At 42.9% G+C, this 53,598-nt stretch overlaps 4 protein-coding genes and 1 pseudogene across 5 annotated transcripts; 3 read left to right on the forward strand and 2 right to left on the reverse strand.

Annotated features, from left to right (window-relative positions):
• Positions 1-6,281: 6,281 nt before the first annotated feature.
• LOC127769995 (uncharacterized) lies at positions 6,282-7,850 on the forward strand. The gene has a single exon (XM_052295663.1). The coding sequence runs from the start codon at positions 6,336-6,338 to the stop codon at positions 7,407-7,409; it is 1,074 nt and encodes a 357-aa protein (XP_052151623.1). The 5' UTR covers positions 6,282-6,335; the 3' UTR covers positions 7,410-7,850.
• Positions 7,851-14,977: 7,127 nt separating this feature from the next.
• On the reverse strand, positions 14,978-20,003 carry LOC127769593 (uncharacterized). Of its 2 annotated transcripts, none has more exons than XM_052295184.1 (8): positions 19,705-20,003; positions 17,106-18,267; positions 16,832-16,922; positions 16,411-16,568; positions 16,278-16,329; positions 16,090-16,166; positions 15,878-15,971; positions 14,978-15,746 (listed from the first exon to the last, which is right to left on the reverse strand). In XM_052295184.1, exons 2-8 carry the CDS (start codon positions 18,168-18,170, stop codon positions 15,241-15,243), a joined length of 2,043 nt encoding a protein of 680 aa, XP_052151144.1. In that variant the 5' UTR covers positions 18,171-18,267; positions 19,705-20,003; the 3' UTR covers positions 14,978-15,240. The 2 variants fall into 2 exon arrangements, with proteins under 2 accessions (XP_052151144.1, XP_052151146.1); XM_052295186.1 differs by lacking the exon at positions 19,705-20,003 and adding an exon at positions 18,447-18,611.
• Positions 20,004-26,454: 6,451 nt separating this feature from the next.
• Positions 26,455-27,538, forward strand: LOC127769274 (uncharacterized). Its single transcript, XM_052294809.1, has 3 exons — positions 26,455-26,659; positions 26,765-26,892; positions 26,983-27,538. The coding sequence occupies exons 1-3, from the start codon at positions 26,455-26,457 to the stop codon at positions 27,373-27,375; spliced, it is 726 nt and encodes a 241-aa protein (XP_052150769.1). The 3' UTR covers positions 27,376-27,538.
• Positions 27,539-28,272: 734 nt separating this feature from the next.
• Positions 28,273-31,691, forward strand: LOC127769295 (succinate dehydrogenase subunit 5, mitochondrial). Its single transcript, XM_052294835.1, has 4 exons — positions 28,273-28,508; positions 29,348-29,652; positions 29,773-29,958; positions 31,288-31,691. Exons 1-4 carry the CDS (start codon positions 28,361-28,363, stop codon positions 31,342-31,344), a joined length of 696 nt encoding a protein of 231 aa, XP_052150795.1. The 5' UTR covers positions 28,273-28,360; the 3' UTR covers positions 31,345-31,691.
• Positions 31,692-49,035: 17,344 nt separating this feature from the next.
• On the reverse strand, positions 49,036-50,021 carry LOC127772021 (protein DMP3-like; annotated as a pseudogene).
• Positions 50,022-53,598: the final 3,577 nt, after the last annotated feature.

The raw sequence follows: 53,598 nt of genomic DNA on the forward strand, positions 1-53,598 counted from the left end.
CATATCGTCTACGCCAGTGGGTAACAATCCATATGTTTTTGGCTTGTGCGCGCGTCCCTTTCGTTTCTGCCCCAGACGCACGCACGCATGCATTCCTCCAGGTGATGCAACTACTTTTTTAAAAAATATATTCTTTTCTTTTATTTTCTTTTCTTTTCTTTTCTCTTTTTTTGTCTTCCGGCCGGCCACGCGAGAAAAAGAACAGCATGCGCACTAGGGATAAAAACGGTACGAAAATTTCCGAGAATTCCGGCTACCGTTTCCGGTTTGTACCGACCGTTTCAATCGGTATCGGTAATTGTCGGTATCGGAAATGGAAACAGTAATCTCTTTCGGAAATGGGACGGGGTTTTTTCCGACCGTTTTGTCGGTTACCATATTTGATCGGTAATTTCCGTCGAATTTCCGATAAAATTCCGAAGAAGAAGCCTAAGCGGCTGGGTGCCTGGGCCTGGCTAGCAGGAGCAGCCCATTTGGCCGGGAAGAAAAACCCTAGGGCATGGGCATCAGCCGGCATGTCGCTTCTCATCCTCTCCCTGTATCGCGACTCTCGCACAGCTCTTCGCCACCTCTACCTCCGCCGACCGCTGCCGCCGTAACCACGCCGCCACGCCGCTGCCACCGCAACCACGCCGCCACGCCGCTGCTTGCTAGTCCTAGCCATCGTACCCTCGCGCCTCGCCACGTCCCTTGCCGGAGAAGCACGATGGCACCTGATGGAAGAAAATGCCACATCCCTCTGGATCCATCCGACGGCAACAACAGAGCAACATTGAGTTTGCCACCGTTGCCAGGTCCACCAGGTATAGCCGTATAGGTGTATAGCTTGAATGCTTGAGCATGATTAGCCTTGATATGTTTGAGCACGATTTTCTGTTGATGCTCAAGCACCATTTTCCCATGATGTGAGAGCCTTGATCTGTCAACTCATTAATTATCATACAACGGTGTTATGTGGCAGCATGATGACGCAAGGGTGAAATTATAAGGTCATCTTTATGCATAGTTAAATGTGGGATGATGCCACGGTTCGATGTTTCTTATATAAATTTTCGACTTCCGACCGATATCGGTAGATTCCTGTTCCGACGGTTCCGTTTCCAATATACCGACATTGTCGATATCGTTACCGTTTCCGAGTACACCGTTCCGATTCCGTTTTCGTGAAAATAAAATGAAAATGAAAATGGTAGAGGGTTTTTCCGACCGTTTTCATCCCTAATGCGCACGAGGTAATTAGGTAGGGATATCTGGATATTTGACACAACGATCGATGTGATAGTGGCAAAGGCCAAAGGGGAAAGCTAATTTTGACATTTTATTTACCAAGTTTTTCTCACGGCGTTGTGGGATCCGAATGTCCGATCCAGGGCTATAGGCCGTTCGGTCAGAGCTAGCGTGTGTGCCGGCGCGAGTCAGCAACAGCGGCGGCGTTTAATTTTGCCGGTGCTGCGTGCATGCGACCGACCGATCGATCGAGACAACGTATATGTAATTAAAGTCTACGAACAGATCGATCTGATCGTGTTATTTATATACCTGGGCTTCGACCGTATAATCTGGCATGCATATGCATGTCAAAGTTCGTTCGGCGTAACGTGCAGGGTTCATCAGATCGGGGTCCAAGGCCAGGAGATCCTGTGGTGATCATCGTGTCTATCTAACTTAATTAATTAATTTGGTCGTCATTCCGGTTGATCGACAATTCGACAGTCTAGCTAGGAGAAAACAGCTTTTGACAGGAATAATTTATGCTGCATTTGATTTGATTTGATTTGATTTGAACATGTACCCCTTGTTCCATTATAAGTGCACTCATAAGTTTTCATACCCAACGTTTGAACGTCCGTCTTATTTAAAAAATTTGTAAAAAAATTTTAAAAGTTAAGTCAAATATAAAGTACTATTAATATTCTACCATCTTATAACAATGAAAATACTAATCGTAAAAAATATTTTAAATAAAACGGATTGATAAAGTTGGAGACTAAAATCTACAGCGATGTTTATTATGAGACGGAGAGAGTAGTATCTATGCGTAGGGCCCCACATGGAAGTCGGCTGCTGCTTGCGTTTGACAAAATTAATTGGAATCGCTACGCGTTCTCGCTAGCTTGGGTTCTGCTTGGTGTGAGCTGTACGTGCATGAATGGCGGCGGGCCGGCGGCGGCGGTGGTGGCCGGTCGCCGTGGTCGGTGATGGGAGGGCGCTCAGGGTTGACTCCAATTAACCGAATCGTGCTACTACTTATCGAAAGCTAGCTTCCTAGTACTAAGTTTTAGCTTGTCCTTTGCGTGTTTAGCCAGTTTCCACTCTTCTTTTCTTTGAACTCGGGACCTATATATTATCCACAAATCAACGTGTATTAATAACTGCTAGTACTTCTTCTATCCCTAAATATTTGACGCCGTTAACTTTTTCAAACATATTTAACCGTTCGTCTTATTTTAAAATTTTAAGTAATTATTAATTTTTTTCCTATTATTTGATTCATTCATTGTGAAATATACTTTTATAATATACTTTTATGTATACATATATTTTTACATATTTTACAAAAATTTTTAAATAAGATGGACGATCAAATATGTTTTAAAAAAACAACGTCGTCGGATAGAGAGTATTTGCGTACGTTTACTGCCACCACCAATTGCTATCCCCTCGTAAGAAAGGAGTTGATACAGTAGTCAAATAGAGCTCTCATCGATCAGAAAAAAGGGGAAAAAGAAGTCTACTAGAGCTCTAGATATATACTCCCTCTATCCAAAATATAATTATTTTTAAACTTTGACACGGTCTTCGAGATGTTATTTTGACCAACAATATCTATGTTTTAAATGAAAAGAATTAGATATTATGATAGTTTGTTCAATGATAAATTTAGAAACATCAATTCTACATGATTGATCTTTTTTATTATTTTGCTATCAATAGTCAAAATTTAAAATATTTGATTTGGTATTATTTTAAAAATATTTATATTTTGGAACAGATGGAGTAGCCATATACTCCCTGTACGTATATACAATAATCAGACTGCCATTATATACATGCTGTAGTTGCTATATCTCTGAGGTTTTGGAATTATATATGAATCTCTGCACCATATGATCGAGACGACTCTATCCGTTCCAAAGAAAACCAACCTAGATATAGATTTAACACAACAACAATAAATTTGAACATAATCGTTGTTTTATGTGGTGTCAACTCCTCATATAGACATTTTTTTTAGACAGAATGAGTAGCTAAGCTACTCCCTCCGTCTCAAAAAAGTAAATCTAAGACTGGATGTGACATATTATAGTACAGTAAATCTGGACAGATATGTCAGATTCGATGTACTAGAATATGTTACATATAGTACTAAATTAGTTTTTTATGGGACGAAGAGACTATAGTTTGAACAAATCAAGTACAAGAGAGGGAGCGATACGGAATCGCATGGATCCAGCACTAACCAGAAAGTTGCACAAAATTCAGAACACACAAGAGATTACCGCAGCAAGGCCAAATGGGCAATCCATTCCGTCCGCCCTGCGTTTTGTCGGGTCATTTGCCCGTTCCACGCGGAGTAGCCGCCGTGGCGCCGGCTGCCGGGGCGCTGGCCATTGGCCACTTACATCCGACCCGGGCCACCCGGCCCGCCGCCATTTGTCAGCTAGCCCACCAAAAAAGCAAGCCGTGCCGCCTGCATGCGCCGGCCCGGCGTGGGAAAAAACAAAGGCCGCAAATCCGCGTGAAACAGTCCATTTTGACTCCCTCGACTGTAACTCCAATGCGACTTATATCACTAAACCACAAAACCGGATATCTTTATATCACTGAACCACAAAACCGGATATCTTGACCCCACAGCTATTAAAATTGGTGCAATATAACTTTCTCGGTAATTTTAGAGGACGGTTTCATTGATGTGGTGCTTTGACTTAGTTTGACGGACTGACTGAACTTGTGGGACCCACATGTCAGTGCCGCCTCATCTTTTGCTTCTCTTTCTTTCTCTCTCTCTTCCTGGCACGGGCGACATAGGTGGGTGGCGCTCAGCCGGTCCATACCTCCCTCGACTGTACGGTGTGTGCAGTCATCAGGGCGCGCGAAGAGGGCTCCCTATGGTGGCGTCGAAGTCAGGTGTGGACAAGACAATGTAGCGCTGTGATGGCGAGGTAGGCGGTGGCCACGGCGGGAAGGGAATGAGAACGGGAGTGAGTCGGGCGCCGTAGTGACACCCACCTCCTTGGCTTGATGGTCGTATCCTCCTCGTTAGTTGCCATGGCTCGCACCTCTCTCCCGAGGACCTCACCTCCACGCTTCTCCTCCTCGGCGTAGCTCTGTGAGGCCGTTCACCGCGCTATGCACCCCACTCCCCTGCTATACCGACAAGAAAACATTTTGGGAGGAAGGAGTATGACATGTGGACCAAACTTTATTTTTATTTTCTTTGATAACTAGGATGTCATGTGGACATCACGTTAGCAAATTGTTAACGACCTTTCCGCATCAACACAAATACCACTGTCAATATTATCTTAGGAGTTAAATTACACTGATTTTAACAGTTAAGCGTGGTCAACATATCTGTTGTTGCGGTCGAGGGTCCTGCATTAGATTCGGTCCATATTTAGGGACTCAAAGTAAACTTATTCCTTATTCTCCCCAGCTCTGGCTCTCCTGGGCCAAAGTGCCAAACCACCAGGCCGGCCTCTTTGGCGACCGCGACGCAGAACCACCGGGCATCTTTCCTTCTGCAGCGTTGGCTGTCAATTGGCACCACGTCGGTCGAGCTAGGCTGCTTTGCTTACTAGTCTAGCAGCCGAGGGAGACGTACGACGCGGCGGACCAGGGAGATGCATGCACCCATGGACCAATGCCTCCGGCGGTCAGGCCTCAAAAGGAGAAAAAAGATGATCGGCACTACCAGCCGCCGTTCCCTGTCCAATTTTCTTCGACGTGTTATTGTTTGAATGTTCAGCTAGTACGCACATCTGGAGTACTGGTTGACTTGCACCGAGTGATGTGTCTCTAAAGCTCCGGCAGGGCAATATGGTTATCCGGTAACACGTTTTTATTATTTTTTTTCTCCCGTGAGAAAACTACCCCCACGATGTTTAGATGATTTTTAATTGTATGGATCGAAAAGATTGGCACTCATATAATCGAAAAAAAATGCACAAAATTGCAAACGTATAATAGCACAAAATGCACAATGGCCAAACAAATAAAGTCTGGTCCGGCGTCACCCCCCGGCATACAGTTCTTTGTTCTGGAGGGCCGGTCGAGGACCAGTTCAACCTACACGGCATGTTTTTACCCTCTGTCACTGAAAATCCGGCAGAGTCAACCGCCTAAACAAACAAACAAAAAAAAAACACATCAGAAAAGCACCCGAGTTGTTAAAGTGGGAAGAAAGAAAAATCACGGCGACGCGGAGACGAGGCGAGCCGAGTCCACTAGTCCACTGCCGTCTGCCCACCAAAACCCCACCCAGAATCGAACGATTCTCCGACGCAGCGTGCGGCCGGCAATTCCAAATGTAATACAGTACAGAATAGCTTATGCGTGGAGTAAGATCTAATATCAGATAGATACCGATTGTAATACCTATTGACACCTGACTCTTACACTTAGGTACCGTGCTAATGTTAATATGGTATCGTAGATGTTAACGGATTTAGTTCATGAGGTAAAGATACATCAGATTATTATATCTAAGTATCATGTTGGCATCATAATAATATTAACTATTCAACTGAAACATTGCTACTCTCTCTGTCTTACAATGTAAGTTATTCTAGCATTTTTCACCTTCATATTTATGTTAATGAATCTAGACATATATTCATTAATATCAATATGAATGTGGGAAATGTTAGTATGACTTACATTGTGAAACGAAGGAAGTACTATTTTGTAAGAATATTTCTACGGAAAATGCTACAGGATGGTGCCCCGTATTCTCGTTCAGACGGAATGATGCCTCTGAGTTATCGTCGGATACTTATTAGGTATCGATCGATACCCTATTTAGACAGGTTGATATCTCTAAGGTATCGTGTGATACCTAATACCTATGATATCTCTGAGATGTAATCTGATATCTGATAAGTATCAACCAATACATTAAAAGTATCATTTCGTTCAAACGAGGTGCCGTTCTACAGCATTCCTATGTAAAACAAAACAATACCCTCCGTTTTAGTGAAAAAAGAAAACCCACGCGTCGCATTGACTTTTCCCTCCCGTTTCTTGCCTTTGCCGAGGTGAGCTCCACACACACACACACACACACACACTCTCTCTCTCTCTCTCTCTCTCTGCCCCACTCTGCCTGCCTCATGTTGAACCATTCCCCTTCCCATTCCCGACCCGGCTCGCTGTCCCCCCTCCTCCGCGTCCTCCTCCCCTCCCGCGCCGCCGCCGAGCGCCCGCCGCCGCTGAACTCCATCAGCTACCCCGAGCCCGCGGGGGCCTGCCGGGTGGCGATGGAATTCCCGTCGTCGACGTCGCCGTCGCCGTCGCCGTCGTCCGGGCAGCATCAGCAGCAGCCGACGACGCCGCGGCGGCAGCTTCAGGGCCCGCGCCCCCCGCGGCTCAACGTGCGGATGGAGTCGCACGCCATCAAGAAGCCGTCGTCCGGGGCGGCCGCGGCGGCGGCGCAGGCGCAGGCGCACCAGCTGCCGGCCCAGGCGCAGGCGAGGCGGGAGCAGCAGCAGCCGCCGCCGCGGGCGCCGGTGATCATCTACGACGCGTCGCCGAAGATTATCCACGCCAAGCCCAACGAGTTCATGGCGCTCGTGCAGCGGCTCACCGGCCCGGGGTCGGGGCCGCCGGCGCCGCCGCATCAGGGGGAGGCCCAGGCGCAGGACTACCCGATGATGGACGAGGCCGCCGCGCAGCAGTTCTTCCCGCCGGAGCTGCTGCTCTCGCCGTCGGCCGCGATGTCCCCGGCGGCGAGGCTGGCGACCATCGAGAGGTCCGTCCGCCCGATGCCCGAGCCGGCGCTGGAGTACGTGGACATCACGAACGGCGGCGGCGGCGGCGGGGTCGACGACGGCGGCCTCGCGGCGATCCTCGGCTCGATCCGGCCAGGCATCCTCTCCCCGCTCCCCTCCTCCCTCCCGCCCGCCGCCGTCCCCGGCCAGTTCTCGCCGCTCCCGTTCGACGCGAGCTGCATCAGCTGGCTCAACGAGCTGAGCCCCATCCTCCGGGCCGCCTCCGCCGGCGCCGCCTCGTCCGGCAGCGGCGGCGGCGGCAGCGGTGGCAACACCAGCAACGGCGGCGCCGCCCGGCCGCCGCCGTCCTACTACGCCGACCCATTCGTCCCCAGCCCACGTCACCTCCTCGCCACGCCCACCGTGCCGTCGCCGGCGACCTGCGCCGAGCTCTTCAGCAACCTGCCGGATCTCTAGCCCGCCGCCGGCCGCCGCATCCGTCCAAGGCAGCTTCAGTGGCAGAAGCTTAGCTCCATTTCCTCTTTTCTTTTTTTTTCCCCTCCATTTTTTTCTCTCTCTCTGGTAGGCTCAAGGTGGTGGGCCCGATCACTGATGACAAAATTGATTAGTGCTCCGTTTCATCCATGCGCTTTGTTAATTATTCTTGGGCAAACCACTTAACAATGAGAAGGAGCAAAGAGGAAAAGAATTGAGAAGAAGAAGAAAACCCCAAAAGAAACTATAGGCAGTGGCAAAAGTAGTAGCAGTAGCAGATGAGAGTGTAAGACTATAGAACAAACCGGCTGGCCCAGCAATGTCTCTTTTACTTTACTCCTAGTTTTCTTTTGATTCCGTTACATCTCTTGTGTAAGGTTAGGGAAAGATTGCTTGCTTAATGCATCATTTGTTTATTCTTTACTGCTGGTGTGCCTCTGATTGGATTTGGATTCTGCATGCTGACTTGGTGCACTAGACTAATAAAAACCGGTACTGTATGAGTAAAGTAAAATGTATGTTTTACTATACTATTCTCTCCGTCCCATAATATAAGAGATTTTGAGTTAAGGAGTATCACTACTAGTACTATGTTTCTTGTGATTAAATTGTGTGATGTTTGTGTGTGGACTGACCGTGTCAGTGGTAGCAAATGGAGTTTTCGTGCCGGCGGAAAATTGGAGAGGAGAGTAGTTGTTGTTGGGGCCGGGGGGCGGAGAAAAAAAACGGTGGTGGATAGGGATTTGCGGGTGTGAACGGGGAGGGGATTGGAAGGCTCCGTTTTTTTGTCGCTGGCGTCGCACGTGCTACGGGGGGGAAAAGATTCGGTGCACCCGTTCACGGCCTGGAAAAGAGGCTTCGCAGCCACGGACGCCCGGAAGGAGGGGAGAATGGGGGCCTGTGTCGTGCCGTTCTCCTCGCTCTTTTGCCATGTGGCTGTTCCTGAGGCCGTCGGTATCTTACGGGGACCAAAGATCCTTTACACTGAAATGCACGGTATCATTAACATATGGGTCCAGAGTTTCACATGTAAATGATAAAGTCAAGTGACTCCGATTACATAGAATCATGATCTATTTTTTGGTACTACGCATGTATTTATTGCTGACCGTGCTAAGTTTGATGGATAGATTGTTAGTTATAAAGTATCATAAAGTTGATAAAAAAAATCAAATCTATAATATACGAGACATAGTGAGATGTTCGGCTACTAGGCTGTGACTGCGCTCACTGCGAGCAGCCGCAGCCAGCACGAACAATGCCGTACTCACTGTGAGCAGCCGCAGCAGCCGGCCTACCAAACACTCCTAGTATTAAAAAAAATATGGTAAAACCACAATTGTTGAGTTAAACAAACGTATATGCCTAATACCATCGCACAAACAAACAGACGACACACCAAACGGGGCAATGCTTATTTCACGACTATAAATTTTAGCTAAGGATTTCTTTTTCTTTACAACCGTAGTCTGTATATTTTATACGATCTGTATATCCTCGTCTCTTTATTATATCATACATTTTCAACGTGAATATGACATATGCTAAATATTAGCATTTGTCGATCTGGCGAGAAGATCATGGAGGAAATATTAATTCACGCTATCTAATAACGTTCTATTTTATTTTTTTTATTTTCGGCAAGGAATATTCAGTAATATATCGATGTATTTCAGATAGCTCTTTCGAGGCACCATATGAGTTTTCCAGTTAAGCATGTGGATTTTTCCTTTTTTAGAAATCGGTACTGCTCAATAGATATACGACTTACTTCCTCCATAAAAAAAAAGGGAAATGCAAAATACTGGGATACCGTCGTGCTGCAGCTACTCGCGCCAGCTGAGGACGGCAGCGATGCGTGGGGCTTGGCCGCCGTCGCTGAGGTGCTGTGTTGACGAGCAGCGCGAGCTCGGCGTCAGAGCTTATGGACGTGGGTTGTCCCGACGGCCGGGGATGCAGCTGTCGCCGGAGTGGATAGACGTAGAGCAAGGAGGACACGGACACCGGCCACGAGCTCCGACGTGGCACGGACAGGGGAGGATGCGGCCGTCGGCGACGAGCTCCGGCGTGAGGCGTGGATGGAGGATGCAGCCATCGGCGACTAGCTTCGGCATGAGGCGTGGATGACGTAGGACGTGGCCGCCGGCGATGAGCTCCGACATGGCGTGGACCGTGGAGGACTCCACCGCCGGCGACAAGCTCTGGCGTGAGACGTGGATAGTGGGACCACCAGCGATGACACTTTGGTGCCCGGCTCCTGATACCTTGTAAGTATCACCTAATACGTGGTAGGAATCGCCTGATACCTTACAGGTTTCACCTGATACTTCGCAAGTATCACCTGATACATAATAGAAATCGCTTGATATCTGACAGGTTTCACCTGATACTTCGCAAGTATTACCTGATAAATGGTAGGAATCGTCTGATACCTAACATGTTTCACCTGATATTTCGCAAGCATCACATGATACATGGTAGTAATCGCATGATACCTTATAGGTATCAGCTGATACCTCGCAAGTATCACCTGATAAAGGTGAAGTATTAGGACATGATACCTCAGAGGTAGCAGGACCTGATATTTAACCGGTATCATCCCGTTCCAACGGGATTCCGTTGTATAGCGGCCTCCAAAAAAACAAAGCTAGTTTGGTACGGAGGGAATAGCTCATTCCGACGATGAAATAGTGAACTCGCTCCTAAACAGCAGCAGGCAAACGTACAGCAAAATGAGTCAACATATATACTCCTACTTTTTCTGGAACTAAAGAGTCAATCAACATATATATACTCAACACTAGGTCACTAGCACTAGTAGCAACCATTAACCATGCATAGACTTGGAAGACAAACGCTTGATCGAGGCCACGGTGATAGTCATGTACTCCCTCCGTTTGACAATATAAATCATTCTAACATTTCTCACATTTATATTAATGTTAATGAATCTAGACACATATATCTATCTAGATTCATTAATATCAATATAAATATGAAAAATGCTAAAATGACTTACATTGTGAAACGGAGAAAGTACATGTACAAACAGGGGCGGAGCTAGTATTGTTAGGGGGGTGCCCAGGAACCCGGTTCAAAATTTTTTTTACCTATAGTTTATCTATTTGAACCATATATATACCCCGTCAGTTTAAATATAGACACCCGTATCAAGCTAAATTTGATTTAAACCAGAGTAAAACAAGCGAGTGGAACCCCTTTTATTTTATTCTAGCTCCGTCCCTGTATACAAAACATAGCTCACTGCACTCCATTTCAAGAAATAGCGCCGTCCTTAGCTATCACCATTCGCCTTAGGCTTAAGATGGTGGTGGTAGTGTTGTGGAAGCAGCCTGAGCAGTAACTTCTTGTCCGCCTGGTTGGACATTTCACCGCTGGATTATTCCATCTCGGGTAGCAGATTTTGAGCAGCTCGTTCTTCTTCTCCTCGACTTGGCTAGTCGTACGTTGTTGTCGTTGTTGTTGTTGCAGGTAATTCTCTCATGTTGCCGGCCGGATTCGTATGATGAGACGGCGTGCGCGGCGTGTGATGGTTTGGTGCTCCGCCGGCCGCGGAGGTGAATGAGCGGAGGAGCGGCGTCGTACGTCGACCTGGCGCCGCCGGTGCCGGGGGGATAAGCTAGCCTCGGCAGCAGCAACACCCGCCATTCTTCCTCCTTGAGGATAGTAGCCGCCGCCGCCGCCGCCGCCGTCCGTAGCACGCGACGTACGGCCGCCGGCTCCGACGACACTCTTCGCCGCGTGTCGAAAAGCCGCCGCCATGCGGTTGATTTCGCTCTCTGCGTACCCAGGTGTGGGCGTTTCGTGATCTCTTCTCTATTTTCGCCTGCCCTTTTTTGTCGATCCTCAAACATACCAGGAGTTTAGGTGGACATATGCATGGTGACACCATTTAGCTATCCGATTTGCACTATTAATAGAGAATCAATTACAAACTAATTTTATTATGGTCGTTTCAGTTCCAACAATATAAGTTTGTTGTGTTCTTGCTTTGTTCCCGAGTACGGCTTGTGGATCATGAATGAGTCCATATAGAACGGGAATTACCAAGTGTCCTATACTAACTACGTAGACATAACTCCTTTCTTTCCGTACCAATATGATAAAATTAGTGGCATATAAATTTATAAGTAAAATACACCAACAGCTCCTAAATTTGTTATATTGTGTCATATAGGTTCTTATACTTTGAAAAATCCAAATCCATAGATCCTATACCTTATTAAAGTGTGTCATCTCAGTCTAACATTGTCATGACCCATTAGAAATCCTACTTGACGCTAATATGGTTGTCACCTCCTCCTAATTTTTTTAGAAATAATATTATTTTAATGGAAAATTGTAAAAGTAGAAGCTGATCGGCTGCCCTGTCAAATATCCACAGTTTGACAGGGGGACATATCAAACAACCATAATTCGACAGGGTACCTGTCGAACTGCGGTTGTTCGACAGGGCATAAAAAATACCCTATCGAACTGCCCCTGTTCGACAGGAGATAAAAAATGATAGAAAAAAAGAGATCAATCACTATGCGCACTATACACTACTGTGCACCTCTGTGCTTGCAGACCTATCGAACTTTGGATGTTCAATAGGCCCCCTGCCATGCTCTTTCTAGTCCTTTTCTATTTTTTTAAGTGAACAACAACCCTATTGAATAACTGTAGTTTGACATGATGTTAAACTTGCAATTTTAGCCGACTAGTTTCTACTTTTACAATTTCCCATTAAAATAATATTATTTCTAAAAAAATTCCCTCCTCTCAGTGGCAGAGACAAGGGGACGGCCGGTGGCCTGGCTCTCTGTAACAATTTTTAATACACAGTTATCTAATTAATTAGTTAATTAACCTAAGTAATGATGTATTAGTTGATTCTGCCGCTGGCTGATAGAGAGGGAAAGAAATGAGGTGACAGGAGGGAGGAGGTGGCAGCCGCGTTAGAGCAAGTTTAATAGTAGCCCACTACTGTCTCCAAATCATTTATAGCCAATGTAATAGTCAATTTAGATAATAGTTGCTTACTATACTATTAATACATGGTTCCACCCGTCATACACACATTACATCTTGGAGTCTGTGCTGCAGCTGGCTACAGATCTGTAAACCGCTGCTCTTCTCTCTTTTTTTTATCTCTTTAAAATATGTTTATAGCTGGCTTATAGCCTGCTATTATACCTGCTCTTAGCGTGACTTATATTATGATCCCGAATGAGCCATGACAATTTTGAATTGAGACAACACATTGTAATAAGTCCTAGTTTAGGGACCACTTGTGTGTTTCACTCTAGATTTAGGTCCGGTTGGCACAACTATAGATCACATAGGCCCTGTTCGGCAGGTATGGCTGTTGCAGCCGCTGCGGCTGCAGTAGTTCAAAATCGTTGTAAGCTGCAGCAATTTTGAAATGTTGCAACCGTAGCCGCAGCTGAAAAAATGGCAGCCGAACACACCGATATTCACTGTAAATTTGAAATTTCAATGTTTAATTAAAGAGGTTTAAAATTTTAAATTTTATCTAAAATATTAAAGTGGTTTAAAATTTTAAATTTTAGCTAAAATAGGAAATGTTATGAAAATAATCGCAAATATAGATTTATAGATTTATGGAGTTATGAATATCCAGCTCTAAGAAATATTGGATCTGTAGCTGTGCCAACAAGAGACTTAACCTATGCCCAACACACCATGCAAGCTGTATCTAGATCCACCCATAAAATAATGTATTGCTACCTATGAGAATTTTCTTGTCAAATAACAAGATAATTGAAGAAAGGGAGTAGCTATACAATATTAGACAATTGATTGGTAGAAAAATTTAAATGTGACAATAGTATAATTAAAATATAATTATATTATAAATTTATAACTATATTATAATTACGTTATAACTTACATATAGCTTGTATAGAAAAAATTTCATGTGGCCAGTTGGTTGTTATAACTTAGACCTTGTTTAGTTCCCAAAACAAAAATTTTTCACTCATCACATCGAATGTTTGGATACATGCATGGAGTATTAAATGTGGGGAAAAAAACCAATTACACAGTTTGCGTGTAAATTGCGAGACGAATCTTTTAAGCCTAATTGCGCCATGATTTGATAATGTTATGCTACATTAAACATTTACTAATGACAGATTAATTAGACTTAATAAATTTATCTCGCAGTTTCCTGGCAGAATCTGTAGTTTGTTTTGTTATTAGACTACGTTTAATACTTTAAATGTGTGTTCGTATATCCGATATAACAAACAAACCTAAAAATTTTCTCCAACTAAATAAGATATTACATCTGTGCATCCTTCCTACCACACTTGGCACAAAATTTGTTCTCCCTACCCCGCCGGAGGTCGTGGTCACGGTGCATTGGACCATGGAGCCGTTCGTTGTGCATGTCTTGTCTCATTTTCCACATGCGTTCCCTCGGCTTCCCCTTACCATCACAGCGCGTGTATTAGGGGACCTACCAAATAGCAGCACTCGGTTGATATTTGTCAAGCTCCCAAAAATAGCTCCCTTTTATCATCCACTTTGGCGTTTCAGCTATAACCACCACAAAGGTACCAATCCTTGCTTTTTCTAGCCCATAAAACATTAAAGCGAACATTCATTCATGTTAAGAAACTTTTCACATATGGATTTGCATTATATAAATAGGTAATCTGCTAATTTATACACTTGATAAGAGAAGAGGGTCTCACCATAAACTTTGTGTCTTTACTTTTTCACTTTTAGATTATACAACCCCGTTGGACTACTCTATAGTAGTGGGTTGTATAATAATTCTCGCTGTAGGATCATATTTTTCTATTGAATCGGCTGGTTTTACTGGTCTTTTTTATGAAACACAGTGCAAACAAATGATCACAACGCGCATACACTCACTTTTATAAATACACACATACTTCTTACTCTCGTAAGTATCTTTGAAAGTTTAAGCCGGCTATCTTGTGATTGATAAAGTTAACACGGACATCACACCGTCGACGGGTAAAGAATAATTAGGCAATCGATTGATCTATTAACACCACGGTTATTAGCTGAAGAGAAATTGTGCGGCTTGGCCGCCTTCCCCTCCCATACCACCACTGCATCTCGGCATGTACATGTTGGTCACGGTGATCCCCCCTGATCCTGACTAACGATAAGTAACTGGAGGAGCCACGGACTGAAAGCGCTATGCCCAGGATCATACGCGGTCGGCGATTGTCCTCGTCTGCTTGACTAGAGGTAGACTAAAATGCAGACAAAGCATACTTCACACAGCTTGGCCTACGTAGGGATGACAGGGATAGCAGGCGACGTCAGCTGAGCTGAGCCAACGGCATCGCATCAGCTGCTGGTTAGTTGCACTTTCTTAATTATTAGATCTGCTCGTTAATTACCTCGGAGAGAGGTAGTACTCCAATATTTCTGAATTGTTTTCTGATCAAGGTCAGATTCAGTATTCATAGGGAAGAAGTCTTCCCACAAGTGGAGTAGTACATGGTAAAAATGGACTGAAATGGTACAGAAGCATATGGACAAGAGGGAAAAAACGCTTCTGGATTGACCACCTCATTTCGACAAGCACCACAAGTTCAGATTCTGAATTCGCAGTACAAAAAAAATAAGATCCTCTCCTCACCTTCCTACCATCTACTACCAACAAAAAAACTTTACTGTGTTAGTAAAGGCTATCACCAAAGCTACAGTTTTCTGTAGCTTCTTCTTCAGCGAACACACTCACGCACGCACGCAAATCACAGTCAGACTATACCAAAGCTGATTGCCTTGCATTTGCAGATCATCACAATCTCACAGGCAAGCCGTAGTTGTGGAAAGACCTGATCACACCGTCTCGACTTGCAGTCACGATCACCGTGTTCCAAGCAGGCGAGATCGTGGAGAGACAGTCAGACAGTCGTGGGGCATCAGCGGCTTTTGCAGGTGGAAGCTTCTCCTCCGGCCATGTCGGAGTACCCTTCATGCCGTCAGCGAAACACCGCGCTGCGGGGGAACGGCGTTCCCCGTGGCGGTGCAAAATGGGTGAACTGACGGATTCTTCAGTCAGGCTGGAAGAATTCTTCACCTGCTGTCTTTCTTGATGCAGCCCGGGCCATGGTACCGCGGTTGTCACGTCCTTGGAGAAGAATTTCTCACAGGAGCGAACCGATTTAGCTTCGCCTTTATGATCGGCGACACTTGGAATGTCAAAGTTCCAGATGTAGACATTGGAATCCAATCCGGCAGATATGAGATATCTTCCATCTGATGTTAAAGATGGTGAAGAAAGAGCCTTCAAATTCCAAGGCCCTGCATCAGAAGGTATATAAAAGGAGATATCATCAGTACTGAGGCCACAAAATATTACTGTATAAGAAAAACAGTTATAAAATGACAGACTTCTCAGGAATGAAATATGGCATCTTGTTTAGCAAATATACCTTCAAACTTTTGAATGATATCAACACCATCAGCAACTCGAATTTTGGAACCCGTTGATGTTATTGTAATCCTAGAGGAATCACTTGAACGTGACTGCAAAATGACAACCACAAATTAGTGGAATGATATTAACAACTCCATGGAGATTATTGCTTGTCGATATCACTGTTAAAGAAATCTTAAACGAACCAAGTGAGGAGTAGAAATCAACCTGCAGACTGTTGACCCGACGGACAGCAGACTTCTTCCCTTGCATAAACAATTCTTTGTCTAGTTGGATGTTTTCACCTAATCAAGAAAATGAACTGCTCAGTTAGACGTACGAACACACCAATTGGGACAATAGTCATATTACTAACAGAAAGCACGCAGGTAGTGTGCACAATGAGCTCTATGTACCTGATTGATCATAAAAGCGGCATTCTCCAGAAGTAGTGCCAACAATAAAGCCCTGGTTTGAAAAAAAAACAAATTAATAATTAACATCTAGTTGTGCAGAATATTTCAAACTACATTTTGATCAGATTCAAACCTTTCCATCCGGTTGGTAACTAAGAGCAGTTATGATCTTCCGTGTATCAGCCCAGTCAACTACTCTCTTATCCAAAGCATCCCAAACACGAACTTTTCCATCTATTGAACCACTGATGAAGTATCTTTCATCGATAGGATTGAATTGAACACATGTCACTGTTAACAATTTCAAAGGAATGAAAAAAAAAGTCAATGCAATAGCCCAAAGTACATATAACATTATAAGACTGTCTTTCATCGCAATAAGGATATAATCAAAACAGAGCAAATAATTCTTTTTTGAAACCGAGGCGGAACTTTGTTCCAACTTTTATATTTAGAAGAAGAGAATTTACCCAGTTTATAAGGAAAACTGGGCCCGAAAACCATACAGAGCAAATAATTAGTAGTAAAGAACACTATAATAGTATGTTGCTTACCGTAGTCTTTGTGTTTAAACAGTCCAAGACAACCATCACAGCCAACTTTCCACAAACGCACCATCTTATCTTTTGATGAGGTCAAGAGATACTGCAGTCAAACCAGTTCAGACCTAGTAAGCATATGAAAAATTGAAGATATGATAACATATGTTTATGGTACATGAAACCATGTTGATAGACATTGGACAGAAATTGTATTTTCAGACAAGCAATTTGAGTATGATTAATTGCGTATGCTAGCAATATAGTAAGATACAAGAGAAAAACTTACATCTGACTCTGACCATGCCATATCCAGGATATCATCTGTATGGCTTTGGAATTCATGTAATGGAGTCTCTGAAATGCGGAAACCCTTCTTTGGCACTACTGCAAGGGCATGATTCTTCCCTCTTCCTAGTTCCGTTTTGATGATTGTAATTTTATCATCATAGTTCTGAGGGTTGTCTCCCCCATGCAACTTCGAAGATGCTTCCACTTCCATAATCTGCCATATCCGTACAATGCAGTCCTCACCACCAGTTGCCAAATACCAGCCTGACGGGCTGAATTTCATGACTTTAATTAAACCCTTGTGAGCTTGGATTTCTTGACCCAGATGGACAGCAGAAAATTCCATAGTTTTTTTCTTTCGATGTTGAACTTTTGTTCTGGATGGTATGCCTATTGTGCAGTTTTTTACATTGACGTCGTGCTTGCAAATTCCACCAAAACTCCTGTTTTTCATGAAGCTCTTCCACAAGCTCTTGACACCCTTTTTCTTATTAAACACATTCTTTTTCTCTTCGATAGAACTGCTATACACCTTGCGCAACAACTTTTGAACAGATTGAGAAAGGCCTGGTACGCCATCAAACTCCAGAAGAGACACCACCTTATGTGATGCCACATCCTTAAGCATGCTAGTCAATTCGCCGTATCCATCATTCTGAACTGTGTATCTCTCGCCACTGTCAATATCTCCTATGCAACAGGAGGCATCAGAAACTGATTCATTCTCAGGAACAGATGAATTCACGGAAGAAATGTCACTGGTAGTACTCTCCTCCAACCCCAAGTCAGCGAAAGGACCTACAGTTGTGATTTCTCCCTGTGGTTGAGAAAAATCCACTCTGGTAGCAAGAAATTCATCAAACCCCATTCCCTTCAGGAACCTTTGCCGCCTTTCTTCAACACTCATTGGCTCGTTTCCCCAAATATCATACTCAAATCTCCTTGATGCTAATCCTTCGTCACTTGTGCTGCAATCATCTGACAATGAAGGCTCCCTTGTTGAAGTAACATCATCAAATGCATCAAAGAAGATATCATCCCTGTCTGATTCGGAACTTGGCATATCTAACCGAAATACTTCTAGCCCAAGAAAAAGAATCAACACAGCGGGGGGTTCTCTCACCCTCTGTGAAGTTAGCACGCGGTGCTCAAAATGTCATCTGCAATTGGCAACACAGGTAATCAGCCTCGTGATATATATATAGCAAACAACAACATTACCTCCTAATGTACAACAATATGGACTACGTGGACATAAAGGATAATTGCAAATTTAACCATTTACAGAGCACAACTAATACAAAATGCAAACAGTGAAACAGAAGAAGCATCTAATTACCAAGAAAAACAAACAAGAACAAAGCACAGGATGCTCCTTGCCTCTCCCCACGCCAACTGTTCCCTGAACCAATAACTCACCAACCACGCACGCAAAACCCAACCTCCACGCACGCAAAACCCAACCTCGGGGATCCCACCCAACATGAGGAGCAGGAACAGGAACAGGAGAGCCCAACCCCAAGAACCACACGGGGGCGCAGATCCCAAGTAACCGAGACAAAGCAACAGCTAAAAACAGCGCAGAAAGGCTAAAAAGGGACAAAAGTAAAAGAGAGTTCTTTGATTCTTTCGACTAGGGGGCGGCTGGCACCGTAAAAACTGCTGCTACCGCGCAGTGCCGATGCTTGACTGGCTGGCAGCACGGGCCCACCTGTCAGCGACGTGCGCAGCCGCCGCGCGCCGGCTATCCTACCTCTACGCCGATGGCCACGCAGGCTCAGGGCGTAGGCGTGTAGTTGGCCATTAAAACCGCGTCCTTTATTAAGGTGTTCAAAGAGAGAGAGGAAAAAAAAAAGGTTTTTTTTTTCTGTCCAACAACGAAATTCTGTGGCAGAAATGCAGGCCTAAAACAAAAGGAAGAAATTTTGACACTTCGCTTTCCTTGTTTTTCCCCTTCAATAAAATGATTTAGGAGTACACTGAACCTGCAATCAGACGGATTAAAGTTTCGCACTTTTCAAAATCACTTAGCATTAATTGAGTGCTATAAATCTGGCGGCTGTAGCAAAATGAAAACATGAACAGAAAAGGGATTGCTGATTTGCTGGGGTTGAAAGAACATTAAAGATTCTCGACTATGCGCGCCATTAAAAGGAACAAAAATCCGATCATCGTGGCGATAAAGCGATCCGAAAGAGTTAAAAGCTCACCCGTTTTCGTACCGACAGAAATGAAAAATTGAAACTTTCCCTCTATTAAAACGACCGGAATTTTCGGTGGTGGGCGAGTGCTTTGTTCTCGGGGGAACTCCACAAATCCCCGGCTAAATTTGCGCAGCAGAATACAAAAAAAATTCATGCCTAGAAAAATCCAAATTCCCATAAAAAGAACCGAGAAAAAAATGATGAAAACAATCCGCGAATTCCTAATCGGCTATTCGTGTCTCCCCTCGAACTGTTCCATTAAAACAGGAAACCAAACCAGAGAGACCAAATCACTGCGCCATTCCAAACGCTAAAACCACACGAATCGATCCTAAACGGAAACAAACTTAGTACTACTAGAAAAGATTAAGAAAACCCGAATCCCATCGTCACCTTGTTCGTCGTCGTCGTCGGTGGTTCACTCCACGGAGGCGGCAGGAAGAACAACCGCCGCCGCCGCTCGTCTCCACCCGCGCCGCAGCGCCATGCCCAAACAGGTGTAGAGGAGGAGGAGGGGACACAGAGGGGGGGGGGGGGGGAAATGGTGGGGAGAGAGTGGGATCTCTCGCTCCTGCGCGAGCGAGCGAGAGAGAGAGAGGGCTTGGGATTTGGGATTCTGCTTGGACGCGTCCGCCTCGCCTCTCCTCTCCTCGTGGCCTTCGTTTTCTTGGCGTTTCGTTGTAAACCGGAGAGAGCTTTGTATCGCTAATGCTGATGATATGCTAATATGCTAATCCCAACCAAGACGAGGTCTTTAAAACTCGTCAGTCCAAAGTCGTCTCCGTCCTGCCCCTGGGCCCGGGCTGGGCCCCCGGATAGGGCCCGGTCCACACAGTCCAGCGATCTTCGTCATAAAAACAGTAAGTTGACTAGAACACTCCTAGTCCCCCTCACACAGCATCACCACAGAAAAACAGGGAAAAAATCTCACTGACAAATCACCAGAATATTTTCTTTTCTGATAGTAGTACGCATAATAAGGATTATTATCATAAAAATTATCTAAAAGAAATATATTTAGTGCTACTACTAATTAATACTGTTGTTTTTTCTCATTAGAATTGGGGAATAATTTTCTTTTCTACGCATTATAAGGTTTATCAAAAAAATATATCTTTAGTACTGCTAAAACTGATATTGTACGCATCAGAATTTGGTGTGTGTGGTCACTTGTAGAAGGGATTGAGGAGAACCTATCCAAACCGTCAGATGGATCTTGACAATGGATGAAAGGCAGTGGTGGTGGGGACAGTGACGCGTGCATGTGATTTTGGGTGAAGGACTGGAGGTAGTGGCCTTGATTAGTTTAGCATCATCTCCTCCTGCAATTGGGCGCTTTTCCATCCTCGAGATAAACCCCACTACGGTGCACATACTTCTAATAACATCTTTTTACGAAAAAAAAGGATCATTATTCATTCGGCTTTTAGACCTTCTGAAGTTCTGATCGATCACTCACGGGGTACATATCTCACTTTGCATATTGTTCTTCTTCCTACAATCACTTGCCTGGGTTCACATGATGAGAAAGAACCGTGTAGTGCATCACTTCCCTTTACAGGAGAATTGGCTACAGTCGCTGTAGCATTTTTCTTTTCTTAGATGCTAGATGTATACAAGTTTATAGAGCTAAAGTCTTTGACCAGCTGGCCCAACCGGAACCCGACCGGGTCAGGTTAATCACGCTGGGTTTTCTCCTGGCCGCAAGACGCTTTTAGCAAAGCAAATATTCCAGCACACGCATGACAAGATCTAATCTGGCACAATTAGCTTCTCATAATGACAATATTATATTGTTATCTATGGTTGACAACTTACGTCTGTGCTGGAAGTAGTAGTACTGCTACTTGCTTCCATTTTTTCTATACACGTTGGCACTTGATTTTCTCGAGAAGGGTACAGGTTGGCCAACTTGCCCATATGGCTGCAGTTGCGCCACCCACCCGTATTCTGAATATTCGCTCACGATCGAGCGTGTACTTATTTCTTAATCATTTCATTACTTGAGAAAAAAATGCGCCAGATGTCTGGATGCATAACGTTTCTTTATCAGAGAATGATGATGCTCGATTGCTCGCTGACTCTTAGGCATTTGACAAAAATAAACGATATGCCAAACTGTGCGCACAGAACTGATCGTGCCTCGGATCATCAGATATAGTTATGCACGGCAGCTTAGCTCTGAAGAAGTAGCAGTACATGTTCTCCAGGAAACAAAAACAAAAAATGCAGTGAATGCAGCTGTGAACTGCGTCACAGCTGCAGATAACTTTAATCTGTGATTGTGGGCAGCAGCGAAATGCAGACCACTTAAACAGAGGACTAGATTCACGTTTGACAGGATCATCATAATCTAATCTAGTCAAGCAACAACATCTGAACTAGTAAACCGAAATTACTCCCTACTTGTTATGTAGCAAATGCAGTGCTGGTCAGAGGATGAGTACGCACCTAATTAAGCTGCCGCTCGGCGACGGCGAGAGTTGCAAGAAGAGATCGAAGCCGGTCTCAGTCGGTAGTGACCAGCAAAAAAATGTTTCGGCAGGCAGCAGATAAAGAGTGCTTAGTTGGTGGTAGTTGTGTGCTTAGAGAAAGAAGAGCATGCAAGAACCTAAATGTATACCCATATATAGGCATGGTTAAGGCGACAGAGTAATTAACAGCTACCAATGAGCCGCAAAGATCGTTATTACTAGTATACTAACACTGTACTCGGCAGGTCAAAGCCATATCGCCATCGCCAACCTCCCAGATGGCAGGACAAGCATGTGGGCTCTCTCTCTCTCTCTCTCCCTCTCTCGGATTGACGATGCAGCAACGCTACGCTGCGCTATCTAATCTAATCATGCCCAATCAGGAAGATTCCGATACTTTTTTGTGCATGGATCCCCGCGCAATAATTCCGAAAAGCTCCACTTCCCCCTACTTGCTCCCGCAGCCAGTTGCACGCCACGCCGCCCGTCCGCGCGCGCGGCTCGCGTGCGCCATTACAAAATTGCCGTGAGACGCCCCCCGCACCCGCATCCGCCGCGCGCGACGTACGCGAGACAGCATTACGCGGTGGAGACTACTCGTTCTCGTCAGTCGTCTCGTCTCGGCTCACGGCGCGCGCGGGCGGGCTCGGCGGCGGCGGCGACGGGAGGACATAGATTATGCGGGCATGTGCGCGAGGGGGTACGTACGTACGCCCATGTGTGCAAGTTGCGGCTGGCTCGCGGTCGCGGACGCCGATCGATGCGTACGCGCCGCGGGTGGGCGCTGCACATGGCGGTGTGGTTGGTTTTGTTTGGAGAGTAGCGTGTGGTTGCGCCGGTTGCGACGTCGCCTGACAATCTGTCACGCGAGAAAGAAACGCGGGAGGGGGGGGGGGGGGGGGGGGGGGGGGGAGTGTTGCAGAAGTGGACAAGCGATCACTTTTCGGGGGGGTGACAGGGAGGAATCGGGAGATCACCTGCGCGCGACATGACAGGATCGCAGGGACAGCTGCAGGTTTTGATGATGATGGCGATGACGATGAGGATACGATCAGGACCGAACTTTTCAGGGGGGTGGGGACGGGAATTAAACTGGGCGATCGGATCATGACCGTATCAGCCTGGGTTTGTGTCGACGGTGTTGTTAAGTGGCGGTGGGGAGATACGGTTGGATTTGGTCATTTGGAGGCTGGGAGAGGAGAGGGGAGGATTGTGCATGTTGAGGCTGGCAGGATCGTCGCAGGGATATATTTTGGTTCCATTCACTTGGCTATCATTGATGGTGATTAGGCTATCAATTGGATCATGATTCCATCACTCACCAGGCACTTAAGATGGCACGCGACCTATACGTTTGCAACTTGAAGGAACACAAGTATGGGTAATTATAGATTTATAGTCCCATTTGTCATTGCATTAGGAAACAACCCTGACAGTCAAGATCAGACTATGTACACGGTGTACCCTCTCTCGGGACAAAGTACGCAGGGGCCATGCCTAGAGCCCTAGAGCATATGCATAAGGTATTCTACTACCTTTTGGACCTCTTCATGTTGGACCAAGGAGGATTTCTTTTGAGGGCCAGTTTAACATCAGAGATACACAGAGTTAGCCCACTATGTAGGAGTTTTTCCTACATTAATTTTCCTTACAAAAATTTCCATGTTTTTTTAAAACGATGCATTCAAAATAGTGCGAGATCTCGTATTGATATAGCAGAAGAAAATTATAAAATTACAACCTTGTAAGACAATAGCTCCTAGCCTCCTAACACATCCTTGCTATTTTTAGAACATGAAAAGTACATTCCATTAGGACTATGATATAGACTGTGTTATTCTCCCAGTTTTCTCAACTCACCTCTTTCGTTTTCCACGCGGACGCTTTTCAAACTACTAGATAATGTGTTTTTTGCCAAAAAAAAAATTATATAAAAGTTGTTTTAAAAAAATCATATTAACCCTTTTTTTAAAAAATAATACTTAATTAATTATGCAATAATACGTATTTCGTTTTGCGTGTCGGGAGGACCTAACCCCTCCTCCCAAACAAGCTAAGTCGCTAGCTACCACACGAGTTACAAAGTTATCAAATCAGGACAAATGTTTTGTCGCGTTCCATGGAAGCTCCCAAATCCGACAAAAGAACGGGCAACACGACTGGACATTGTTGGAGTCTAACATCATTATAACTAGATAGCACAAAAAGTTTATCTACTGTAAAAATTACAACATTAACACCATTATTTTGCCTCAAAATCATTCAAACCTTAAACTAGATTGAGAACAATATATATTAAATAGTTGGCAGTGTTCGGCAGCGCATGGAAGAGAGTAGATTTGTCTCGTTTTTTCACGCGCACGCTTCTATGAAAAAGTTGCTATGAAAATCAAATTAATTTATTTCTCAAATTTAAAATAATTAATACTCGACTAATCATACGACAGTGACTCACCTCATGTTACATATCTTCGTATTTCCTCTCCTCTTATACGCACCCAAGCTTGCAAGTTGCAATGCCCATTTCCGCTAGCAAAACCACTGTTCTCTCTGCAGCAGCAGATGCCTCAAATCTTGTACTAACTTTTTCAACCTTTCGGCTACAGCCATCAACAGGTTCCCAGTCTCATCACGAATGTAGAACACACCCCATTTCTCGTAGTTGAATCAAAAGCATAATTAGGCTCTGTTCGTTCTGGGGAGATAGGGGAGATTGATTCTCGTTTTCCATGTGCACGCTTTTCAAACTACTAAACGGTGCGTTTTTTGCAAAAAAATTTCTATAGGAAAGTTGCTTTAAAAAATCATATTAATCCATTTTTCAAATTTAAAATAGTTAATACTCAATTAATCATGAGCTAATGGCTCACCTCGTTTTGCGTATCTCCCCAATCTCCTCAATCCCCTTCTCCTCAAACACACCCTTAATATTTACTTTCAGAATATATATATATATATATATATATATATATATATATATATATATATATATATATATATATATATATATATATATTTATACTGTTTACTCCACGATAGACATTCTGTACTGGCCTTCCTTGTTTGCAAGCCGAATCACCCATCCTGCCATTCATCATTCATTCAATTTTTTGTTAGAAATATTCGGGATGCAAAATCTTTTACACAAATATACCATCTGTCTCACACAATCATTACGCGAAAATGACGTTGCGACCGGTATCGCGCAATGAAAGCGCACGGTCTCGCGTGGTAGCGGTGCGAGACCGCGCGGTCTCACCCAAGCAAACAGCGATAGCGCTCAAGCAATCAACGCTATCGCTCAAGCAAAGAGCGATACCGTGCCTTGCCGATTTAATTAGCGGTTAATTATCCTGATTAGCGATTAATTAATAATTAATTAATTGTTAATTAGAATAATTAATCACTAATTATTATTAGTTAATTGTTAATTAAGTAATTAACCACTAATCAAATGGATCCTATTGGACAATGTCGCTGATTGCTTCTGCGAGACCGAACGGTCTCGCTCTTCCATTCCGCGAGACCGCACGGTCTCGCGCCGTTGCCGCGTGATATCACCCGCGACGTCATCCCCACGTCATTTTCGCGCAACGGAAGTGCGACACTGATGGTATATTTCTGCACAAGTTTTTGCATCCCGAATATTTCTGAGAAAAAAAATTAAATGAACAGTATATTTTCAAATTTAATTCACTGAAAGCTCTCTCACTGACCATCTTTTTTTTCCTTGCAGTAATTAGCTTGTGCACCTTACCTTCGGATGCAGCTCGATCGCACGCACCTGCAGGTGCAGCGAAGCTAGCTGCCACGAAAGAGCCCGCGGTGAGTAAAGGAGCCAGAGAGAGAACTGCATTTGTTGGTTAAGGTCTCGCACGCAGAGGCCGGTGGTAGTGTCGTCACACTGCCGTTTTTACACACTCATCATACATACTATTTGCTCCATTCTGAAACAACTACTGCAGGTAGCTTGGATCGGCAATTGGTGGTTTCACGTCGCCTTCTTCCTACTTCCCAGTGTCAAGAGATTAAATCCTCTCTGATCAAATTGTTACATGTACGTGGTTGTTCTTCCAATCAACAATGTGAACTCGCTAACACCATTCTAGTAGAACCCGTTTCCATGGCCCCTTCTAGCTTGGGATGATCACAGCGTGGTATTGCCTGCTGCGTGTGCTTCACTTCCCCGAATGGCGAATACCCGATCGATATATCATCCACCCACTCACAACTCGCGACACCGAAATGGAAAATGGGAAAGCGTTGGTTGATGATCTCGCTTCTGCCCCGTGGCCACATGCGAACATAACCAGTTAACCGCCAATTAAAGCTTCCGATCGATTCACATCCTTATATATTTAGTACAACTTTACAAGTTAAGCATTTGAGCACAGCGCATTATTTGCAGACGCCTTACCTTAACTTGCATTCGGCAACTTCCATCTCTTTGCAATGGTGCTTTGGCCAAGCAAGCCGGCCAGTTATATATGGCAGGTTGGAGCAGTCACGTCTGCGTTTCCGTTTTTCCTTCTATATTAGTGTGCTTACGTTTAATCCATGGACAGCCCGGTCTTGTATTCTTGTGCAAATGCACTGCCTAATTGGCCAGACCATGCATGCACTAGTAATACTGACCTTAATTAACTTCAAAGATTTAGTAGCTAGCTAGATGACCATCCTGGCATATGAGTATGTGCAGCAACACGTTGTGCTGGCAGCCGTTTCATTTCATTTCACATGTGCCTATATCACTATCCCCTTGAAGCCCAGAAATCCATTGCGTGCCAACTCAAATCCTAGGCAGTCTCATCCTCCCATGAAGAAGCATGCTGCAGCTGCACGATGCAACGCCCTTTTTGTTGACAGATTTGAGAGTGAGTTCCTGTTAATCCTTGAATAATTCGTTTTTTCTGCTCCAATTCCCCTCCCGGCCCATGTATGATGTTTTTTTTTACTTCATTTTTTTTTTGTGCCTGCAGAGATAATGATGCATCCCCTGGTTGCGTCGTTGGAATACATTTTTTGTTTCGGGGGCTGGACTGCATCATGCGTGGTGTTCTTCCACTTGATCGTGTCATTTTACGGCACAGAAATGACGGAAAACCTGGTAATTAAACACATGTGCTCCTCCAAGTTGTATTTTTGCACTGTTCGTTTTAGTCTGAATCTGATGTGTTTGTAATATATGCTCGTGTAGTGTTCTTGCGATGGGATGACGGCCGAGGAGGCCGCCGCCATGCGCGGCGTCGAGGCGTGCATGCTGCTGAGCTGCGCGGCGCAGATGGCCGCGGCGGCGGCGGCCATGGCACTGACGACGGCGACGGCGACGTGGGGGCGGCGGCCACGGCGCGCGCGCGCCGTCCGCCGCGCGTCGGCGTCGGTGGCACTGGCGGTGGCCGGCCTCACCCTGTGGCTGTGGTGCGTCTACCTCCGGTTCCTGCCGGGGCTCCGGTGCTTCCGCTGCTTCGGCGTGCTCAGGAGGGTCGCCGTCGCCGCCGTGGCCCTGGGATTCGCCACGCCGGTGTTCGCCTTCGTCGCGCTGGGCTCGCACGCCGTCGTCCGCGGAGACGAAGCCGAGTGGGACGAGTGACGTCTACTGATCGATCGATCGATCAATGAGTGTTTGGTGCGTGTGGTTTCTTGGGAGATCATGTTAGTGGGGACTAATTAATTAATGCGGTGATGTGGAGCTGATTAGTTTCATGCCGATTTTGGTTTTTGGAGTTCGGTCTTTCTCAGCAAGAGTGTTTACTGATCGCCAACCAGCTGTCTCGCGTGAAAGACATACATGAATGAAGTATAGTTAACTTGGTACCAAACTACTAGAGTACTAGTCCAGCCATAACTAGAAACGCTCTGGATTCGAAACCTCACCCCTTCTAATTATTTGATATTAGGTCATTCTCTAATATTCGTGTTTTTACTAGTCCAGCCATAGAAACCCCAAATCTCTTGCCTGTGGTAACAGCTCACAGCTCAATTCCATTTCCGTCCTACTCCATCATCAGTGTCAAGTAGGAGTAGAGCAAAACTTTGTAGCCAGAGCAGCGGGCCGCTGCCATGTACAATCGTAGAGCGGACGTGCAAAGCGGGCTGATTTCAATGGGCTGCGGCGCAGGGGAATGGCCTGACCAATATTTTTCCAGCCCAGAACATATGGTCACCAAGCGATCCAATCCCTTCGGCTTGTAAGGCACGGTGCAGTCGACTGCAGGGGATCCCAAATAGCATTGGGCCGCATAGATAGACCATACGTGCCAGGTTGACAGAAGTTTCAGCCCACACTGGCTGACCAAATGGTAGCGATCCAATCTGCCTCCGGGCCCTGTCACACTAACGGGCCAACTTGGTTAGGCGGGCCGCGTGTTGAAGAAACGGCCCATTTTTGTGGTCCCTGTCACGGCGAAGTTACGGGCCTATATTCAATACGGGCCGAAATGGCAGGCCCACATAAGCGCACGAAACACAAAAAACATCACGACAAAACACCCCGATTCCACCCACCCCACCACGAAACCTCGCCCTTCGTCTCCGCCTCCGTCGCCTCCATCTCGCCGCGATCCCTCTCCCCGGCGATGGCCGCCGCCCTCCGCTCCTCCTGCGCCGCCGCGCGCCGTCTGCTCCGGATCTCCCCGGCCGCGCTGTCCACCCTCACCGCCGCCTCCTCCCGCCCCGCCGCGGTGGCGCCCCTCGCGCGCCCGATCGCCGCCGCCGCCGTCTCAGGTCCTCCTCCCATCTGACTCTTCTTGTTCTTGCTGTTTCGCTACCTTGTAGTCGATGATGATGATACCTCCTTCAGTTCGTGTTTGGGGTGGATTGGGCTGATGATGCGTGTTTAGGGTTCTGTGCGTGCTGCTTGCTTGTGCAGGCTGATTCCAGATTTGTGTTTGCCGTGTGGTAGAATCTGGTTGTTTTGGGGGATTTCAATTCCGAGAGATTGGATTTGAGATGCTATCGTGTGTGGTGATAATAATTTGCCAGGAAGTTATTGGTTGTAAAGATACAAGGTTCGGGGGTGGCGGGGGTGCCAATTGTTGGTCGCTGCGTTGCAGTTAAAGCATCAATAGGAAAAATGTTAACACTCTGTGTATAAAGGTTTACATTTCCAAGCTGATCCTGAACTTCACTTCAGATGTGTTGTCCTGAAGTGTTGTTCCTGCTCGTGTTGCATCTTTGATCACATAATAACAGGCAATATTGTTTAAAATGATGTTGCTGCAAACCAAGAATAACTGGTTCAAAACAGTGAGATTTTTCACTTGATTCTGAAGTAAATAAGCTTATTATTCTCTAACCTTTTTGTCAAAGAATACGTTGACGGGAAAAAAAAAAACCACTGTTTGTCCTTTATATGCCATAAGTGTATAAGAATGGGAGAAGCATGGTAAGAGGATGGTTGACAAAGAGAAATATATTTGGAAGAGTCATTGATGTCATCTTGCCTTTTGTGGTCTTCATTTTGCTGCAATGTAACACTGTTGCCTTAGTTCAAAATTGTACATACCCCAATATCAAATTTTCTGTGCTCAATGTTGTTTGACTTATACTTGTTTTAAATTCAGGTGGCAACAATGCCTTTTCATGGAACTTGAGGCGCTTGTTCAGCTCAAATGAAAAGCATCTGCCGGCGATATCTGACCCAGAAGTTGAATCTGCGTTTAAGGATTTGATGGCTGCTAGCTGGACTGGACTTCCAGATTCTCTTGTAATTGAAGCAAAGAAAGCTGCATCCAAAGCTACGGATGATAAGGCTGGGAAAGAGGCTTTGCTAAATGTATTTCGTGCAGCTGAGGCATGTGAAGAATTTGGTGGAGTTCTAGTCACCCTAAGAATGGCTCTAGATGATCTTTGTGGTATAACTGGTGAGGTCAGTACCTAATCACATATATCCATCATTGATGTATTGCTTTCTGCCAATTTGGGGGATCAGTCATCAGTGTCTCTTTCTTATGCTTATTACTTGTTGTACCACTCCTTGCTCTTGCAGAATGTGGGCCCCTTGCCTGGTTATATAGAAGATGCTGTTAAATCTGCATATAAGCGTTACATGAAATATCTGGAATCATTTGGCCCGGAGGAAAATTATCTACGTAAGAAAGTGGAGAATGAGTTGGGGACTAAAATGATACACCTGAAAATGCGGTGCAGTGGTGTAGGGTCCGAGTGGGGAAAGGTACGCTCTTATGTTACCTATCCCTGCTGTATATTTTACCTTTGTGACAGCTTCTGTGGTAGATTTGCATTTGACAAGTCCATGGATTGTGGGTCCTGATGTATGCTTTAGTGCGGATTTATGCTATCATTTTTAATGGTTTCTTATGATTGTATTCAAGATGTTGTGGAGATGTTATTTTCAGCGTAGAAGCAGAGTTAGTATGTGCAATTTCTGCTATCACAAATGTGTTATTTGTGTTTAAGAATATATTCCTTTCTATGGCTAAGGATCATTTAATATCAGACTGCATCTTGGGTCATCACTTGTCATTGGAGTAGGTTGTACTATGTCAGGACAGTCCTTTATTATTATTTTGCTTGATACAAAGGGAGAAATGAGATTCTACATCCATCTTTTTACTTGACGATTAGAACATTGTCACAGCCTCCAGGGCTCATGTTTGATCATATCTTTTCTAATTGAATATGTATATAAAAATCATTAAAACTAAAACTACATTAAAGTGTTTTTCACGACAAATCTACTACAGTCATTTTCACATCAAATCTTAATGTTTTTGCAAATATCCGTGATTTAGGATTTTGAGGTTTGACCACATACATCCTAAAAAATCATGTATTTGAGAACGGAAGGAGTAGCTTAGAGTGAATATAAACACCTCAACCTCATCCAAAAAAACCAAGTGAATGAACTAGGACCATCATCTTGTCTATCTATTCATTTGGTTTGAAGAAGGGAAATTGCACAGGTAAGTTGAGATTTGAGAACAACTGCAGCGCATTCTCATTTTACCAAGTCTTGTGCTAGATATACTTCAAATAAATGTAAATGTAAAATGGAAGCTAAATCAGTTTATCCTGCACAGCTATACACTGTGTAAGGCTCGGTAGTAAAAGGTACATGCTTGTTATTTTGTTGTTTGCTTGCACAGAGACCTGTAGTACTTCCAATTGAGCACTGGCATACACCCCTGGTACCATGTAACATGTTAACTTTCAAGAAGGGGGTATGCTTATCTTATTTTATCTGTAATTAGTCAAAAAAAAGGAGCTGTTCATTTACCATTGTCACCACTTACTTCAAACCTTATAAGGGCTTATAGGGGTGTTTGCTTCCAGCCAATTTGGAACATATGATTTAGACCGAGTTTGAATTGTTTTCAAATTAAAATAGACGAGTTCATGCTTGACGTTGTAACATGTGTGGAATAATATTTTCATGTCGGTGTATAGCTGATATGCTCGTTCCTCCTTGCTTCGACTGGAGTTAGAAGGACAAATCTATATCCAACACCTGAAGCTCATGATTTATTTATTTCACTTGCAGATCACCCTGATTGGCACCTCAGGCATCTCAGGATCCTATGTCGAGCTAAGGGCATGAGGAAAGTCTGCAGATCATAACCATGGCAGAACATCGTTTTCTGAGGGAAGGATGCATATCAGAACAAGGTGTTCCGTTTCTCTTTTCTTCTTACTGTGTAGCTACCTTGCCAATAACAAGGAGATCATCAAACAGATGTGCACTTAAAGTAATTCAGTGTGCTCCAGACCTTCCTGCTGTAATAAGAACGTGTTTCTGGGGTTCACGTCGATTTGTTTTTGCTCCAGTCATGGTGGTGCGTGAAGCATGTAGATTCAGTTGATTCCTTGCATGAGCCGTGAATTGTTTGTTCAAGCTCCTACTCTGTATGGCTCTATTGAACTCAGAAGTAGCTTAATCGGTGTTCAGATTCCTTGCTTGAGCCCTGATATGAGCTCTATTGAGTACTTCCTCCATTTTATAATGTAAGACTTTTTTATATTATGAAATGGATGGAGTACTAATGTTTGGCTTTGTTAAACATTAGCACTTGAATCGTCGTTCTGAATACAGTACGACATCACCGAGTATGGCCGTGTTTAGTTTTCCCTCTGTTCCCGACTTACCATCATATCATATCACATCAAAAACTTTTCTACACACAAACTTTTAACTTTTTTTTTTAAACTCCTAACTTTTTTTAAACTTTCAATTTTTTTCATGAACTAAACATACCCTATGTTGATATGCGGGACGTTTGTCTATCCTTGACTTCAGAAGTTATAATTAGCTAGAATCGGTGGTCCAGAACTTAGGAGTGATGTGATATGGGTGTGTGAAGTCGTCATCCGAAGGCAATGATGCTATCGACCGCAATTGGACGACGAAAATGCCTCGGATGCCCAAACATCTTCCTCTCGCTCGTCGGCTGACAATGGCGCTGCTGCTGGGAACGGGGACACACCTGCCAGTTCGACTAATCAATCATCCGTCACCATGCGTTAGGGCTAATCATCCAGTCATCCGTCACACCGTTCGCTCGAGTACTTCCCAGTGTCTTGCTGTCTTGAAGCATTACAGCTAAATCTGTGGCTTCCAAGGCGGGGGCCCCGTTGCCGGCGGTGCGGCGGCGACTGGCAGTAGCAGGCAGCCATGGGCCATGCATGGCGAAGCGCGCGTATGGAGAAACGACGACGACGAAGACGAACGGGGGGGCACAGCAGCACACAGCACTACGCGTCTACGCGCGTGCCGGTTTGAAGTATGCAGTGGCAGCCTGCAGAGACGTCGGCCGCACGCGCACGCTCATACACACGTACGGGGTCAAACCCCCAGGCTGCTACTGCCGGTGCTCGTGGACGCGCGCGCCGCTGTGCGTGCGCCTGTTCGTTCGTAGCAGCAGCATGCAGTCGGCCAGCGCGCGGGCGTGCGGACTTCGCAACGTTGCGTGCGACTCGGCCCCGGTTGCGTGTCCATCCACTTGTGCCAGTCCTGTAGTACTCCTGTTGGCGTAGAGGAATCCTGTCCGAATCTACTACAGCATGTACTGTACTACTTCCTCCGTTTTACATTAAAGTCGTTTAATTTTTTTTATTAGCCAAACTTTTAAGTTTGCTTAAGTTCAGAAAAAAATAATAATATTTTTAATACAAAATAATCATATTATCAAAATATATTTAATGTTAAATTTAATAAACCTAATGTGACGTTGTGGATGTTGCTATCTTTTTCTATAAACTTAGTTAAACTTAAAGAATTTTAACTTAAAAAAAAACAACTTGTAACATAAAAACATAGAGGGAGTTTTTATTTGATTTGTTTGGCTGGTAGTTTTTTTGAGCGGCCAGTAGTTAAGAATTGGTGCAGCTTGTAGCGAACTTGCGATGCAGCAGCTGCAGCTTGTATTGCTGACGAACAGAGCCAATTTACCCTCTCCGATTCGACCTGCGCGTATCACAGTGCATTCACGCTAGCGTTGCATATAAATGCAATGCGGGCTGGCCGGCGTGGTCGCGTATGCACGTAGCTTTCTTCCTCTTCTTGAGTTCTTGGTCGTCGCTTCAAGCATGATGCAGGCAGGCCAGCTGCAGCGTCACCCTCTAGTGTAAATTTTGCAGCAGCTCATCACAAGTTCACAACTTACGCACAGCACGGTTGCATTGCACGCCTTGACCGATCGAGAGGTCAAAATTGGGTAAAAGTCGAGCATACTGTTCTCGCACAGGACGACAGGCAGGCTGGCATTGTAGCATTCTACTACATTTCTATTGATCTTTCAGACGACGGACGCGAGACGAATAAGGCAGGTTCACAATTCCGATGAAAACCAGTCGAATTCCGTGAAATTTTGACACTTTGACACGGCTCGGAATTAAGTTTCGATTGGAATTTCGAAGGTTAAACAATAGATTTGGTCAAAATTTATCGAAAACCGATCGAAATTTATCAAAAATCGTGATACTAATGGGGCTCAAAATTTAGTGGTCAATCGTTATTGTAAACACTGGACGAAGGCTAGCAGCAGCAGCTGCACAGGTTATCTTTATTGGCCGTGAATGTGGTGCATTGGCCTCTTTCGTCTGCACCTCTCTGAAACGTCGTCCGCATTCCCTGTTCAGATCGAATGACGAGTGGTAGTAACTGCGAAAAGGGCGGCGAAAAGATCACACTATTCGTGCGCTCTTGCGTCGTCCTTGCCATGTCCTAGAAAGCTTCCAGGTCACTGTGTGGGCGTCTCTGCCAGTTAATGAGCTGAGCTCACGTTCTGCAGCCACCAACAAGAGGCTTTTTTTTTAATCGCTTGTGATGATCTGAGAGGTCGTACTGCACGATTGTGTTTTAGTTATGATCCGAAATGCAATTTGAAGATCGAAAAGGACCGATGTCTGACATGAACCTCTGCAATCAGGCGTTGTGATGAAAGGGTTGGTTTCAATCACGAGTTGTTCAGATGATGTCTCGCATGAGCCTTTGCAATCACTGTACTAAGACGTTCTAATTAAACCACTAATCTCCTCGCATGCATTGCTTGGATGCAGTCTAGTTTCCTGCCTCCTAGGCTCCTGGCTTTATCTTTCTGAACTAGTCGATATCAAACCGTGTTTGTTAGTTCAGACGAGCACATCACAATTTCCAAGCGATTTTCCAAGCGATCAGCTTATTAGCATTCTCTCCAGGGGAGGAAAAAAAATATATTTTATACTGTACGAAAAAGCAGCATGTCCAAATAGCGTCATGTCATCACGCCTTCATCCTTCTCGTCCACACCTGCTTGTTCTTTCCATCGATAGATCTCTACTACTTGACCAAATATCACAGGCAAAAAGTGTCAACCAACTACCCTCTGCAGAAGGCTAGTAATAAGCATACGCACTGTTTAATTAGCGACAACATATGACGTGATATTAGTTAGTTAATTAATTAGCATCGACTGACAAAGGTTAGCGAGATCGCATCCAACTACCTGGCGCAAGTTTAATGCGTATCCAACACACCAAACTTTGAGCTTGTGAGGATAAATGATTCAGTTGCAAACCGCTATTACTGTCGATCTCAACGGCCATTTAAATCAAACGTTTCTAAATATAAGTATCTTTTACACTATTGAGACTACTACTTAATTATCCCATCAATCATATTTCATTTAAATTTCTTTCTAACCTACCACTAATTGTGAAAGAGCATGTAGTCTAATAGTTACAGTGACCTGAGTAGCATCAAAAATCCTGAGTTCAAGTCTCCATAGTAGGGAATTTCATATAGGGTTATTTGAGAGCTAAGTTCCATATGTTCGATAGGCTAAGTTCCTAACTTTTTAAAAAAACTTATCGCTAACCAACCTCACACTCCATGGGCATCAAAAGTATATATTTTCTCCTCGATCTTAATCTCTACTAGACAATATATAAATGTAACAGTTGGAATGGAGAGAGTACATGGGGGCACACATATTTAAATGTCTTCATGGAGAGATTGTTTTAGAAAACACATATAGTTTCGAGAAATATTTAAAGCGACTTACATCATGCAACAACGTTTTATCTATATATAATGAGGGATAAAAATGATAGGGATACGCTGCCCTCTAAGGAGAAAATCTTTAATTTATATGGTCAAAGAAGTAGGATCAGCTGTTGGGCAAGGTGCTCCCAACTTCAACGTTTTTCGTCAAAGCTGGCCCTGCAATTCTGCCCCAACTAAGCTGCAGGAAAGTCATCAGCAGCCGACCAATTTCAGACATCCTCTCCTTTTCTCTCGAGAGAAAGAATGCCATAGCAGTATGCATCATCATATCATTGTTTAGCTTTAATAAACAAATGAAATCAGGTTTACAAATAAAAGAAAAAGAGCATCAACAACTCTGCATCCCAGAGTAAGAAAATGGAAGAGAAGCTTCCCCCCAAGTGATCAAAGTCGTTGTTAATCACCAAAACCTGCTCCCTTTTCTTTGATCTCCAAAATATGTAACCACTTCCTACATGGCACATGCAGGCTGCAGCTCATATATATATATAATCAATACTACTAATTACACCACATAAAAAATGTATCTATATAATGATCTCTATACTATATACTCCAAATCTATAGCTCTCCTTCTCCTTCTTCTTCTTCTTCTTCATGGAGTCTGCAGCTGGCTGTCGAGGCCGATGGAGTTGTGCTGCCTCGACGGGCCGGACGGAGGGATGGGCCCTCTCGGCAAGAACCCGAGGAAATGGTTGGAAGCTCCCCTCTCCAATGGCCTGGCCTTGAAGGTCTGCATGCCCCTCGAAGCCTTGCATCTCGGCACCATCAGCAGCAGCAGCAGAAGAAGAAGAAGCACAAGCAAGGACGACCAGCGAAACTGTAGATGATGATGAGCCTTCTTCTTCCTGCAGCTTCTCTGCCAGTAGCAACCCATGCAGATCGAGCAGCTAGCAAGATGAGGATCGGAGACTGGAGTTCTTGGGAGAGTTGGTATGATGTGAAAGTTTGAGATGTGATGAGGGTTTTGGTGAGTGCAAAATGCAGGTGAGAGGGGAGAGGAGCTGAGGGAGCTGAGAGATGGTGATATATAAGCTATAAGCTGCTAGCGAAAGTGTTGAGAACGTATATATGCGTAGTATGGACAGCATTGAGAGGAGAGGAGAGAAGAAGCCGCCATTAAATTTATATAGGAGCATATGCTGGACATATTCACAGCTCGCAGATTAAAGGGAAGAAGAAATTAAAATGAAAATCCACATGCATGACGTTGTTGCTGGCTGCTATGTATGTCTGCGAAATGCTTGTGTGGAACCATTCTTCTGGTGCAAACTGAAGATATATATGTGTCATGTACACCAATAATTAACCTCGATCACATAAATATTTTTTTTGATTATTTGTTGGAAAAGAAGAACAAAGTGGTGCATGATGTTAGGAGGTTTTTAATGTTGAATCTAAATCGATACAATCGTGCATATTGGTGCTCAAAGTTTAAAACTGTATTCTAAGACGACATCTAAATATAATACATTAATACAGCTACAATCAGATAAGATTAGGTCAAACTGTCGAAATTTATAAAAAAAAATTCAAGTGCTTAGCTTATAACAAAGAATATGGATTTTGTATTTGTCAAGACGTAGGTGTATGGTTTTATCCGCCAACCCTGATGTCATACTTGGGCCATGTTCTAAAGAGCTAATTGAACTTAACTGCTTCTTGTTCTTCGTTAGAACGTTTTCTAAACCGTTAAACAGTGTCTTTTATGTAAACTTTCTATACATATAGTGCTTTAAAAAATTATTTAAAAATCATTTCTTTAAATAATTCATAATATACTAATCAAGTTTCCTGTTTTAGTTGTAGCTAATCATCCAAAACCTATGGGCCGAAAATAACACGCCCCTAGTTTGTGTTTAAGGATCAATTTAGTCCTTGATATTCTATATTGTCCAAACAAGTCACTAAAGTTTATTATGTGATTTTAATATAGTCCTTGGACCCACTAAAAAGCCACGTGCACACACATCATCTATGCATTCAAATTCAATAATCAAATATCCATTCTACCCTTAAGTTTTTCATATGAAAAAAATAAAAATTATTGAGAAAAAAAGTGGCATTTGGCCATTGGCTGCCAAAAGATGTAGCATGCAATGGCAACTTAAAAAAATGTGGCATTTTCCTTTGTTTTATGATTGCTTTCTACTTGTTTTTCCCTTTGTTTTTCTTTTCTTTGTTTATAGAAAATGTAAGGTTAAAATGGACATTTAAATGTTGACTTTACATGCACGAATTATGTGGCATGTCCACGTGGCGTTTTAAGTGGGTCCAAAGACTATATTAAGACACATGATAATATTTAAGGACTTGTTTAGAACTTTAGACATTATAAAACATCAAGGACTAATTCGAGCCCTGAGCAAAAGTTGAAGGATTGAACTAGCTATTCACCCAAAGACAAATGTTACCTTTCATTATTGTAAGGGATTGACCCCCCAAAATTGTGCGAATAAATTTCATGAGAAAATTATAAAGAAAAATCAAATAAGAATAATTTGGCTCCAATTGGGACTGAAATAGGTTCTATTTATTGCTCCTAGATTTACAGTTGTACATATGTGAGGATGATAATTATCTCAGGATGCACCTATAGAAGATTGATCAAGTTGGTGAAGAGGTTGGAAATAAATGTGCACATCTACCTCTAGCTAGCCATGGCCTATGAAGATATAGTTTTGAGACTTGATCAGGGACAACAGTGGTGATGGACATGGTCGGTGTGGGGTTGTGCATGGTGGGTCTGAGGATGTTGAGTGCATTAATAAGAGAGGTACTTGCACCTGTCTAGAGAGAATAAATTCTTTTGGAGTGAGAAAATAAGGGTTTCTTTTCTTCTTTTTTTTTTGAGAGGAGATCAAGGGAGATTCAGAAGAAAAGGGAGGCAATGTGCTATTAGCAGCGAAAGAAAGCTCATGGCCGCAAGGAAGAAAAAGAGGTGTCTGTCTCCTCTCATCATCCGTAGGTGAGTGAGACCACTGCATGCCCCACTCGGGGAATTCAATAGCCGACTTGGGCACTTGCTGATTTGCATAACCGTTCGTGCATGTACCTACAAACATCAGTGATTAGCTAGCAGGATCAGCAGCTGCGGCTCGGTGCTTAGCTGCTTGTTGTGTAGGAGTATATCTTCTGAATTTTGCAACTAGGGGTGTGTTGCCATCTCTGATGTCTCCCTGCATGTGGCCCTTGTGCAGTTGTGCTTGTGTGCCCACAGTACTTAGCAGAAAGATACTTGCCATGCCGTCAGATACTGATATGTTTTCGTACTATATACGATGTACATTGCATTGTATACGGAAGCTCTCAGACGAAACAAATTAAATGCAGATATTTGACCAGTCTTGCGTAGAGAATAATACAGTACATGCCTCTTTGATGACTGGCGATTGGCGAACAACTGTTTCAGAGGAACAGCACTGTGCAGCGATCTTTTACTGTTAACTGACCAACATTAACGATTCAACAACAGTCATTGACATAACACGTTTTGGTCAAAAAAGTTTCAGTCAAAAACTCAGTTTCCTATGTAGAAAGTTTTTCCTTCGCGTGCATAAAGTAAACTTGAACAATCTCCAGTCGATCCGTAGCTTTAGTGCAAACCGGTTGAGGTACATGACAATACGGCAAAAAGGACCAGGCAATGATCGAAAGAAATGACAAGAAATCTAAAATAAACTACGGCCAGAACGACACAAACGCAGCACGACGCCACGAATTAAGACGAGCATGCAACCAGCATAGGCTAAATCCAGGTTACAAAACAATAGTGCCTGCTTCCTAGAAGGGGAGTAGACGCAGTGGCTTGTGGCTGCAATCATGGATTAGGGTCTCCTAATTGCTGCCCCATGCAATAAACTATGGCCCACTGTAAGTCACTCCTGTCTGGGCTTTTGGGAGTTCAGTCCATTCCTTACTTGTTTGATAGGAGTAGGCGTCTAACAGACTAACGTACACTAAGTACACACCCCAAATTCAGCCACCATGCCTGGATAAAAACAACATGAAACGTAGCATCTACTCAATGATCAGCGCCACTGAATTACATCGACGTCCTTCTCTAGAAAGCCAATTTTTAGTAGCTCTGAACAGCTGCAGCATGGCATTGTTAGAAAGAGTCTGGTAGTGATACTACATTTGAGCCCCCTTGATTCCATGAGGAAGCAATATAATAGCAGGTACAATAGCAGGATATAAGCCAGCTGTAAATATACTTTAAGAAAATAAATAAGCAGAGAGAAGAGGAGCGGGCTACAGATTTGTAGCCAACTGTAGCACGGACTCCAAGACACAGGGTGTGTATGATAAGTGGGACCGTGTATTAATATTGTAGTATGTAACTACTGTATGAATGAGCTATTAAATTGGCTATAGATGAATTGAAGCTAGTAGTTAGCTATACTATTAAACTTGCTCTAATGGAGACTCGGAGAGCCCCTGAATGCATGCACATCTCATCTCAACGTCCATATTTGCTATTTACGCGGAACGACCTATATATGCATGTGGGTTGTCATTTAGCATAGCTAAACAACGAAATTACTAATTGAGTACAGTACTCTCTCTATCCCACAATATAAGGGATTTTGAGTTTTTGTTTGTAATATTTGACCACTCGTCTTATTCAATTTTTTTTACAAATATAAAAAACGAAAAGTTGGGCTTAAAATACTGTAGATAATAAAGTAAGTCACAAATAAAATAAATAATAATTTCAAAATTTTTTGAATAAGATGAGTGGTCAAACGTTGCAAATAAAAACTTAAAATCCCTTATATTATGAGACGGAGGGATTTACGATGTGACAGTTGATCGTGCAGCGACATCCATCGCAATCGATCAATTAATCTCGAGAGCTCATATCAGCAACAGCGATTTGGGGATCGATATACTCCCTCCGTCCCAAATAAAAAGGTAAACCTTGGATTTTCGTGTTCAACTTTGACTGTCCGTCTTATATAATTTTTTTTATAATTCATATTTTTATTGTTGTTAGGTGATAAAACATGATTAATATTTTATGCGTGACTTGTCTTTTTAATTTTTTTTATAATCTTTTCAAATAAGACAGATGGTCAAATGTTGGACACGAAAATCATGGTTTGTCTTTTTTTTTTTTTAGGACGGAGAGAGTATTCTTGTAGAGTCTAGACCGGCCAGTAGGACTCGCATGCATAAGGCTGTAGCTAGCTACGTTGTGTCACTCTCGATGTCGATGGGTAGATCGATCGATGACGTCCGGCACAGACGAAGAAGATCGATGATGATTGCCGGCAGGCGCTACAGTGCCGTGGATTCTCCGATCGGCGGGACTCACACTCACTATATCGGTGCAACTTTTGCTGCCGACCTGGGGCCATTAATTAGCTGCCTTGTGCTGAACTAGCATGGTGGCCCGCGTAGATTGTATCTGTACGGCTAACATCATTATATTTTCTCTTATATAATATCATATACGTTTTCTTATTATATTATTCAGATATATTAAAATGACAACATAATTTTAAATTTTGTAATAACTTTACGAAACAACTAATGTATAATATTCATATTTTATTTTATATACGTGATAGTTATTAAATTTTTTTAATATCAAATTTTAGTTATTTGTAAATTATATATATTCCTATATGGACTCTAGACTCGTCTTTTAATATTTTTTTAAATTCTGTATTTTTATTATTTCTAATTGTATTTCCATGTGGACTCTAAACTCATCTTTCAATATTCTTTAATTTTTAATTTCAAATTTCAGTTACTTCTAAATTGTATTCCTATATTGACTTTAAACTCTTCTTCCCCATGTTTTTCTTAATTTCGAATTTTAGTTTTTTTTTTGTAAATTGTATTTTTATACGGACTCTAAACACTACTTTTAATTTTATTACGTTTATTCTGAATTTTAGGATGGACTCTATACTCTACTTCTAATATTCCTTATTTTTTAATTCCAAATTTCTTTTTTTTCTTAATTGTATTTCTATATGGACTCTATACTCTACTTCTAATATTCCTTATTTTTAATTTCAAATTTCAGTCATTTCCTAATTATACTTCTATATGGACTCTAGTCTACTCTTCTAATATTCCTTATTTTTTAATTTCGAATTTCAACTATTCCTAAATTGTATTTCTATATAGACTCTAGTCTCCTCTTCTGATATTCCTTATTTTTTAATTTATAATTTCAGCTATTTCTAAATTGTATTTCTATACAAACCCATCTTTCAATATTCTTTAATTTTTAATTTTAAATTTCAGTTACTTCTAAATTGTATTCCTATATTGACTTTAAACTCTTCTTCCAATGTTTTTTCTTAATTTTGAATTTTAGTTATTAGTAAATTGTATTTTTATACGGACTCTAAGCTCTACTTTTAATTTTATTATGTTTATTCTGAATTTTAGTTAGTTTTAAATTCCTATATGGACTCTATACTCTACTTCTAATATTCCTTATTTTTTTAATTCCGAATTTCTTTTTTTTCTTAATTGTATTCTATATGGACTCTATACTCTACTTCTAATATTCCTTATTTTTTATTCCGAATTTCTATTATTTCCTAATTGTATTTCTATATGGACTCTAGTCTACTCTTCTAATATTCCTTATTTTTTAATTCAGAATTTCAACTATTTCTAAATTGTATTTCTATATGGACTCTAGTCTACTCTTCTAATATTCCTTATTTTTTAATTCAGAATTTCAACTATTTCTAAATTGTATTTCTATATGGACTCTGCTTTTTCTTTTTCTCCGATTAATATGAGAATTTCTAGACCATTTGAGCGAACGTGGAGTCTCTTTTTTCTATTCCTTTAATAATATAATAGATAGATTTTGGCATAATCCAAACATATTTTACTAATCGCTCGGTCTCACAGAGAGATTTCATTTATAGCATGGCACAGGCAAATTAGTACTACAAGCGAAGGGAAGAGAAATGACTTCAGTGTACCTCATTAACACTCTTAATTAATTATAGTATACTAGTAGTCCCTCCATTTCAAATTTCATTTCAAATTGATCTACATATTTCAAAGATACATCGAGACCAAGAAAAGCTAATAACTCTCTCATACTATATTTACTCAATGCATACACCATCCCCACTATTTCCTAGTCAATAGCAAATCAAGATATTCCACGTGGGTTATAAATACTTGTGTGTATGGATGCATTTATCAATGTCCATTTACTCTCATGCACAAATAACGAATAAACCTAATTAATGAACACAAATATGTAGATCATTTAAGAATAACCTTAAAAAAAGACTATGTAGATTAATTTGAAATGGAGGGAGTATTTCTTAAGCTTCAATTAAATACGTATGCCAGTCTAATTGATTTTAGTCTCTTGAAGTAAAATCTTTGCTAGAGATGACTCAGATGAGGACTGCGTCGTCTTCTCGTTTTCCCAGCTGATGACTGATGTTGCCGCGCAGGGGGAAATGGGCCGGATGTTAGGAAAGGCCCAACTCAAGGCCCGTTTATGGAGCAGGCCACGCTGGGCCAGAGCCATGCGTGGCAGAAGAACTTGACTTCAGAAACCAGAATTGCCCAAACAAACAGATGGTCGACAAATTCCAACTTGTTTGGTAATAGTCTCCGTTCGTTTCCACTTAAAAAAGTGGATTAAGTTTTAAATATTCGTGGCACACTTTTTAAACTGCTAAACGATGTACGGTGTGTTTCGTGCGAAAATTTTCTATATAAAAGTTGTTCTAAAATATCATATTAATCCATTTTTCAAGTTTGCAATAATTAAAACTCAATTAATCATATATTATTACCACCTTATTTTACGTGAATACTTAATCTTAATCTTCATCTTTAGAAGATTCAATCACCACCTAAGTCTGAAAGTTTTTGGTCAATCCTTCTAGTTGCGAACAGGTGTAGCCGCAAGAGACACGGCCAAGCCGAGCCAAACAAGCAGTCCGAGTTAGGAAGTCTAAGCGGATCATATCCATCTAGAATTCAGTTTGATCTGCTGGCCTAACTCCGGATTCAGGATCTCTAAGATTGCAACATGCACATGCAACTGAGGATCATATTCGTATCACGAAGTTTAGGATGCTGGGATTTTTCCTCTCTCTAGCAACCATGCCGTTACGCACATTGGCTAGTGAGAAGAGGAAAGAAAAAAAAAATCCCATCCAACGACATAATTTTCATACGGATCATCCTTTTTTCTGCATTTCATCTTTACTGTCATAAAAGCGTAGTCCTTCTCTTTTTCATCCTCTTCTCCCAGCACGCATGAGAAACTAAATTGATTCATATGGAAATCTTGTAAAATTGCCGCATTTCAAAGGCCTCAAAGTCTACAACAGAGCTTGAATTTCAGGCCTATTTTGCTGTTACCGATGTCCAGAAGAAGAAGAAGAAGAAGAAAACCAGGGGACTGTTGGACGGAGACGTGTACAACTGTATCTCAAAGCGTCGCAATGCCAATACAATACTAGTACGACTCACTCAACTAGACCACAAGTCTACCGATGTACTAGTAGTAACATACGCTGTACCTTGGCACCAACTGACCCGACAACACACCACCACTACCAGCATACGTATCGCAGCGGGCACCGCGACGCGAAGGCTATCTCCTCCTCTAGCACGGCAGGCAAACTTGCAAGGCAAAAACCCGATCGACACGAAAGTTTTCGGGTCAAATAAGGAACAGAGAGATTCGAGCGGCAATTCCAAACTCGCGAGCTTGGATATCGTCGTCTTCCCTTTGCAAACACACATAGCTAGCACCACGCAGAGATTACAGCTCACACAACGCGAGAACTTTTCTCAACGTCACGCGGCGTCGCTGCTGCCTGCGTCGCCTGCTCGGTCGATCGGCGTCGTCGCGCGCCGTGCTAGCTCCTCGCAAAAACCAGACGTACACCGCCGCGCCGCCGCCCGAATCCGCGGCTCGTTTTCTGGCCGCGAACTCGTCGCCGTCACGCGCGCGCGCGCGGATTGGGTGGGGGTTTTTTCCTCGGCATCACGGGCGGGCGGCCGTGCTACCGTGCACCGTGCGACGGGACGGCCGGGACGCGAGTCAGTCTCGGTCACGCGCGCGCGCGCACGGGCGCCCGAGTGAGTAGTAGTGTGACCGAGGAGGCGTGGGCGCGTCGCTCTCGTGCGCGCCACTCCACGTCTCCACCACCACCACGCCGCGGCGCCGTGGTTAGGTCGCGTGTGCCCGTCTCATCCGTTTCTTCCACCGCGACACCGTGCTCCGATCCGTGCGTGCGTGCGTGCGTGCGTGGGGGATGAGTAGGGATGCAAGCAGACCGACCCACGAGCCCACATATTAATCAAATAGGTGGTAACTTGTGGGTTTTCACATCTTGTTCAGCTATATAAATGGATCCATCCATAAATCTATTTATAAATTAAATTAGTAGATAAACCATATATTATACACTAATTTTGTTTATAAAACAGGTTTTGAACGGGGTGGATTGGTGAGCGATTTGCTTTGCGAGCGATGGACATGGACTGACCGGCCGAGTGATGACTAGGCGGGAGAGGGTAGTGGTAGGCATTGTGCCGTTCATTGTGGGTGCTGATTAGTTATTTTTGGTTTTGTGAGCTTTGATTAAGTTTCGTGGTCGCGCACACACGCAACTTGCACGCCCCTGGTCAATGATTGCATTCTCCGGCATAATTCAAAGCGATTTATAGCTATATTGTTTTATTGCAGGGAGGGGCCAGCTCGTGTGGGCCTTTTTTTTCTTTTAAAATAAATCTGGTTGAACTAGCTTGGATGTGTGACCAAGGAAATTGTGATTCCGCTATTGTTTGTGGTGCGTGACTTCGTGCACCCGAGAGCAGGAGAAATGAGGACCCGTTCGGGGCATGCACCTGCTGGAGCGCTGGGTACCCAAAATCGGATGCTTCAGATTGCACACGTCTGTCATGCCCGGTGGGGTCGAGAACCGTGAAATTTCGAATGTTTTTTTTTTTCAGAATTCAAGCTTAAAATAGTAAAAGTTGACCAAAAGTTGATCAAAATATTTTCTCAAGAAAATTGATCGAAACAGGTCCAAATTTACAAAAAAAAAAAAGTTATATCATGGGGTTCAGGATCTGGCACCAAATCGAATAAGTGAGCCTTAGAGAGTGTGAGAAGAGATTTACAAGATTGCGGTTATCATACGGTTATTGTGGTTATTACGTGCGGTAACCTTCTCAGTTTTTAAAAACCATGGTATACCTCACGGTAACCACGTGGTTACTGCAATAACCGCTAAACCGTGGAGTGGCGAAAACCCCACCCAAAACAGTTTGGTGAACCCTAATTTATACTTGGCCTTTGAGGAATCAATTACGTTTTTCCTTCGGTGATTCTTTTTAATGCAAAGAGTGCATATATAAAGAAGTCCATGCTATACCGACTATAAAATAGAACTGATTTATGGTTGAACTAATCTCTAACCATCTTGGTTTATTGACTTGAAAATGCAGGTTTGGTTTACTTTGAATAAATGGTTCTTTTTTTATATTCAAGGAGGGCATAAAGAAATCAATAACATAAAGAACTCTATGAATAAATATAATTTATAGTTCAGCTACTCCCAAACCATTTTGGCTTGTGAGTTCAAATAGTTCAAATTATAAAATCTACATTTAAGAGATCAAACCTTTTGTTTTAGGATTTATCAATTGAACCAATATATCTAAAACACACAAAAATGGGGAAGTCATGGAATAGAAATGATGTGTTCAGTCTAAGTCCCATATATAATACTACATCTGTCTCAAAATACAAAATACAGTGAAGTTTGATTAGAATTTTAGGACGTATACAATAGTATAAATCTGGACTAAGCTATGCATATACCAATGGCTATATAGTATTTTAGGACGGAGAAAATAAAATCATATATAGCCATTGGTGTGGGTTACTGTATCAAATACTAACAATCGCTTTTAAAGCTAAGGCCTAAAAGCTACATATGCATGAATTTAAAAATTAAAGGAACTTTGGTGGTGACCAGAGTTGGGTTGGATGATCTTTTGGACTTTCCGGTCAAAGAGCGCATCAGAACAGATCGGTGTGACCATGCTAGCCGGGTTGTTCGCTTGGGGAACAAAAAATGGTTGGACTAAAGTGTTGAGGGTGCAGCTCTCCTCATCAACTAAAAGTGCACTAACACTACGTCCATTTCTTTTCAGTAAAATAAATATTTAAAGTGCTCATTTTTTTGAACGACTAATTTAAAGTGCTCATGATTTTACTCAAAGAAACATAAACACAATAATGATGCTTATGTGAGTTAGCAAGCATGGTGAGACCCTATTTGGAGCACCACTAAGGAGACGAAGGGCATCGTTTTGCATGATGAGAAGGTCCATGATTTGATTAACACAATGATGATAATCTGGATATAAGCATATTTGCACTGCCTTGTATGCGAAGTCATTTTCCTTCTTGATTGGGTGTCTTTATTATCATGAGATATAACAAAACGCGTTTTATTTTTTGGGAAGATAAAATTTTCATCCATAGAAATTTTGATTGGATATACTTAGATTTGATATGTAAAAATAAATCATAGTGTGTATGTCTATATATATATATATATATATATATATATGAAAATGGTTCTATACACCCAGGTGTATGTACACCTGCTCTCATCCACCATCGATCAACAACCGGCCACGACATACTTTGTTATCGGATCCACTCAGCGGATTTATTTTGTTTTTTGTCGAGAATTTTTTTTTCTGTAATTCTTAATTAGCCCACGCTAATCGGAAAATTCAGTAATAAACTCCGGAAGATATCGCATAAATCCCTGATTCCTAGTGAGCGACGTCAACAGACCCCTTTCTCCATCCTATTCGGATCGAGCAGATATCAATCGGCGTCTCGGTGAGGGCAGCGCGATTCAGCGAGGACGGGACGGCGGCGAGATTCATCCGCAGCGGCACCAAATCCACCTCGTCGTTCCCTAGTGCGGCCTTTCGTTCAACGCGATGGTGTCAGCGGGCGTGCAAAACGGCCACCGGCGGCGCCGGCAATCAGCACGCCAGGCCCGGAGATTGCAGTCCAAACATGAGCGGCGCTCCTCAGAATTGAGGTTCCGAGGCAGCGACGCCGTGCGCGGCTAGTGCCAGCCTCTAAAGCAGAAGCGGCGTAGCTGGATCCAAGCGGCAATGGCGTCCTTCCAGCTATGAACCGAAGGCCTGAATGGCTCATCCAGGCAGCGACATGATCGAGCGACGGCCACACGCGTCAAGCAAGGCAGCGACAGCGGATTATCCAACGATGCTGCCATGCTGTGGCCTGTGGCTATTACCACCAGATGTCCACAATTGTGGTGTGTTCTGTTTGATCTTCAGTCTTGTTATCTCTTCCCTCTAATCTCTGTAACAATTTGGTGCTCTGTCAAAAAAATCGCCGGCGATCTGATGCATTTTTTACGGCCTTCCGGGAAAATAAAGAACTGATGCATGAGTTCGATCCTGACTGCTGCTACGTAACAACAATATTACAGGAAAATGCATATTTGCACTCGGGTTCATATGTACCTACAATCTACACAGTTGATGTGTTTTAAGATTCATGTTGCAAAATGTACCTAACCTTAACCAAATGAACACTTACTATAGGGAGAAAATATAATTAGGATTAGGTTGGTTCACAATATGTATAACATGTATGTTGCATTTTTTACCAAATAAAATTTTCAATAATAATCATATATGACATTTATATATCTAGTGCATTGTATTTCTGTAACCCTTATTTTGTTTATAACATGATATTTAGTCAAAATGAGAAAACAATATATCTACTATGTCACCAAATTGTCATCTTGCAAAAATGATATTTCCAAAATGATATATGTCCTACCATCAAAAACTACATAAACAAGATAATTTATATAAACAAGGTAAACTACATAAACAAGTTTTGCATACAAGAAATACAAAAATTATATAAACAAGGTATTTTACACTTGTAAAAAATATAGTATAATGTAAATATCATGCATGTTACATTTTGTTAGCACATAATATACTTGCCCTAAGATTCGTGCAAGATACATATATAGTATAGATTGTGGGTACATGTGAACTCGCGTGCAAAAAAATCAAACTTATATATATATATATATATATATATATATATATATATATATATATATATATATATATATTCTTCTCGGTAACCATGATTACAGTCTCACTACGGTGCTCTTTACCGTAAGTAGAAAATAATCTGAGCCGTTAATCTAATTTTATCAAAGGGTTCAAATCTCGGTTGGCGCTAGTAGAAACGTCGAGGATATAATTATCCAAAAAAAGATCTTCTTTCCCTTTAAATAGGAAGCTACGTGAGATTTTAGGAAAAAAAAAAGGAAAAAAAAAAGATTGATCTCCACCTCCCGACGACTCTAGCCTCGCTTTCGATGCATCTCTCTATGGCTGCCCTTACCGGCCATAGCCACAGCCGACTCAACATTCACGGAGCTGCAGTCAAAGGTTCACAAATTTTACGAAAATCAGTCAGCTTTTGTGAAACTGTTAGATGTCGGTTTATAAAAACCGGTCGGTATTAGTCGGTTTTCTTACGGCGTTGATAAAAAATAGTTGGTTTTTACCCATTTTCGGTCAGACTTTAGTAAAACGGTGAGTAGCAGTTTTTATTTCGAAATCGAAAAGTTAAACACTGGCTAGCTCCAGTGCCCACGCACGGCGGTGAAAATGGGTTGGCGTGGGATTGCAGGGTTGAATGTTGCCAGAGTGTATTGCCGTGGACCGGAAGGATCTCACGATCAGAAGCGAGCGAGTTGTTTTCCTTTTTCTTTTTTTTTTATGGAATATGAGCGAGCGAGATGCCAGTGACCGTATGTGTGAGATGGATAATCAAAAGGCAAAATTTGCTATAGGACACGTAAAAAACGTGTAATTAGCTGGAAGACACTACAAAAACGTGACACGGCTGATGGACACTATAAAAATTGTGTGATTGGCTATATGATACTGGTCGCATTATTTTATTATTTCTGGATCAAAAGAGGTGAGATGTTTCCAAAATGCCCAAATTACCCCTTCTCTTTCCTTCGTTTTCTCCTTTGCTCGGAACGCGCGCGGTGGGGCGAGGTTGGCGCAAGCTCAATGGCGGCAGTGGGGCGGCAGACGGAGAGGCCCGCCGTCGATGGCCCTCAGGCTATACCTCGACATGTCCAGCGGCGGCAGTGCGCTGGCGCCGGGAGGAGGGTAGTCGAGTAGGCAGAGCCCCGCGGCGTGGTGAGGTCGTAGTATATGCGGCCGTCGAGGCCGTTGAGGGAGTTGGTGAAGGAGACGAGGACACAGGAGAGCGCGAGCAGGGCGAGGAGGGCGGCGGTGAGGAGCCAGGCGGTGGCGTCATAGGAGCCGTTGTTGGTGAAGGTGGGCGCCAGCAGCTAGAACGCCATCATCGTTCCCGTCGGGAGCAGGTTCGCTAGGCTCGCCGTCGGCGCCAGCGCCTGCGAGAATAGCGATGGCCTTGCAGCTGCCGGCGGACGACGACCACCGCCGTTGCCGGCAGCAACGCTCTCTCCTTCTCCAGCTTGCTTACCTACCGCTGGCCTTTGCCTGACGACAGCGGGAGACACCATGATCGATCGACCGGATTGTTCTTGGATAGGCAGCTAGCTAGCTCGCGCTCGCCCCGATCTCAACCCACCGCACGCGTTCTTGGCGAAGCAGAAAACGAGGGAAAGAGAAGGGCAATCCGGGTATTTAGGAAAATATCTCACCTTTTTTTTTGACTCAGAAATAATAAAATAATACAACTAGTGTTTTACAGCCAATTACACAATATTTTTAGCGTACATCAGCCATATCACGTTTTCGCGGTATCTCCTAGCTAATTACACGTTTTAGGTGTCTCCTGTGACAAATTTTGCCTAATCAAAAACAGGACACGAGGAAATGAGCACAGACCAACCAAGAGGACAGAAACTTAAATATGCTAGTAGTAAAATAGTGATATGTTTTTAAGAACTAGTAACTGTTTAGATCATTTCTATTCCTATTAGTATTAAAGCACCGTACCGTTTCTCGGGTTAATATTAGTATATGTTCGAAGGTATAATTGGGGACTTGGCTGTGTTCGGATGCCTAAGTTTCCAACTCTAACAGTGCGCACGAAAAACAGAGTGGTTCATTAGCGTGTGATTAATTAAGTATTATATAATTTATTTTTAAAAAATGAATCAATATGATTTTTTAAACAACTTACGTATAGAAACTTTTTTTAAAAAAATGCACCGTTTAACAGTTTGAAAAACATGCGCGAGGAAAATGAGAGGAGAGTGTTAGAAACTTAGAGTTGTGAACACAGCCTTAGAGCAGGTATAATAGCAGGCTATAAGCCAGCTGCAAATATATTTTAAGGAGATAAATGAGAAGAGAGAAAGCCAGCGGGCTACAGATTTGTAGCCAGCTGTAGCACGGACTAAATGACGCGGTGTGTGTATGATAAGTGAGATCATGTATTAATAGTGTAGTATGTAACTATTGTATGAATGAGTTATTAGATTGGCTATAGATGAATTGGAGCTAGTAGATGGCTATACTATTAAACTTGCTCTTACTAGTTACTCGTGACAGTTTACACCAAATTTAAGATAGGCTAAAGTTTCAAAAGTTTGAGTAAATTGAGAGTACCATGGAAGGACCTTTTGGATTTAGGGCAGTCCCAGCCCATGGTGTCTATAAGTAGTGTCTATGGTGCCATGTCAATAAGACATCACAATAGAAACTACACTGTATATTCCATGGTTTCTTAAAGTGGGCCATTAAGAAATGCTTCATCTCTCTTCTCTATCAATCATATTTATTCTTCATCTATTATGAAGACATTATTTTCTCCCAATGCAAAACTTGATAGTGTCTAGTGCATAGGTTCTCGTGTTGAAGCTGTGTCTTGCATGAGACCCAGTTTCTTCCTCTCTCTCCACTCTCTTTCTCTTAATTAATATAGTGCCACATAAACTAAAAGTCCTATATAATAATGTAGTTAATATCATAGACACCATTCTAAGTGAAGAGTTAGGACTGCCCATAGCAAGCACAATCCCAAGGAACACGTTGGAGGACCGACAAGGACGTGGTAATAAAGATATTTGAATATCGACCTTTTTCCGTTCACATCTTCACTGAACTTTTCAGTTGCAATATTACAGCTAATAATTTGATATGACCAACAAATCGCCGTCAATTGCACAACGACGTCTGGAAATGGATCGATGTGTACCGCAGGTTGAATAATACATACTGCACGGAACATAATTGACTTGGAACAACGTTACAGCCTTACAAGCTTACAGCTAGTCATGCACGATTTTTTTTTTTACAGATAATTGTGGTTATGAACAATGTTTTTTTTTTAAAAAAAAGGGTAAATATTTTCTCGGGGCAGAGGCCGGTTTATCTGCATGTGGGTCCCAGCCACTGAAAGCAATTTATTTTTGAAAGGGAAAAGACCAAAACACAGGTCCCCAAAGCCACAATGTACATATATGCTCCTTCGCGGACAAACAAACAACCACATATATATAATATAAGATTAATACTCCTATCGAGGGATGATCATCGTTGTTAGAGTAATGAAAAATCGTATAGATCTCTCTGTTATTTGTGGACTGGATGGTGGGTAGTCTTTATTTTTTTTTTCTTTTTGATGAAAAACATAGTAAAGATATAGGTGTCCACAACGCATCCACACTCACCACTATGAATACACACACGCACATTCTACCCCTATGAACACATCCAAAGAATTGGATTGATATATTTTGAGATTAGCGAAGTCACCATGACGACTCGCTGTTGACGGGTACGTCACGTACCGTTGAAAGAATAATTAGCCATAAATGCGAACACTCGTGTTAAATCCAGGATTTGAATTTGGATAAGCTGGTTTTACCACAATAACCTAACTAAATTAGCTACGCTCACTCTTCAAAATTTTCTTAAACTATCATGATTTTCTGCACATGAGAAGAGATAAATTTACATGAGATTCCATGAAAAAAAAGAATAGCAGTGACATATAATATGCACCCGCAGGCACGGATGGCACTGTTTGATCGGCATAAATGATTTTGGTGGCCTTGTGCTATCTAAATGATTTTAGTACTCGATGTATCATGCATCATCCAGCTAATTCGGAGGCTGGAAATTATTAGCAGCACCACACGCAGCGCGTCGTCCCAACTTCCGGCGGATCAGAGAAGATACATGTGGAATATGAATAATATTTAGGTATAGGATCATGTTCTTTGTGAAATGCTGCCCCCTTGCCCATGAGAATCACAACGTGATTTCTATTCCCGTTAATAAGATACGCATATATAGATGGTTAGAAGAAGTTTAATAGTATAGCCAACTACTAACTTTTTTTTAGGTAAAAGCAGGAGCTCTGCCTATTTCATATAAGGAGAAGAGAGAGAAACCAGAGTTTTACAAACAAGGTTAAAAAAGGATCCCAAGAGGACCCTCCTCCGAGAATGGCAGGTCGGAGACAAGAATTTTTAGGTAATGTAAAGCAACTAATGTGAGGATACGAGGACTACTCATGTAAGTTGTGAGCTCCGTCATAGGCTTTTCACATGTCGATTATGGACTCAACGACTTGCAACACTGTGCTGTACGCCCCATTGAAAATCCTAGCATTTCTTTGAAGCCAAATGCCCCAAGCTGTGTAGATGAAGAGGCCATCAAAGTTTCTTCTTTGATCTTTCGCCATTCTCTCCTGCAGGCCGTCCACCATCCAAGCATGTCTCCATTATAAGCGGTGGCTAGTGGCATATGAAGGCCTGCTTCCTGCCAACTACTAACTTTTAATCATATATAGTCAATATAATAGCCAATTCATACAATAATTACTTATAAACATATACTACACTATTAATATCTGGTACCATCTGTCATACACACATTGCGTATTGCCCGCCGCTCTTCTCTCTCCACTTTTATCTTTTCAAAATATGTTTATAGCTGACTTATAGTCTGCTAGTGTACCTTATCTTATGTAAATGGAATCATCTGACTTCCCACCATGACACGCTTTGGATGTTGTACCTCGATACCTGTTAGTACTTTTTAAGCATAAGTTCACTACTAGAAAATTCATTTGTTGCCACGAAAAAAATCGTGGCATCAATACTAAAATTGTGGCAATAGATACATGTTGCCACAATTTTAAAATCGTTGCTAGCCATGGTAATAAATAGCGTAGCAATAGGTTATTGCAACGATTTTTATTTAGTGGTAATAAATTTAGATGTTGCCACGGAATAG

Source organism: Oryza glaberrima, chromosome 4, assembly GCF_000147395.1.
Source record: "Oryza glaberrima chromosome 4, OglaRS2, whole genome shotgun sequence".
Taxonomy (NCBI): Eukaryota; Viridiplantae; Streptophyta; class Magnoliopsida; order Poales; family Poaceae; genus Oryza; species Oryza glaberrima.

Bases quoted from the DNA above. Each gene is read 5' to 3' on its own strand.
- LOC127769995 (XM_052295663.1), top strand. From the start codon at position 6,336: ATGTTGAACCATTCCCCTTCCCATTCCCGACCCGGCTCGCTGTCCCCC.
- LOC127769274 (XM_052294809.1), top strand. From the start codon at position 26,455: ATGACCATCCTGGCATATGAGTATGTGCAGCAACACGTTGTGCTGGCA. The intron at 26,660-26,764 runs GTGAGTTCCTGT...TTGTGCCTGCAG, and splicing joins TTTTGTTGACAGATTTGAGA to AGATAATGATGCATCCCCTG. The intron at 26,893-26,982 runs GTAATTAAACAC...ATGCTCGTGTAG, and splicing joins CAGAAATGACGGAAAACCTG to TGTTCTTGCGATGGGATGAC.
- LOC127769593 (XM_052295184.1), bottom strand. From the start codon at position 18,170: ATGCCAAGTTCCGAATCAGACAGGGATGATATCTTCTTTGATGCATTT. The intron at 16,167-16,277 runs GTACATAGAGCT...TTTCTTGATTAG, and splicing joins CCGCTTTTATGATCAATCAG to GTGAAAACATCCAACTAGAC. The intron at 15,747-15,877 runs GTATATTTGCTA...CTTCTGATGCAG, and splicing joins TATCATTCAAAAGTTTGAAG to GGCCTTGGAATTTGAAGGCT.
- LOC127769295 (XM_052294835.1), top strand. From the start codon at position 28,361: ATGGCCGCCGCCCTCCGCTCCTCCTGCGCCGCCGCGCGCCGTCTGCTC. The intron at 28,509-29,347 runs GTCCTCCTCCCA...TTTTAAATTCAG, and splicing joins CGCCGCCGCCGCCGTCTCAG to GTGGCAACAATGCCTTTTCA. The intron at 29,959-31,287 runs GTACGCTCTTAT...TTTCACTTGCAG, and splicing joins TAGGGTCCGAGTGGGGAAAG to ATCACCCTGATTGGCACCTC.